Source organism: Eublepharis macularius, chromosome 2 (genome assembly GCF_028583425.1).
Source record: "Eublepharis macularius isolate TG4126 chromosome 2, MPM_Emac_v1.0, whole genome shotgun sequence".
Lineage (NCBI taxonomy): Eukaryota > Metazoa > Chordata > Lepidosauria > Squamata > Eublepharidae > Eublepharis > Eublepharis macularius.
The window spans coordinates 74,447,653-74,519,741 of NC_072791.1; the positions used below are offsets into that span (position 1 = coordinate 74,447,653).

The window sequence follows — 72,089 nt, forward strand, 5'->3', positions numbered from 1 at the left end:
GGGGGCGGGGCTGAGCAGGTGGAAAAGCTCAGCCCTCAATGGAGTGGCCTTCCTGGTCAGCAGAGCGCAGGCAGCTTCAGCAGCAGCAGTCCCCGGCAGCAGCTCCTTTGAGGCCAGAGCACTCAGGGGGCGGGGCTGAGCAGGTGGAAAAGCTCAGCCCTCAATGGAGTGGCCTTCCTGGTCAGCAGAGCGCAGGCAGCTTCAGCAGCAGCAGTCCCCAGCAGCAGCTCCTTTGAGGCCAGAGCACTCAGGGGGCGGGGCTGAGCAGGTGGAAAAGCTCAGCCCTCAATGGAGTGGCCTCCCTGGTCAGCAGAGCGCAGGCAGCTTCAGCAGCAGCAGTCCCCGGCAGCAGCTCCTTTGAGGCCAGAGCACTCAGGGGGCGGGGCTGAGCAGGTGGAAAAGCTCAGCCCTCAATGGAGTGGCCTTCCTGGTCAGCAGAGTGCAGGCAGCTTCAGCAGCAGCAGTCCCCGGCAGCAGCTCCTTTGAGGCCAGAGCACTCAGGAGGCGGGGCTGAGCAGGTGGAAAAGCTCAGCCCTCAATGGAGTGGCCTTCCTGGTCAGCAGAGTGCAGGCAGCTTCAGCAGCAGCAGTCCCCGGCAGCAGCTCCTTTAAGGCCAGAGCACTCAGGGGGTGGGGCTGAGCAGGTGGAAAAGCTCAGCCCTCGATGAAGTGGCCTTCCTGGTCAGCAGAGCGCAGGCAGCTTCAGCAGCAGCAGTCCCCGGCAGCAGCTCCTTTGAGGCCAGAGCACTCAGGGGGCGGGGCTGAGCAGGTGGAAAAGCTCAGCCCTCAATGGAGTGGCCTTCCTGGTCAGCAGAGTGCAGGCAGCTTCAGCAGCAGCAGTCCCCGGCAGCAGCTCCGTTAAGGCCAGAGCACTCAGGGGGCGGGGCTGAGCAGGTGGAAAAGCTCAGCCCTCGATGAAGTGGCCTTCCTGGTCAGCAGAGTGCAGGCAGCTTCAGCAGCAGCAGTCCCCGGCAGCAGCTCCTTTGAGGCCAGAGCACTCAGGGGGCGGGGCTGAGCAGGTGGAAAAGCTCAGCCCTCAATGGAGTGGCCTTCCTGGTCAGCAGAGCGCAGGCAGCTTCAGCAGCAGCAGTCCCCGGCAGCAGCTCCGTTAAGGCCAGAGCACTCAGGGGGCGGGGCTGAGCAGGTGGAAAAGCTCAGCCCTCAATGGAGTGGCCTTCCTGGTCAGCAGAGCGCAGGCAGCTTCAGCAGCAGCAGTCCCCGGCAGCAGCTCCTTTGAGGCCAGAGCACTCAGGGGGCGGGGCTGAGCAGGTGGAAAAGCTCAGCCCTCAATGGAGTGGCCTTCCTGGTCAGCAGAGCGCAGGCAGCTTCAGTAGCAGCAGTCGCTGGCAGCAGTTCCTTTAAGGCCAGAGCACTCAGGGGGCGGGGCTGAGCAGGTGGAAAAGCTCAGCCCTCGATGAGGAAGGGAGGAGAAGAGAAATTGGGGGGAATTTGAAGTGGCACATCACCCCCATCTCACCATCAGGATAAGTGGGCTATTTTGTCAGCAGAATTCTAGATACAAGCATGACAGTAGAAGCCCAGAGAGAAGTCAAGGGAGAAGATTGGGGCGGGGGGAGAGGGGAGCATCCTGCCATATAACCTGAAATGGCTCTCACAACAGCTTACAAAAGTAAATAAACAGACAAAATATCCGTCAGATATTACAAATTACAGGCCCTTAAAAGTTACAGGAGGGCAGCAGCTCTAAGAAATTGTCACAAGGATAATTAAAACAGTTTCCCTCACCCTCTGACTGACTGTTGGAATCACAAGGTCTTCGCTGCTTTCCAGAAAGTGAGGTCAGAGTTAGCCTGGCTGGCCTCCCTGGGAAGGGAATTTCAAAGAATGAACATCCAGAAAGGCTGCCAACCTAACTTCAGAAAAGAAAGGAAGTTAGAACAGATTGTCTTTGGAGGCTCTTTACAGTGCAATCCTAAACTAAGTCCATTGGCTTCAATGGGCCTAGAGGTTTGTAACTATTGCAGTGAACGAGGAATTTTTTTGAACTTCAAGACCATTATAGCAGTCCAGCTTTGACTTTTGCAAAATACAGCTCAGAACGTCCTTCTAGAGGAGCAGCCATAACTGGTGAATCAACTTATGCTGATAAAAATGTGCTTCTGCTCTCAGCTCCTCATCTGCCAGTGTAATGTAGCAGTTAGAATGTCACACTATGGGATACCCTGGTTTGAATCCCCACTTGTGAGCAGTCTGCTTAGCTCTCCACCATTTTAATATCTGCTTATGACTGGAAAAATCATGAAGCCTTAACTAATGTGCTTCATGCCACAATAAGCCAGCTGCCAGCTCCCGACTGGGAGACTGAAATGCACATGCCATGTGAATGGAATGCGGAGTGATTAGGTGTCACTGGCCCATTCCAAATGGCACACTTTAAGCCAGCGATGCTGAGCATTCACACCGATCGGTGCCGAAAGAGTTTGGGGTCCCATCATTCTGCACTACGTGACCTTGAGGCAATTTGGTGTCTGCTGATGAATTGAGATGTATTTGTTAGGAGCTGCATTTTGTGGGGGCTGGAGCTGATGTCATTTTTTTTTAATTCACATGCGTGGTAATGTTGCAATGTTGGATCCCATCCCCCTTCCCTGTATTTGCTGATTAGGCTGTCCTGTGCCCACTGGGGAGGCAATTGGTGGTGGAGTTCTGGGGGAAAACATACTTTTCCTGCTTGTTCCACTCTCATTTATTTTTTTTAAAGCCAAGCCAGGAAAGGGTTAAAATGCTGCTCCTTCATTCCTTCTCGGCAGCTTCCCTGCCACTTTGTTTTGCAAAAGGCTGTGCAAAATGCTTTTTAAAAAATTCTTTGGCATTAGGAGAAGACACTGGGAGGGAGGGAAAAGCAGTCATTAAACCCTTTCCTGGCTTTTAAAGCCAGGAGAAATGAATAATAAACCTGACACTGAGAGATCTCTGTCTTTTGGTGCTACACCTCTGAAGATGCCAGCCACAGCTGCTGGCGAAACGTCAGGAACTACAATGCCAAGACCACGGCAATACAGCCCGGAAAACCCACAACAACCATCGTTCTCCGGCCGTGAAAGCCTTCGACAATACAATGAATAATAACATTACAACTTTTTCCTAGCTTTAAAAAAAAAAGAGAGTGCTTATACCACTGAAGGAGGAAGGGAAAAGCTGCCATTTAACCATTCCCTGGCTTTTAAAGCCAGCAGAGAATAAGCAGTAACATTACAACTCTTTCCTAGATTTGAACAAAAAATAAGAGTGTGTGTTCATAACCAGGGGGAATGAAGCGAATAGAGATGCAGCCTTATGATTCTTACCCCACTTTACTGATTTAAAAAATGGTGGAAAAGGAGTTCAGATTGCTGAGGAGGGTTGGAATGGTTGCCAGTGGACAGACCAATCAGCTCCCAGGGAAAAGGAGAGGGGGGAGAAGAGAAGCAGGAAGGAAGTATAGAGTTCACACTAACATTAATCACGCCAGCTGCAACTCAGCAGTGGCTTCAAAATAAAATAGCAGTATGTCCACGGGGGGGGGGGGAGCAGAGATACCGTGGACAAAAAATTGGTTCTGCGTCCCATGACTACATTGCAGGTGCAGAACTCCTGCAAACATGGGAAGCAGAACAGATACTGAAATGCTTTAAACTGACAGTGCGGAAAGCACCATTGACTCCAACCCACCCAAGCTGCGGAAGGTGCAGCTCCTTGACAAGAAAGGTGCTTGGGACAACTCCCCTCGGACATTCCAATATCCTTTCTTCCCATTAATTTCAACCCCAGCTAAAAGCCTACCCCTCAATCTAGGCCATCAATCAGCTCTGATAAGTTTAAGTTCTTCCTGGGAACATTTAATCACAACTTTAAATTCATCATCCAGCTCCGGAGGCACTTAATTAAATTTACAGTTTCTTTGTGAGGCACTGGGAACAGGCAAGCTAACTCCTTTGTCCCACCCTGGCCAAACAGTTACTCAAGTCTTTTGTCCATCCCAGGAGACAACCACTTAGGTTTTTGTTTTACAGGCTGAAGTCACTCTCCAGCCTCAGGGCCCAGTTTGCCTTATAAGTACTCTAGCTTTGCCCCAGCCAAATTGTACACACTTAACCAGATCCAAGCGCTGTGCCCTCAGAATCCCTCTGAACCTCCTGGTCAAGAACATTGGCTGAAGTCTTCTTCCTCTGTGGATCTTTCTACTCCTCTGATCAGTAGTTATCACCCGAAAATCCTGCAATCTATTCCTATTTTCCCCATTGCTCTCCTAGGAATCTTGTGTGCTTGTGAGTTGCCTTACCAGTTGCTGTGTGTGTGTGTGAATTCCCCTTTAAATAAAAATTACTCTTTGTTTTGGAAAACACTTGTTTCATCAGTTTCCTTGGGAAGGGGACCTGGTAAAAATTGGTGGAGGATCTTGCTTGTTACCACCTCTCACATAGCTTTGTCCTTGTTTGCTAATTCCCCTAACTTGCAAGGAGACTCATTCCGGTAACACACTCGGCTATGGAAGTTTGCTGGGTGACCTTGAGCCAGTCACACAATCTCACCCTATCTGTCCACCCAAAAACAATTCCAGAACTAGAAGCCCCCTCATTATATGTGCTGGTCTTTCAGAGGAAATTATACCCAATCCAGAACAGGCAAGCCACCAATTTCCAGATCAATTGGATATCCAACTACCAACTTCATTGTCTTGACTGGACCGCACTTTACCTAATTCATTGTCATCAAGTCCATCACAGATTTCATGCACCCATGCAAAACAGCTATGACTTTCATTCAAAAGAAGACAGCACTGAATGCCACCAGCAACTAATGACATCTCATCCCAACTCTCTTAAAAACCCCTCACAGAGGCCTTGTGAGGAGCCAGTGTAGTGTAATGGACAGTGCTGCACTAGACCTGGGTTCAAATGGCCATACAGCCATGAACTTCATTGCATAACTTTGAGCAAGTCATTGTTTCTCAGTTAATTTACCTCATGTTGTTTTTATGAGGACAAAATGGAAGGGGAAACCATTTATGTTTCTTGTACAACTGTATCCCCAAGAGAATACATATCCCAATGGGAAATACTGACTTAGCAGATATGCACTTCAGGTCAAGGTGGTACTGCAACTTCTTTTGGCATGTTGGTTCCAGCACCAAGATGGAGAAGCTTGCTAACTGGCAATTATTGTGGGTGTGGCTTCTGAGGAAGATAAAATGAAGCTGGGAAAGTTCACATAGGCACTAAATCAAGGACTTGCTAACTGGAGGAGCAGGATGAAAATGAATAGCCCTCAAGAAGGGACACAGCAGTGGTACATGCTGAGAAGGAAACTAGAAATGAACACATGAAGCTGCTACTAGTCTGCCTAGCTCAGTATTGTTTGCTCTGATAAGCAGCAACTATCCAGGGTCAGGCACAGAAAAGTATTTCCTAACCCGATATTGGACCCTTTGTATGCAAAGCACAGGCTCTATTACTGAGCGTCAGTGTCTCCCGAACAAAACATTGGATTCTTATAAACCAAACTAACTTGACCCAGGAAAGAAAGGATCTTTCACAGCAGAAAATGAGTGAATCTTTGCTGCTTTTTGCATGACAAGAGATGTTGGGGACTGTAATGGGGGCCAAGTGAGGGTGATACATACTTCTTGGAATGCTCTGAGTTTCCTCCAATGTATCAGCCATTAGGAAAACGGTTACTAAAAACAAACTGAAGCAGCATGTTCAATGTCCTATTTTGTGACAACACATGGACTGCATTAAAATTTCCACTGGAAACTGTAAGTTATGTCCTTTAAGTCCAGTTTTTACAGGACAGGGTGCCAAAATGACACCTCTGTATTTTCCAGTTATCTTGTCAGCACCACATCCATAAAGTGTTTCACAAGTAATGCTGCTATTTTGGTTCTTGCTCAGGAAATAAAATTCTCCAGTTACCCACATTGCCTGCTTACTTCATAATAACACATAATATTTACACAGAACATCTAAAGTGCCCAAAGTGCTTCCCAAAGGAAACCAATGGAAAGAGCTTCATATACTTCTGCTCAGATCCAACATTATCAAGGGGGGTGGCTACAGGTACCTTTTTATCATGTGTTTAAAACTCTGATCCAAGTGATAGAGCTGTGCACAAGGTCAATTATCTGTTTTGGGCACAAAGAGGGGCTTCACTTGCGCAGTGCTGGCTTCTGGGTTAGGCTTATTCCCAGGGAAATTTGCATATAACACCCATTTGGATCACCTCCTATTGGACTGGGACAAATACTCTGTAATCCGTATAACAATCCTTAAAAGCAGACCATTATTATTATTATTATTTGCACATTATGGAAAAATGGACCGAGTTTGAAAATGTACTACCTTTCATGGAGCCTTTTGATGAGCTAGTAGCTATGGTAAGATTTGAACAAGCGACTGCCCAGCGTGCGGCTCCTTTTTTCCCCACCACTCTCCTAGTTGTTAGTGAATTTTGTAATCTTATCTCACCCTAGATAATCTTGTATCATTCACCTGGGTAAAGTCAAGAAGATTAAAGCTCATAATGTTTGTCTGGAACTGTGTCTAAGAAGTTCTGCGATGTAATGGTATTTGCTACTCAGGTTTCCTGCACATGCTCCCACCCACCCCCATCCCACCTCCCCCATCTGTTTGCACATCAAGCTGCCAAGGATCTCATCCTGTGCTCCCCATTTCCATGCATTTTCTTAAACATTTGCAGATTTCCTTGTTTACCAAGCATCTCATATTCTCTTTTCCTTCCAGCCAAGAATTGTAGCCTCTTTGGGGAGAGCCTGGCCTATCAGAATTTGTACGAAAGTAGTGTTTTGCATCATGGCTCAAGGGACGCTGAGAGGCTAGTGTCCCCACTCTGGCAGTCCTGTGCAAACTATTGGAAGTTGCATAGTAAAGTGACATGTAGGAAATAACCTAACACAAGAGACATTTTTAAAAAAAGAAACTTTAGGGTATGTGCTCTGTGACCCTCTTTTTTATGTGATGGCCTCTTCTAAAAGATGCCAAGGTCTGACTGGTACAGTCAAAAAATGAAAAAAGATTAGGCTGCCATCTATGGCCCTTTCTGTCCAAAACATTTTTTAGCCATTTGTGAAACACCAAAGGCAACACTAACGAGCCAGCATGGTGCAGAGATTAGAGTGCTGGACTAGGGCCTGGGGCTGGGAGACTTGGGTTCATATTCTGGCTCTGCCATGGAAACTTGCTGGGTGACCTTGAACAAACCACTCTCTTTCAACTGAACCTACCCCGCAAGGTTCTTGGAATTCAAGCTTTCATTTCAAAATAGTAAGTCTCTAGCTCCACTCCCACAATGGAGGGGGGCTAGTGGCTTACTTTCTTTTAAAAATGAAATCTGGGAATTCTGGGAATTCAGAGAACCTGCTGCACCTATTATTACAATGACAGGTAGATATATTGATATGAAACAGTATTTTTTTTAAAAAGCCAGGAGGAGGTAAGGAAGGCAGGGGGGAGGAGTGGTTTGACGATGATGAACAGCCAATCATTGCAAAGTGGGTGGGAGGTGGGTGGGACTGAGCAGGATAAACAAAACTGAAAGAAACATTTTGCATGAGGAAAAAACCAATTTTCTGTTGGGAATAATGGACAGCCAGTCGGAAAAAAGTTTTAGAACACTGTTTTTATATTTTATTACAGCAGCAAGAGTACTTTATGCACAAAAGTGGAAAACTACAACATTGCCTACAGTGGATGAATAGTTGACAAAGTTTTGGAGTTTGCGTTAATAGCAAAACTTACTGCATTAATTAGGGAAAGGACACTAGTTAACTTCTTGACTGAGTGGAAACCATTAATAGACTTTTTGCATGAAATGGTAACAAGGATTTGATGACATCTGGATTTATGGATTAAGAAACAGGAACAATAGAAAAAAGAGGGGTTTGTGACTAACTTAGAATAAGTGGGACTCTAGAAATAATATGTACTTGTTGCAGAGAAAATCAGAACTCAACTTGTAGTGTAATTTAGGGTTTTTTTTCTTTTTTCTTTTCCTCTTAATTTTATAGATATATGTATTGTTAGTGTTTTATGTTTAGAATTGTGTTTTTTTTCTTGTTCTCTATGTTTGCTGTTTATTGTGTTGTGGTGTATAGGTTAGTTTAAATAAAATTTTTAATACCAAGGAAAAATCAATTCTGACAGCCCAATCCTAAGAAGTGGGGGGGAGTGCATAGGGAGAGAACCAAGGCTTACGTGGACATAAGTGGCTCCTACGTGGGCGCAAATGCCCTTCCGCTGGTGGTGGCACGAGGCGTGCTACCGCTGCTGGGCCACCGCCAGTGGGAATGCCTGGCGGGCAGGAGGAGGCAGAGAAGCGGTGCAGGGCCCCGCGCCAGCGCAGGAGGGGGCAGGGCAGAGTGCAGGGCCGGAGTTAGTTCATTCTCTAAGCCCCTCCAGGCACAGGAACAACCACAGCGGCGCAAAAGAGCTACGCCACAGAAAAAGGTGGCGTAGCCCATAGAGGCCCATTGCCGGGGAAAACTCTGCCCCCTCTCCAAGCGCCCCGCCCCACCCACATGGCCTGAAGGAGCGTAAGATGGGAACGACCAAGGGGGGGGGCAATCCACATTTGCTTCTGGGGTGGGCGAGCCCCCCTCCACGTACCAAATCACCTGCTCACACACCCTTCAAAACGTCTGGCTACACGGCTTATGACCTCAGGTAAGTGAGCACGCGGCCAAAGGCTCTGCCCCTCGGACTTCTGCCGTGGATACTTTGAGCATGAGGCGGGAGGGTACGCACGGTGGCGGGCACTGAGTGCACTTTGGGGACTTTGCAAGAAAAGTGGGAGAACTTTGCACTCGCTCAAGGGAAGAAGGTCCGGCTAACTAACAATAGCTAATCATGTGTCCTTGCAGGTTATCGGACTCTGAAGTTCCATCTCAGTAAGGAGCGAGGTAGCACTTACTGGTAAGAAGGAGATGGGGCAGTGGCTGAGCCGGTTGGCTGATTTGTGCTGGCTGCCCCATCACCTGAACTCGCAGTTGCCCAGAAAACTACTCTTGACCAGGTGTTTGTAACTACCTACTTGCTTTCTCCCTTATAGGTAAAAGCACCCCAAGGCAGAGCGCATCCTTGCCAGAGGGTCTTGCATCAGCTGGTCGCTGCTGCTCTCTATTATGTGCATCTTCTCAGATGTTGGAGTGTGGGCTTTGCCTCAGCCATGGACCGAGGCAAAGCCTACATGTGTGTCTTTCTCTTTCTCTTGCAGGCACATCCTGAGCATGTTTGCTTCCTCCCCCCACCCCCAGTAATCCTCTGTGAGTGACATTCGGATCCAGTCCAGGAAGCAATATCTCAAAGCAGTCCGCATCTCAGCCTTGCCCCTGGGAGCGCAGAAGGGCTGCGCAAAATGCCTTGGCTCCCTTTCCAGCCTAGAAACAATGGCATTTTTTCCAGTTTAATAAAACGTGTTGAACAACAACAAATCTCTCTGTTTGCATGCCTGACTGACATTGTCATTAGCCCCTCGCTCAACACCCTGTCACACATGTCCACTCACACATCCCCACAAATGTATCAAGTGGCACCCCGTCCAGCCTCCCTGCCCCCTTCCTCCCCATTATGTAACTTCAGGCAGAGGGGTGGGAATTGAACTGTGGCCCATGAATGCCTGCGGGGGGCAGGGGAGGAAGGCACTGAGGACTTCCATTCACTGATAGTCTGAGCTGCTGGCATCTGATAAGCCAGGAAGATGGTCGCTGCAGGTGGAAAGCTGCTGCCAGGGGTTGGGGGATGTTTTTGTGGAAGCAGGGATGGACTTGGCATGGGGAGGGTCTGTCAGTTCACTCTGGGGGGTCATCTCCCCAGTACTGGGACATGGCTGTCAAGGTCTGGCCTCCATTCTCGCTTTGTAGAGATGCAGTGATGTGTTCAAGTTGCACAGCAGCAAATCTGAGCGCGCTTTTCATTCCCCTCATTTCCAAACGGCCTCCCGGCCTCCCACGTGGTTCCCAATGGATGTTTCTGTCACTCATTGACGGTCCCGCCTCCCCCCCCCCCACCTGCTTCTCTGCAACCTGGGAACTACTTAGGGTTGCCAGTCTCCAGGTGGTAGCTGGAGATCTCCCAGAATTACAACTGATCTCCAGGCAAGAGAGATCAGCTCCCTACTATCTGGCCCTACTTTTCAGGGGGGGGGACCTTTTTCTTTTGGTGGTGGCAGCAGCGGCAGGTATCCGCAGGCGCACCAAGCTGCAGCCACCAGCCGGGCCCTCCCAATTGGCTGTGCTGCTGTTTGCCCCTTGCCTGAATGTCTGGAGGGGTGTGGCCATTGGCTGGTGTGAGCGGGGTTGTCAGGGGAACGAGGGGCCGCTGCATCTCTCCTTGTCACACTTGGGCACTGGCAGGATTATCCTGCAAAAGTCCATAGGGAGCCACACAGTGCTGCCCCATTTACACTAGTGCAAGAGTGCTGACACTACCTGGGAGGTTAGGATTGGGTTGCAAATTGGCTTTCAGAAAAAGATGGGTGGAAAAGTCGTCTCAAAAGAACCGGGGGTCAGGGGGGGAGTGAAAACTGATGGCAAAAAAAATGTGTGTGGAAATCAAGGAATAAACCAAAGCAGGATGGGGCCCGAACCAATGGAAGAACTTAGTGTGGAAAACCTGGCGTGGAAAGGGCTAGCACCCACTCTGTCACCTCCCTGCACAAAATGGTCCCTACCCAAAGCTGATTTACTCTACAAAATGATTCCCCACTAGAGGTGGGCATGATAAAAAAAAAAATACCGATCAAGCCGTTTGTGGACCTGGGCTGCCACCGAACCCAGGTCACCGATTCTAACCGATCAAGTCCCGTTTCCGATCCGGAATCGGGAATCGGGGAGGCCAAAGCGGGAGGCTCCCCGCCGTTTCCAGCGATATAGGAATGGTGGTTGGTGGCAGTGGCCGCCAGGCCCGGCGGGCACGGGGAGGCGGTGATGAGCCGCCTCCCCTCAGGGAGGGAGGGGACATTCACACACATTCACACACACACACACACACACACACACACTTAGAGCAGGGGGGGGGAGTTTAACCCGGCAATGAGCCACCTCCCCTCAGGGAGGAGACATTCACACCAGGGCCGGATCTACGGTTGCCAGCGCCCAGGGCAACCGTAGTCAGGCTCTTGCACGCGTGCGCGCTCCTGGGTCGCCCACCCCCCGCCCACGCAGCAAGCCGGCTGTCTCGGTGCGCTGCGGAGCTGGCAGCAACGCGAGTGGCTCGGAGGCTGCCCACGCCATTCACCTGCCCTGCAAGACAAGGGGCGGCCGGCTTGCCCGCGTGCCCCTTGTCCTGGGGAAAGGCGAATGGTGCGGGCGGCCTCCCAGCCACCCGCGCAGCCTTTTGCCTTTTCCCAGGACAAGGGGTGGCCGGCTTGCCCGCACGCCCCTTGTCCTAGGGAAAGACGAACGGTGCGGGCAGCCTCCCAGCCACCCGCGCTGCCTTTTGCCTTTTCCCAGGACAAGGGGCGGCCGGCTTGCCCGCATGCCCCTTGTCCTGGGGAAAGACCAACGGTGCGGCCCCTTGTCCTGGAGAAAGGCAAAAGGCAGCGCGGGTGGCTGGGAGGCCACCCGCGCCATTCAACTTTCCCCAGGCACGCTCCTGGGGCTGGCAACTGCGCCCGGCGCCCCCTCTTTGGCGGCGCTGGGGGCAGACTACTCCCCTGCCCCCCCCGTCGATCCAGCCCTGATTCTCTCTCTCTCTCTCTCTCTCTCTCTCTCTCTCTCTCTCTCTCTCTCTCTCTCTCTCTCACACACACACACACACACACACACACACTTAGAGCAGAGGGGGGGATCTATCCCTGCCTCTCCAAATAGAGAGACACCCCGTCAACATGTTTCAGCCAGCCTTTAAAAAAAGCAGGGACAGAATCCTCTGTTCCTCGCCACCCCATTTTAAAAGCAGGCAGCCAGTCTTCAAAAAGCATCTTTTAAACACACACACAGAACCGTGAATGAGGTTTTCCCACAAAATACAGTGTTTTAAAAGCAGGTTAAAAACAGAGAGTGACAGACAGAAAAACACCCATTCCTCCTACAAAGCCCCGTTTTTTAAAAAAGCAAAAAACCTTTGTGCCCATGGCGCACAAACACCCCCTTCCCCCTCCCTCCCCTGGGTTGCTGCTCCGTGGTTGGAAGGAAGCCTGCTAATCAAGGAAAGCTGGGCTTCCATTAGGTTTTCTAGGGTGACAGAAGGAGGGCAAACACAGCTCCTTGGGTCAGTCGCAGCTTCTAGCTCTCTCAGCCCCATCCACCTCACAGGGTGATTGTTGTGAGAATAATAACAACATACTTTGTAAACTGCTCGGAGTGTGGCATTAAGTTGTCCTGAAGGGCAGTATAGAAATCGAATGTTGTTGTTGTTATATTTGCATGGAATGTGTTGTTTTCCCCAAAGAGAAAAACAAAAAGATTTGCGGAAGGGGAAGTTAGTAACTTAGCTGAATGGGTTTTTAAAAATTGCTCAACCTGTTTTATTCTAACCAACCCCTAGTTCCCCAATGAGTAGGCTGCAACTACTCAGGAGTAAGCACTGGACTAGCATGCTGAAGAGATTATGATACTGCTGCTCTACACCTTTCCTCCCTATGTAGTTCCATAAGACTGGAAAAACTTAAAAATTGTACTTTTGGATCTGACCAAAGTTCACCTAGTTCACTATGCTTTCTCGGTTAGCTGCCAGCCAGATATGCCCCCAGAATTCACACACCAGACATCCCCCTCATTTGTTTCAGTTTCTGCTAATCTGGGGTGTACTTTCTTTAAATACAACTGTTTCATTTTTGCCATGCCTTTCTTTAATCCTTTTTAAAAAAGCCATCTTGAGGCAATCAATTCCGTAATTTAATTAGGAATTCTACAAATAATTATTTTGCTTTGTTGATCTGAATAAACAGGCAATTAATTTTACTGAATGACCCACCCAATGTTCTAGTGTTTGGAGAGGCAACAATTTTCCTCTTCTCACTGTCTGCATATTATTCATAATTTTGCAAACTTCCATCAAGCTTCTTGCCCTTAGTTGGTGAACGTGAAAATGCCCAAATCTCATAAACCTTTCTTCAGAGGGATGATGCTGTAATCCCGATCATCGTATTTATTTTTTCTTTCCTCTTTTTCTAGCTCTACGATATCCTCCATGACCCTAGCTGGCATTTTCATGGAAGGTCAAGTTTTGGACTGCAAAAGAGCAGAAAGGCCGCATCTATTGCTTCATCTCCATGACAGCCAAAACACTGACAAAGAGTTCTTTAAGAGAGCTGAAGCAGTGTCCTAGCATAATTGTATGCATGTTTATTCAGAAGTAATTGAAAAAAATCGTATTCCTAAGCAGTAGTCGCAGCCATCCCCTTCTGTCAGGTAATGCAGACTCAGAAAAGGAGGCACTTACATGCAAGCATTCCCCCCCCCCCCAAAACTGGGTTTACTTCCAGTTTTGGAACAAGGCTGGTGATAAAAACATTAAACAAATATTAAACAAATAATTGGGGGTGGGTGGGATTTGCAGGGGAGAATTTTTAGGTTTAGAAAGGATAAGCATCCCTCTTCCCGTCTGTCAATTCTTGCCTTCAAAAGCCACACCCTTAAATTAGTATTATGAGGAAAACCTAGGCTTGCAAACCCTGTAAGTTGTGCCTCTACCCTAAATTTCATTGAGATCAATGGGTCATGCTCCTAAACAAACACAGAACTGTATCCTCTGAGCTTTGTCCATGGTCCAAATGTCTCTACAGCTGCAGTGAAGCAAGTCTGTTTCATCCACCTCTGATTTATGCAGCAGAGAATTCTGGCCTCACATATAAAGCTGTTGGCATGATCAGTAAACTACTGTATTTGGAGAACTTTGAGCCCCTCGAATGATATATGTAAATACCGAGAATTTATTATTTAACCCTTTTCTCCAGTTGCAGCTGTATGGCAGGAGAGTTAGAGCACCTTCTGCCAGATTCTCAGCTTGCACAGAAGAAAGTGGCTGATGGGGCACGAGGAGGGAAGAAGTAACTGGGAACAGCAGATGTTCCGGAGTCCAAATCGAAAGCCCTTGGGGGCCAGACTGAGCTTGTAGGCAACCAGTTACCTGTTCCAGTTTGGTGATGTGCTGGCCCAATGTGGAGTTTCAATAGTGCAAGGAAACTAATATGTAATCCCATCCTGTATGCCTGGGTCAGAGGTCAGAAAAGCTTTCTAGAGATAAAGATTCATTGCTGGGGAATCAATGCAATAAATCATTTTAAATATAAAAATAAATATAATTTGACTGGTATGTGAAGAATGAACATAAACTCTAGTTTGGCATTCCTGCACATTCCAAACAGTCCATATTTCACTGGGATTGAGGGCATACAAGGATCACTACCAACATTGTGTCCCGTTCCCAAAGTTCACATTGCTGTCAGAAATAATTAGGCTAACAAAAGCTATGGCTCAAGTCAACTTAACAGTGGAACTGTTATCTGTTTGGGCTTACTTCTTGAACTTGGCAAACCTTGGAAAGTCCCTGCCATGACGTTTCTAAACTAACAATTAAAAAGGGCTTTTAAAAACACAGAGAATCCAAGTCAGGGGAACAAGCAGGAGCTACAAATTCAATAAACAGGAAGAAAGTGACATGCTCCTGATGTTCCCACTGCCCTTACATTTGGCAATAGAAGAGCAACCACCCTACTCCCATCTAGAAAGTAAAAGACTGTCTCTTCTGCTGCACTCTTTGAATCTCTCTCTCAGAAAGGCTGGTTGAATACAGAGAAGGGGGTGCAACAATGATGGTAAGGAACAGTTGCTTAAAGCCCTGTTTCCTACAGCCAGTTCACATGGCACGAAACTTAAATAAGAAATTAGTCACATGGACTGTCTACTAGCACAAGCAATGCAACATCAGGGCCAGTTCACTTTAACCAGCAAGCCATATACAAGCCCCTCACAAACATGAACAGAGTGGCCTTATACAGTCAGACCACTGGCCTGTCAGTCAGTCCTGTCTAATCTGACAGCAGCTCTCCAAAGTCTCAGGCTGCGGCCTTTCAAATAATCTCATGCCTGATCCTTTTGAACTGAAGATACTGGGGCTGATCAGGAAAGTGCTCAGGGCAGCCTGATGTGTACCCCAGAAGGTGCTCAACCAAGCTGCCATAGCCATGCAGGGGCCGTCTGATGAGCTGCCATGATTTGCCATTATAGCATTTTTCAAAACCAGCACCACAAAATGCCACCACATAAAAATTATTTGTATTAAAATGTGTAAGTTACAAACATAATGTATCACTAGTGTGACTAAAAGGTTTTACAAGTTTGTTAAGTGTTATATGAGGCGTGCTTTGACATATTACTGCAGTTTGGATCACCACCGTTATTCCATTTCCTACTGACAGTATTTTTCTAGATAAGGTTTATACACATCACAGTGATAATGTAGATATTCCTTACATACAAATGACAGTCTGTGCAAATGATGCTTGCTTTTCCATGAACACAACCAAACTGTGAAGATGGAGACCCCACATGTTCAGTGGAAGCCACAAGCTAGTGTGAACCAACAAAGCAAAAAAAGATGTGGCAACAAGATTTAATTGTTGATATTCCTCCTTATGCTGGAGTTCTGATCTTAGCTGGGCACTTTGGTTGACCGCCCCCCCCCCCGCCCCGCCGCAGGAGCTCAGTGCGCTTTACAAGCCACCATAGTAGTGCAATCTTCCACACACAAAGACTATACATAGGAATGCAATCTTCAACACAGATCCACTGAAGTAAATGGATTTATTTTGTTAGAATCGAGTTGCAAGTCTAGAAAAGAACGTCAACGCAGGTCAAGAGGGTTAGTTTTAAATAAAGTTTACATTCGCATACCAGCCGCGGGAATTGTTAAAAATATACACAAATCGTCATTCGCAAGCAACCTGTCGTCCACGCCGAAGACAGAAGGCGTTCCCCGCAGTTCCGATGACAGGCACGGAAAGGAGGGGCTTTTCATTGGCGAAGTGCTTTCGGATTGTGCTCACACAAAGGGAGGGGCCACATCCGAGCCTTCTCTTTCCCGACCCAAAACACGCAGTTCCAGCAATTTCCCTTCCGAGGCCTGCCAGGAAAAGAACGACGCAAGGCTGCGCCCCCTCCCGAGACCAGTTCGAGAACTGCAGCCTTCCCCCGCCCCCGCCCCGCTTTAACTGAAAGAATCCCCCCCCTTCTCTGCTGCTCCCGCGTCACGTTCTTGTGTAATGAAATCTGGCGGCAGGGGTTAGGAGACAGCAGAACTCGGTTGCCAAAACCATTTCAGGGTGGGCGGAGAGAGAGCTCGGAGACCATAGTGCAAAAAGGCAGAAATTACGAAACATCTTTTAAACCGATAACACGTTTAAGTTATTTAGAACGCGAGTGTGGGTCACTTCCTCCAGCATAACGTCGCCAAGTTCCACTAAGGAAAACAAGAAAGGAATAACAGGGAGGGGGTGAATCAACGGGAAACCAGTCAGCCTGCAAAAATGCAAAACGCAGCCGTATGCTGTTAAAAAATGGAGGCACCCGATGTAAATCAAAGCGAGACAAACGAAGCCGGGCTCTTTGACTCTCGAGAGCTGATACCCTGGAAAGCTGGTTGGTCTTGAAGGCGCTGCTGGGCTCCAATCTTGCCCAGACTGGAGGGCCTTTTCTAAGCGGGAAAGGCAAGACGAACCTCACCTCGGGCTCTGCCGCGAGAGCCCTGGCCAGCCAGCTGAAGGGGGAGGGGAGGGGGAGAAAGCGCCTTTCGCGCGGCTCTCGGAACGCGCTGGTAACTAGGGCGGCCTACTTGTTGCGTCGCGATGGAAAATGTGCTCGGGGCGCGCCTTTTCACAGCCGCTCTAGCGGTGGAGTGTTGTGCAGTAAACATCCGAGGGTTGTGTGGGTGACTCTATACGGCTCCAAGGGCACACTGAAACGGGAAGGAAAGAAACGGCGGCGTTTCCACTAATGTTATGTTCCACGACTTAAGGAGGGCCAGCGAGGGAACGGACTTCGACTGCAAGACGCATATGGCAGGCGCCGGCGTCTAGTTTTGGGGAGGCACCTTCCACTACATGTTTCTCTCCACCCCACCCCCACCCCCCGCCAAACGAAACAAAAGCCGAACAATCGGGAAACCATTTGCTAAATGATGAGAAGAAGTAGAACTGGAGCCAAAAGTAAGAAAAAGTCTTATCGCCGAACAAAGCTCCAACACACCCACATCCACACCCAAACCACTTGTAGCTTCTCAAGCATGCAAAGTGGGAGAAAGAAAAATCTGGTCACTTGTAGAAAGGTAATTTGCCAATGTTGGAATAAGCAGCCGTTAGCTACCGGACCGACGCTGCTTAGTGGAAATGGCCGCATAGTGTCATCCTAAAAATACTTTTCTGGGAATATTGAACACTGAATAAAATACGACTTTCTTCCAAGTAGACGTACTCAAGCTTAGTCCCTAAGACTGTTTACTAAACTGATAAAGCCTCCAGAAAGCCAATCCGTAAGCATTTGTCCAACAGGAAGTTTCATTTGGCTGAGCAAACACTTTTTTTGCTCGAAGTTAAGTGTTGTGAAAAATAAGGGGGATGCGACCCCCCCCCCACACACACACAGATACACCCTGTGTATTCTAGCTGCACATTTATCCTGATTTGCCAATCTTACAGAGGTGGAAGAGGTCCTATTAATTCCAAAGGAATTTACTTCCAAGTAACCGTACCTGGGATTGGAGCCATACGGCCCGAACCTATTCATGTTTACTCAAATGTCACACTCAGTTCAACAAGGCTTACTCCCAAGTAAAGGAAGAGACTCTATTAACCTTGAGTGTCTTGGGACCAAAACAATTCTTTTTCTTGGGCGTTCTTTTTTTTAAGCCTTGAAGCTTTGTTTTTGTTTCCCTCTGATACGCACAAGGAGCGAAGAAGGTTAAATAATAAAAAGGGCGGAGGGAAACGGTATCTCGCCGTAAGAAGCCTAATTTAATAGACCGGCGGCAGGGAGGCCTTCGTAGCAGTTTGCAAAAGTTGAGTCCGCCTTTAAGCAGAGAAGGAAGGCGCGGGGAGGAGGCAGGCCAGAGGGGCTGAATAGTGGCACATACTGCGTTGAAACCTTGACAAAAGAGCCTCGCAGACTCCCCTGCCCTCCTTTTCCAACCAGAGGCAACTTCCACAAAGTTGACTCTCCGAAAAACTTAAAAATAACAGCTCCGCTCGGAATGTGTCTTTAAAAGTTTCTCGCCCCGGCCTCCTCTCCCCCTCCCCCTCCCCCTCCCCCTCCCTGAAAGTTTTTCTGGGTTTGACCGCATGGGTGATTCAGGCGTCGCGTCAATCATCTCCCTCCGCCCTCTTCCTCATTTAAATGAATTTGGGAGCTCCTCCCACGGGGTACGGACTAAAACTTTATAAATCGAGCTTTAAGCAAAGCCCTTCTGGAAAGAGAGAAGGGAGAATTGTTGGAGCTGGAGGGGGGCGGTGAAAGGATTCCAACCCAGGGAAACTGGAGGCTGTGCCTTACAACACTGTGACTCATTTTATTTTTTATCTTATAATTATTCCACCCCTCTTTTGCTAGTTGAAGATGTCTACGGCCCTCGTGTCTCCAACCATCTTCGACCTGAGTGAACTTTTATGCAAAGTAAGTTCCCCGTATTCTCTTCTAAAACTTCTTAAAAAGTTTTCCCCCCGTTGGCTCGCGGGGTCCCTGAAAGCGATGGATGTCTTGTAGCAGCCTTTACCTCTCTCACGTCCTGCTTTTTCTCCATATTCAAGAAGGGAAACTGAATTTTTTTTTTTTTAATCTTAAACTTTAGTTCGGATTGAAGTTGAAATTTGTAGTCCTGCTTAGTTGTTAGAGTGGCACGTCTAAGAAGTAGTTAAAGCTTGTAGCAAAAACCTAGTAAAACGCTCCCACTCACTCACCCGCTCTCCGTTCATAATTTTGTTTGGCTTTCTGGCTTTTCTTTAAAGACTTGGAAATGCGTTGCCTGCTTTTTGTTTATCCAGATAACCTCCCTTGGTGTTTTAAGTGCCTTGCTGGGATTGCGTTCCGTGACTTTTGACATGCAGTTTATCTCTCTTTGAAATGCCTCCGCAGCCCCCCTAACTTAACGCAGAAGGGCCCGCTCTTCCTCTCCGGGGGGGCACTTGCGTCCTCATGGTATTTTCAGTTGTGCTGCCTTGCGGGTTCGGGTGAGGGAGCGGTGCGCGCCTGTAACTAATCTCCCATTTGCTGGGAGCGAAAAGCAGCTTTAAGACTGTGGTCTCAAAACTCTTGTGGGAATCGCCCTGTGTCTCTACGTTCTGTGTGCCTTGCACGAAGACGTTTCTGTTGGTAGTGTGAATGCAAAATTGAAACCAGCTGTGCACACGCATGCGAGTTTTCCCTCGCCTTTTGGATAGGATTGACAGGCTAGTTGCGGGGTTTCCTTCCCGTGCAAGCGCTTCGTTGTGAGTAGATCCCAAGTAGACCTGTTTGGAAAGGCTGTTCAGTTCCAGACATGTGTAGGAAACGCTTTTTGCCTTTTTTTCCCGCGCCTCTGGTGACTTACTTGTTCAGACATACACATCCTGCTGTTTACATGGCCACTGCCTTCCACGGGTCGGGTGTGTTGCTACTTCACATGATCGCCTCTTAGCTGAGGGGGCGGGTGGAACTGGAAGTGTATTTTGGTGAGGGAGATGCAGGGGTGAGGCTTTTTAAAAATAACGTTTGCAGGAAACCGCTCCGCCCGCCCCGAGTTTTGCAGTGGAAGCTGCTTCTTGCAGCCCGCCGGCCTTATCGCCCCCTCCCCCCCCCCATTCTCGCGAGCTTATCTTTGTGTAGCTGAAGTGTGCCTACGCATGTTTTCCCCATATTTATAACTGGCTGAGTCTGAAGGAAGATGTGGTTGCGAAGGGTGACCCAATGGTTAAAGCATAAGCGGCAGAGAGGGGGGAGTTAGTAAGCAGGCTGCAAAGCCACCTTCGGAAACTGTTCCACTGAGAATAGCTGCTGATAAATTCCAAAGCAGACTTTGGCTGCTTCCACACACCTTGGATGATCCACTTTCAATATTCTTTAGTGAACATTTGAAACTGATTTTCCATGTGTGGAACAAAAAATCCACTTCAAAAGGATTGCAAAAGTGCATTGAAAGTGCATTATTCATCAACGTGTGTGGAAATGGCCTTTGAACTTCTGACTTCCAACTTTTGTTCTAAAGGTTTTGAACGTGGGCAAGAAAGGATGATCTCCAGAAGCCTTTTTAAAAAGGCTTCTGGAGAACTAATAAAATGTACTTCTCTCAGTCTCTCCTCCCCTGCTTTTCAACCATTTGAAGAGGAGGCTGCAGACCTCCTTTGCATCCAAAAAGCTAATTGCAAAGGAATTCTCCTGTGCTTATGGGTGAAGTCTAGCGTGGGTCACATTAAATGCAACTCCTGCACAGGAAGCGGGGCAAGAACAATGGGATTAAGTTGGGTCATTAACTAGTAAAGTTTTGCACCTCCTTATAATGTATATGTCTTTCTGCCTTGAATCAGAAATGTTTTTGAGCCACCAGAAGGAAATACTTTATGTTGCATGCTTAAAGGTGGTTAACAGTTGAAGGTGCCTATCTCCTCTTCTGTCTCCCCAGACTTGATTCTTTCCACAACTAGGGGCATTCAGTTGGACATGAGTTGAACAAAATGCTTGAGAGACTTAGAAACAAGTAGACAAGGCCCTTGGGCAAGTTGCATTGGAAGGGCCCAAACTAAAACCAAGGCCTGGGATGAGGCTGTTATGATGGTTCTAGAAGCTGTTAGGTGGGGCTAGGCTCTTCCTCCTGGAAAGAAGAACAGTGCTTCATTGTTGAAGAGTAAATTAACCCCATGCAAAAGCTATTGTATAGTAAGAAGCATTGTTACTGTATTCTTTAAAGGTATTTAAATATTGGACATAGAACTGCAGAAATTTAGATCTGTGCATTTTCCTCTACCTTGATATGTTAATGGCCCAGAAGTTCATAATGAGAATAGATTGGGTTTCATGTTCTCTGGTAGGAATGTTGAGCAAGGGAGGTGGGGAGAGGAGAGTTAAGATGCAGCTTGCTTGTTAGTCAGAAGGTTATGGAGAAAGCTGGGTCGGTGACTGCTTTCTTGCTTTCTCTCTGCAGAGTAACAAGATGCTGAACTACAGCCCTTCAGGAGTTGGAGGGTGTCTATTGGACAGGAAGGCAGTGGGAACTCCAGCTGGCGGGGGTTTCCCCAGGAGGCATTCTGTCACCTTGCCCAACTCCAAGTTCCACCAGACCCACCTCCTTAGCAGCCTCAAGGGGGAGCCAGCCCCAACACTGGGGCCCAGAGAGAACCGTTTTCGGGACCGCTCCTTCTCTGAAGGAGGTGAGCGTCTACTGCAGCAGAAACAGCCTGGTGGACAAGTCAATTCGAGCCGCTACAAGACAGAGCTGTGCCGCCCTTTTGAGGAGAACGGGGCCTGCAAATACGGTGACAAGTGCCAGTTTGCCCATGGCATCCATGAGTTACGGAGCCTGACACGCCATCCCAAGTACAAGACAGAGCTCTGCCGCACTTTCCATACCATCGGTTTCTGCCCTTATGGGCCCCGCTGTCACTTCATTCACAATGCCGAAGAGCGTCGGGCTGTAGCTGGCAGCCGAGAGCCCACCCTCAATGAAAGACCCCGCCTCCAACACAGCTTCAGCTTTGCTGGCTTTCCAAGTGCTGTGGCCACCAATGGGCTGCTGGACAGCCCCACTTCAATAACCCCTCCTCCCATCATGAGTGCGGATGACCTTCTGGGCTCTCCTCCTCTGCCTGACTGTGCCAGCAATCCCTTCACCTTCTCCAGCCAGGAGCTGACCAATCTCTTTGCTCCCAGCATGGGGATGCAGGTGCCCAGTGGGGGCTCTCCCACTGCTTTCCTTCTCCGACCCATGTCAGAGTCACCGAATATGTTTGACTCTCCCCCAAGTCCTCAGGATTCCCTCTCTGACCAGGAAGGCTACCTGAGCAGCTCTAGCAGCAGCCACAGCGGCTCGGATTCGCCCATCCTGGACACTTCAAGACGTCTTCCCATTTTCAGCAGACTCTCTATCTCTGATGAGTGACCTGGTGTTGCTTCCTGGCTTCTTCCCACCTCTTTCTTTCATTGTTAAGCTTGTAATCTCTCTCCTCTTCCCCTGCCCTCCCCTTAACATCTCTGGTTTATATGTTACATAAAGAAAGTCCACTTGCCTAGAGTCCACTCACTGGCTGAATCAATAAGTGCCAAAATTACAACAAAGTGATAATCGTTTACAAATGTAGTGCCTTTTTAACATTTTCACTGTGACTATATTACCTCTCCAGCTGCAGAGGGCACCAGCAGCCTCCATAGAGCTCTGCACTTCCAGATGTGCAGGGAATATCCGGAAACAGCAGCTGCCATCACTGGCAATGATGCAAGATCTTCCCCTTCTTCCTTTCCTCTGGTCATTTTTTTTTTGTAGACCTAAGGGCATGTGGGCACTTGTTAACATCAAACCCTTTATACCTTTTAAAGACTAATCTTGCCTGAATCTGCTCAGGTTAACCAGAAGAACCGCTGAAAATGGACAATAACTGTAACATGCATGGGGCTTAGCAACTGGAGGGGGAAGGCAGATGGACAATGAGAGACTTGCTTTTGGTGCTACAAGTTCCCCATGTGCACATGTGAAATCTTCAAAAAAGAAGGGGGAGGGGGGTGTCTAATGGTGTTCATTCCACATATGCGAGTTCAGTGTAAACAAAGTTCCAGTAGTCATAGCTTTAATGGTTTGCTCTAGAGTACAATAGACCTATCCATAGAGCACTCACGCCAAGCTTTTTATTTTTTTTCTGGGTTTTTAATTTTGTATAACTTTTCAGAAATTGGAGAGCAAATTTTGCTTGTCACTGCACAACAATATAAAGCTTATTTAACTTATCAAAACGTATTTATTGCTGAAACCTATGCTTTTTTGTTAATTTTGTTCATATTTATCGGGATGATGAATTCATAGAATATATTCTTTTATGTTTAAATTATGATCTTCCATATTAATCTTAAGATTGTGAAGTCTTTTTTTCTTTCCCCCCTCCCCCACAGTTTAATATATTATACTACAATGACATTTTTGTAACTTTACACTTTTTGGTTATTTTATTTTAAAAAAATGAAAAATTAATTTAAAAAAATGCAACAGCTGTGTTCGGATTATTTATTTTAGATCGTTTCCCTTTTTTGTGTCAGACTGCAAATTGAGTTTAATGTGCTTCTTTGCCTCTCTTTGCCCCAACAAGGCCTTACCCACATGGGGTGAAATTCTGACTGCACTAATGTCATTGGGACTTTTGTAAATGGCTTCAGTAGAGTCAGGATTTTGCTGCTGGCCTCTAGAATGTATATGCACAAGCTGTGCTGTGAGACGATAAAAGGAAGACTGCTTGCTTCCTTTTTTTGTAAGTACTTACAGGAAAAAAATCTACCCTTTTGTTTCAAGTGCCTATATAAAGACATTCCAAATGCAGTTTGTCTTTGCATTTCTGTATTCCAGGATTGGAGTGTTCCTTTTTTTTAAGGTGAACATTACTGGCACAAAGAACACATTGAATGTAATTTTTCCCATTACTGTTCACTACATTGCCTTCCTTTTCTTTCCTTGTGTGAGTTTATTTAAAAAATCTTTTGTAACGACTGTTTGCAGTTTAAATCAATAAACCCCAAGTGTTTTTTCAAGAATTTGACAGTGAAACTGGTTTTACTTGCAAAAAACAGGAGCTCTTCAAAGAACCTTTCAGAACAAGATCCTTTCTTGCACTTCAGCATATAAGTTAATTTGCAAAAGAGTCTTTGGTGCACACCATGTTTCCTCCTGCTCAAGATGAGATTAGGTGAGCTGGGATAGCTGGATCTTGTCTCTTGGCTCTCACATTTGTGCTAAGAGGTTGAGGTTTTAAATAATGCACGTGTTTAAAATTGGCTGTTTAAGGTATCACAACACAAATATCAGGTCGCCCATGAGTTTGCCTTCTGATCCAAGTTTCTACAGTATATTTCAGGCAGATATCCTTAATGTAATGTGCATGCATAGTCTCCTGAAATTTGAGCTATGAAACTTTAGAGATTTTGGTCCACACTAAATGTGATGGTGTCCTCATGGTCCCCACAGGGATTTTGAGGTGATTAAAAAATGCTGTGAGGAGCCTGCTGCATAGCAACCTGAGGTGCTTTGTCTCTGTGCCCCCGGCCACCCACATGTCTTTTTAAATGCCAGAGCAGTTTGTACCCTGTGGCTGTTTTGCACTTGAAATGCGGGTGTGTGTATGTGTGTGTGCAGTGCTCCAGGCCTGAACTTCACAGCTTTTAAAACCACCTTAAAATGGTGGTTGTGTCCCTATTATGGTCACAAGGATGCTGTTATGTTTCGTTTGACCCTTAGAATTCCTAATGCAGCAATGTAATAAGTGCATTAGAAGACAGTGTAAGCTGAACCATGCCTTCAAAAAATAAGTTAACACCAAGCACAAACAACAAAACCCCAATCTGGCATTCAAGTTTCATTAGCAAAATTTCATAAGACACTTCTAAAGAGTGCTCATCTGCTAAAAGCTGGTATACTGTAGACCAGCTGAGACGTGTCACAGCCTTATCTCTGCAACATCCACAGGCTTGTGTAGGAGTGAGATAGCATGGATGAAGTAGCTTATAGAAGTACATATGTATACTTGTTAAACATTAAGAAGTACAGCAATTGTTTTCAACAGCTACATGTACCCAGATTCACATGCCAGCTTTTCAGTGAATATGTTGGAAAGGGTGTCAGCCATGGGCTGCTGGTTCAGCCTACTTTGAAATGTCAGTTAAACTAAAAAAATCTGAAATGTATCTCTCTTCTTACAAGGGCAACTACAAGTCAGATACAGCAAAGCAGAAGGGAATGAGGCTTGAGACAGATTATACAGTGTGGGTCAGTACAGTCAATTTTAATAATGTATATAAATGCAAATTTGCAAAGCTTTAAACCTAGCGGCATTCTAATACAGAGTTGAAGCGATGCTAAACAGAACAAACAATTCTAAGGCTGACATATTAAAAATAGAAACTATCCAGTATGATCATACAGCAACAGATAGTATATAGAACTGAAGTCTGTAGTCCCTACCCCTTATGCATCTTTTTAATCTTTAACAGCCTTACTGTGGCATAAGCATTCATGCACTGGGCTTCATTTTGTAAGATGCTTGAAGCATTATTCTCAGTTAAACACACTCATCACAGACCTACTGTACTTTATGGCTGTTTGACCATTTTGGTTCTCTTTTCACCACCCTGAAGCTAATACATCATGCATAGGAGAGTAGGCTCTAGTTAATAAAGGCAAATATATCTTAGTTTTGAAGGTGCCCCAAGATGCTTCAAAATGGGCAGTTCATACCTTGTGTGTGACTAAAACTTCATTTTATTAACAGCCCAATGTTCATGACTATTTGAACTGTTAAGGAATTAAAATTGCTCTGTACTTGTGATGTACTGTGTGGGAAGAGCAATGCTCTTCAGATGGCATGGCTTTAAAATGTTCAGTCAAGCCATATGTGATTTCCCCCCCTTAGGTTGGGTTTGGGTTCCCTCAACTCATGTCAGCAGTCTCTTGAAGCTAATTTGGCATGAGGGGAGAAAGGGGGTTTGGCTTTCTCCCCATGCAGTTTTCCTAACCTAGAACTGCTTGTGGTCTGTTGTTTATCCTGTCGGGTGGGGAAGCTGCATCTGTACTGATAGGCTGCATTCAGGGCTGGCGCACCCATTGAGGCAGGTCCGGCTCCTGTCTCGAGCGCTGAGGCGCCAAAGGGGGCGGGGGGGGGGGCGTGCCGTGGAGCTAGCGTGCCTGGCCTGCAGCTGCTGCAGCCTGCCAGCCCTCCAGCCGCCGCCGCTGCCAACACACACCCCCGGCTGGGCGCAGCAGCCGCAGGCCAGGTGTGGCAGGCATCCTGGGTGGCATGCAGAACCTCTCCAGCCATCCACCGCGCCCAACTGGGAGCGCGGGCAGCCTCTGCGTGCTGTCGCAGCTGCCCACCAGCCAATGGGGCCGACTTGCTGCGTGATGACATCACACGCAGTCTAGGAGGTGCTCGTACGTGTAGGGGCAGCCGCGGGTGCCAGTAACCCTGGCACCGCCCCTGGCTGCATTGAGTTGGTTTTAATGTCTGTATTTCATTTTAATATTGTATTATTGATTTTCATGTTTGTATTTTATATGTATGTTGTATGCTGCCTCGAGCACGTGACATGGTGGAGAGGTGGTATATAAGTTGAATAAATAAATAAAAGTAGTTGTAAAGGGCACACTGAAGCCCCTCTCCCATGTTCTGGTCTAGATCAGGGTTGGACTCCTGAGGTAGTTGGGAGATAACTTTCCAGAAGATGTGAACGAGAGATGAGGCAGTTAAAGGTATAGGAGAAGCTCTGACCCTGTGTCAGTTTCAGACCTTGAAAACTGGGCTGAATAGGAAGAAGTTCAGAACACAAAACTTAGATGGGAAAGGCCAAATGCAATGTATTTTTTATTTTTGCATCCTGCCCTTTTCCCCAATTGGGACCCAAAGCAGCTTACATTGTTTTTCTTCATTTTATGCTCACAACCCTGTGAAGGAGGTTAGACTGAGTGTGCATCTGGCCCAAGGTCATCCAGCAAGCCTCCATGGCAGAGTGGAGATTCGAACCTGGGTCTTACAGTTTCTAGTTCTCAACATTCTAATCACTGCTGGCCTGTGGCTCCAGTAATGCTGGAGTGGTGGATATAGATGGGCCTGAGGCAAAGGGGGGATAGGAAAAACAACTAATGAAGGATTACTTAGAAAGGATATTTGCGGGGGGGGGGATGCTGAAATTGAAAAAATGAAAAGAGAGATATGAGCAAGAATGAAGAGTCAGAATAGCTTAAGGAAGTTGGACACTGGATGAAAACAGATTTGATTCTGGTGAGGGGGGAGGAATTTCAGAAATTGGAGTTGGATCAGAGTGGTAGTCACGGGAGCAAAGGTATGGAGTGTTACTTTGAAGATATAAAAAAACATTTCTATATTCCCTGCAGTACTTGACCTGAGGGGCAGTAAGTGCTGTGACAGGGTATGGTGGACTCTAAAGTTTACTTGCCTACAGCCAGTTGTTTAGTAGCAGACTTCCAGCATCAAGTGTTGCTTTGCATTTAAAACTTGAGGGCAGAGAGTCCAATTAAATGCAAGTAGGACCCTTGTGAGGAAATTCTAGTCACTGGGCCTTTGGCATGCTAGATTTGTCTGTGGTCGTTATCCCAATATAAGCATCTCCTTGCAGTTAAAAATGGCTGTCACCTTGCTGTTGTTTAGTTCAAGAAAGGCCAGGCCTGGCATCAATGGATCTTGAGGTGGGGTACCTCCTGGGCCCATGGCTTCTAGTGGGGCCTACTGCTACTCTCCCCTTGCCTTCATGGCTGCCTAGACAACCACCAGTGTGCCTTTCTCCCACCTGTTTATGAGCACTCTGCCTCCCGTGCTCCCTGCCACATGCATTATGAAGCATCACTGGGGAAGGGTATGTGAGTGATGCTGGCTGGCGGTACTTTCGGCAGCCACAATATGGGCAGCAGTGAGAGCTAAGAGGTGGAGGAAGGACAGACAGGCAAGTCAGAGGCAGGTGGGTGGGTAGGAAGGGATGTGCAAGTGGTGAATGGCAGGGGAAGGGAAGGTCCCCTAGGCACTCTTCTACCCCCACCCTTCCAAATCTGGAACCGGCCCTGAGGAAGGCAGTATACTGCAAGAAATGAGTGGGTTTCCCAAAATAATACCTGAAGTGTAATTTGGGATGGGGAAGGGGACTAAATTCATCCAGAAACAAAAACGTACGCCAAAATATTTAATATCAAAGGATCCAATATTTTTGATTGAGGCCTGCAGCGTAGCTTGTGATTGCTATCTTCCTCTTGTTGATCTGAAAGAATTGTAGAGTAGAAATGTATAGTTATAGATACTCGTTTAGAGGAACCTAGCAATACTGGGCATAAAGCTTAGAATACTGGCCTTGGAAAACTTGTGAAAGCAGTTACAGTGTTTGCATGGAGACTTCAATGACAATAAGTGATTGTAGAAAAGAGTCCAGTAGTACCAAAATTTGTGGTATAGCTCACTTCTTCAAGTGAGCTGACTCACGAAAGCTCATACCCTACTACAAATGTTAGTCTTATATGTGCTACTGCTCTTTTCTATTGCTACAGACAGAATAGCACGACTACCCATCTTGGAATAAGTAACTGGGCAGGTACGAAAGTAATTAGAAATAAAAGGGCCAAACCATCTATGATGCTGGGAATTATGTCCATAGATTTCCTAGCATTCTTTCCCTCCCCCCGCCCCCTTTGATGTACATAATGTGTCTGGCCCTGATTCAGACTGAAACTGGAGGGAAGGGAGTTAAACCACACTGGTTTCCTAATCTGAAGTGACCCCAAAGGCTTGCTGCATCGTAGGGCAAACAGGCAACTCCCACATCGAGACCTATATGTTTGTTGTAGTATAGCAAATATTCCCATAGAGTTATTTCTGTTTGAGAAAATGACATGCAGAGTCCCACATGTTGGGTATTCGTTTAGTTTAAAAATAAAGTTATAACTGGAAGCTCTATGTGTGAACTCCCAGCATCTCATCTGGTTTTACTCTATCCTGGCTACAAAGAGTAAGTGATAAAGTTCAGTCCTTTGATTGGTTTGGCATTAAAGTTTCTTCTGTTAGACAGCCATAATGGAGGGCACAGGTTGTAAGATGACTTACCAGATGCTTATTCTATCCGGAAGTACGTTGATTTCCTGTAGACAGTTTTTAAGAGCATAGCAGCAGATGATATGTGATCTCTCTTCGTTCGGAGGCTCTTTGCTTACAGTATTTTTGCCTCTAATTTATCCTACTTGTTCCTGAACCAGCATCTCATTTTCTTGCTTCATAATGTGTGTGCATCAAGTTATACCAGAAAAATTGGCTTGATTCAGGAGAAATGAACAATTTATTGAGTTATAATTGACAAAAATTGCTGCAGTTCAAATAGTGGCAAAACAGCTGGGTACAGAATAGTAGATATATTCCCCTTTTCAATAGCAAAAAGCATAATTGCAACGAATATTCAGAAAACCCAAACGAACAGGAGTCTTGTGGCACTTTAAAAGTCTAACAAAATTTCATTCTAGGGTAAGCTCTTATGGACTAGAGCGAGCTTATTTCAATGCAATGGATAGATTCTCACTGTGCTGTCATATTTGTAGAAGGCACGAACAGCAGCATCAAGGGACCACCAAACACAGGAAAGTAAAGGATGAAATGCAATTATGTAAAATCCAGATCTGTCAAGAAAAATACTGAGAACATGCCCTCATTAGCTAACACCTGGGACGGGTTTTGATTAAGATCCTTAACAGTTACAGTGAGATTAAACAATCCCGTCAGGTTCATCCTAGAGAGAAGCAGATGAGCCAATCTTGGTCAAACTTTGGACTCCCCACCCATCCAGAGTGTCAACTAGCTTGCCGTAACTAGTGAACGGTCTCTGTATTCTTCTTAATTATAATTGAATTTAAACAATTACATTTTGCCTTGTGTTTTGTGGCATTTCGTAGCCCCTTGTCCCTGTTTGGAATAAAATTTGGGTTGTCTTAAGGTGCCCAAAGTCTCCTTTCTATTTTTGCTATAACAGACGAATTTGGCTACTTCTCTGAACCCAGAAACCCAGTGAATCGGGCTGACATTAGTCTCAGATAGAGGAGATCCATCACCTTCTGTGCTTTTGGAAACTATCAAGAGGCAGAAGGAACAATGAGCTTGGCCCATGGAGGGCAACTATTACAGCAAAGAAGGATTTCTGTCCACCCATATTTAGTTGTTACTTGCTCTTGCAAGTTACAATGGAGATATTTACGCAGACTACAATTAAGACTAAACCAGATCATTAGAGAATGGTATTGCCCAGTAGTGTAAATGTGTTCTTGATCCTGTTACTGTCTGGTTGACTAAACTGTGTCTGGTCTCTACAAAAGCCTACACTTATTCCCTAGACAGCCTCTGTCTTAAAAAGGTCTTTAAAACATCTTAAATGAATACCTGCTGTGCTTTGATTGAATACTAAGGGCAGAGCAGAGCTACTGTTGATTTATAGCCTCCCCCTCTAAACCAAAGAGGGTTCTAAAGGAACCCACTACAACGTTTAAACATAGCCAAAGGCGTTGAGGAACACAGTTCTGCAATAACAAGGCAGGAAACAGGACTTTGTGGGTCGGTTGCTGCCAGGCGTGATGTGGTTTATTACGTTTCCTCGTGGGTATAACAGAACTCCTATTTGCTGCTGTTGCTGTTTTATGGGCCAGCCCAGGTTGGGTTGGATTAGATTGATTGCACTGCAAATGTTTTGAATTCCATGGCTTCATTTTCAGGTTCTCGTCTCCCTCCTTTCCTATTCTCCACATTTGAGTATTGAACTATTACCTACAAATCTCTCAGAAACTGTTAATCAAAACTGGTTCTTTATAGGAAAACTAAGGATGAACAGAGAAGCTTTTGCCACTTTTTAGTGCCTGTCACACATTAATCATTTTTTTGTTTCATTAAATATCCCCTACCACCACCCTCTTGCTCAACAGGCAGAAGTGAAACCCCCATTTAACTGTCTTCAGATTTTTCAACTGTTTGTCTAACATCTGGCTGCCATCTTCCAAATTACCACTGTGGGCCACAGAGACCAGTATTTCTCTTCTTTTCTAAAATGTTGGGGAAATGATTGGAAGAAGTAACATATCCTCCCCTTCAAAATCTTACCACAATCTGCTGGCAACAACAAAAGTATAAATGTTTTACAATCAAAATCCTGGGTATTTTGTCCCATACCAGTTTTACAGTGAAATCTTAAGCAGAGTTATTCCAATCTAAATCCATTGATTTCAGGCTTAGACTAGAGCAACTCTGCTTAGGATTTCACTGTTAATTGCCAGAGTGCATCACTATTTTAGCGTTGAACCAACAGCAGTCTGGGAGTGATTGGACTCTCTTTTGGGAGATGAATTAATGCCAAAGAAGAATATTTTCTCCACTGAGCTGCACTGTCTTTTCTCTGTTCTGCCCTTTAGAATACTAAGAATACTAAGTCTTGATTGCTTCTTACTCAAGCAAGCCTTAACTGTTTGTGTATCTTCGGTTACTGGGTGTTCTACTTCCAAAAGCAGATGAGAGGAGCAATGTAGGTTTGTGCATGTTTTTTCCCCAAGTAACATGAGTAACTGCAACTAATATATATACCGTTCCTTTAATTTTCAGTACTGGAGGCATTTTACAAAAATTAATTATTTAGAACTCTCTGGAGGTAGGCCAGTATGAACAAGCCTCTTTTCCAACTGAGTTAACTTGGCCAAAGATGCCTAGTGAGTCAGCGGAAGATCTAGGAACAGAATTGAGATGCGCTGGCACCCCCACCCCCCATACCACTCCCGCTTCCACCTCAAGCACACAAGAAATATTTCCTGTGAATATTGGGAAGCTCAAGGATGAACAGATACCAAATACTTCACAGGGCAAGTTTGCATTATTTACTTCTTTTATAGACTGCCTGTTTTGAAAAGAAAAAAAATGTAGAATTGGCATAACAGAAATAGCAGTGGTATGCAGGTTGAAAGCTAAGCTTTCTGAAGAAGTGACTAACAGATGGAATAAAAGAAAGCAAAGTTAGTTTTAAATGCACTCAAATCACTGGATTTAAAGGAATTTCTTTAGGCATTTGAGGATTACTAGTTTTCATCCTTGGTGCTTGGTTAAGTTTGTCAAAAGTGCTCTCCCCCCAACCCAGTCCTTTTCTGCTTCCAGTGACTTCAATAAAAGAAAGACATTATCCTTTAGAGAAAACATGAGCTCTGTATGTGTGGGATCATCGCCAGACTGAAGAAGAGTGTTTCTTTTCTACAAACAGTGTGGGCTAGGCTACAGCTATATGTAGCACTAGTCCAGGGGGCTGTAGGTTGTCTTAATTACATAATTCTGTCCCTCTGTTTTGGTCCCTGATCCATAAAAAGGTGGATAGTATTACTCACTGACTTAAAGGATTGAGACAAGGATTACGGAAATAACTACACCATTACATTATGGTGTGTGGTTAGAGTGCTGATCTAGGAGACTCAGGTTTGAATTTCCACTCTGACATGGAATCTTACTGCATGATCATGGGCCAGTCACACACAACCTTCCAGGGTTGTTGTGAGGAGGAAAATGCTGGAGGGAAGTTGGGATACAAATGAAGCAAATAAATACAGAAATAATGCATGCGAGGCACTTTGAAGTAATGGTAGAAGAACTATATTATTGGAGGATTATCTGAGTCTTTGTTGTATTTTTATAAGCATCCTGGATAAGCAAACCAGCCTAGCTTATATTGCAGGACCTGGGTGCATGGATTAATAGGGATCACTCTTTCCCAGCTGTAAGCCAAACTACAAGTGACTCCTGACACTAGTTGGACACTTGTCAGCTTCCCTCAAGTTTTGATGGGAAATGTAGGCACCCTAGTCTTGCAGCTTGGCTCTCTGACTGCTGTCCAATAGACTTTTCAACTGTCACTTGTCCAACATTCCGCCAAGCTGCCTACATTTCCCATCAAAACTTGAGGGAAGCTGACAAGTGTCCAACTAGTGTCAGGCATCACTTGTAGCTTGGCTCTGTGTGTTCAGCAGTAACTGGGTCTAGGTGAGTGAAAAGGCTGGGTTATTTGTGGCCTATTATTAAACTGGTACTCTGTCCAGTAGCCTTCATTTTTCTTATGTTTGTGTCTGGTATTGGGGTGTAGGAACAGATTAGGGCAGGGATAAGCAACCTTTTTGACCTGCAAAAATATGCAATGCCTACCTGTGAAGATGTTAATGTACCAGCAAACAAAGAGAGGAAGGAGAGAGAGGTTGAATTTGCCTTGACACAGTGGGAACAAGCAGAGCTCAGAGGTGCTGCTATCGCCTCAGGGGCTCGTCTCAGTTCTTTTGACAGGGAATCAGCACTGCATGCAAAGCCAGAAGGGTCTGAAAAGACGCTGTTTGGCACATGTGCTGGGAAGGGGGGGGGATGTACCCTTGAATTAGGGTTTGTGTATATTTATATTTATCTCCCTGTTTACCACCATTCCCTCTGCTTGAACTGGCAAAGATTATCTCGGAGGTAGTACTGATGGTTTATACTACTGGGAGGCTGCAGCATTCGTACTCTGCCCCCTTGCCTGGAGCAGCTCATGAATTCACGGTCATCATGACAACTACTAGCCCCAACACACAGCACTTGACACACTTTTGATGTGGCATTTTCTTCTGCTTTGGGGGAGGATGATCTGAAAACAGGAACTCTAGCAATCATCCAATTGTCATGGTCAGATCACTTGCAGATCAGGTCTGGGCTTGATGCTTCCTATACCCTCTGCAGGGGTTGGATCTATTAAGATGATCCTCCCTGGAAGTCTGATGGATCCAAACAATTTCCTGATGGCTTTGGGGGAGATTTTATCCCACTAGAAGTGTTTGGTTCTATGGTCTATCAAGATGCTGGGGGAAATGAAAAGTAGGAACTACTTAAATCACATGAGCTTGGAGTTTTATGCTTTCCAGGCACATGGGTGTCTGATTCTGATCAAGACTGCAGCATATGTGGGGAAAGAGATTCAGCCCTCCCACTTTGCCATTTTCCCAACCTGAAATTGCCCAGGGGAGCCACTATTTGTTCTGCTGGGAAATGTGTACTTACATGTAGGTGTGATGTGTTCTTTCCCATGTATGCCACTGTCCTGATCAGAACTGGGCCTCTGTGCACCTGCCCAACTGTGTACATGCAATCCAAAGTCTTTATGGTGTCCGTGAGGATTCAGTATTATTTTTTGAATTAGCCTAAGTGTAGGAGCTGTTCATCTCCAGGACTTTGAAACTGATTTTTTAGCAATCTCTTTCAATCTAATTTAAGATCTGGAATGGGCACCAGAATAGCCTTAGTCATCTTAGTTGATGACTTGTGCTGGAAGATGGACAGAGGACTATGTCTTCATTGATTATCTTAGGTCTTGCAGCAACTCTTGATTCCTTCCACTATGGTATCTGTCTAGATTATCTGGATATTATGGCATCAGGAAGTACTAAATATGGAGGTTCCATTCCTTTTTGGAGAGTAGGGCCCAGAAGGTAGCACTAGGAGACTGCTGCTCTTCCCTATGGCCTCTAGCATCCTGCAGTGCTTCATCTTATCTCCTATGCTATTTAAACCACTAAAGGGTTTTTTTCCCCCATGAGGTTTGGGATGCAGTCATCAGAATGCTAATAACACAAGTTACTTCTCTGTGTTCGTCTAATTCTAAGGAACTTGTAGATTTGCCTTTCCAGTATCAGGAACCAGTGATGGGCTGAGTGAGAGTGAACAAACTGAAGCTTATTCTTGACCAGACAGTGGTGATGTTGGTCGAGATTTTTGATGATCTGGGAAGTCAGTTTTGTTCTGTGCTGGATGTTCATATTCTTCCAAAGGACCAAGTGTATAGGTTGGATGTTCTTTTTGACCTCGCATTGCTCTTGGATATTGACCATAATCAGGAGGTCCTTTTACCAACTTAATGCTATACCAATTGCAGCTTTTCCTGGTGAAATGTAGCCCAGCCAGTTACACAGAACTGGTGATTGTAACACATTCTATATGGGGGTGACTTTCAAAAGTTCATATAAGCTTTAATTAAACCAGAATGCAGCTGCATGTTTGTTCATTGGGATTACAGGCTATGAGCAATTAGATCAGCTCTAATCCAGCTTTACTGGTTTCCAATATATTTTCATGTCCAGTTGGACTAGTGTACCTTAAGGAATACCTCCTATCTTTTTTGGAGAAGTTCTGTTGCTTTCAAAAGTAGGCTTAATTGGCAGAGTTTTCTTTTTTTTTTTTTTGAAAAATTTTTATTGGGTTAGAATCCATTATTTCCACATTTACATTCAATTTTCCCCAATTTTTTCATCTCTAACCCCCTCCCTTTCCCCCCCCTTTTTGTTGACTTCCAACAGCTTTCCAACCCTTTGTCCCCTTTCCCTTACTTTTATTAGCTTCCTCTATCTAAAACAAATATATATTCTCAATTATTCTAAGCAGTACATCCTTAACTATTTTTAACATTATATGCCCAAACTGTAAGCCTTTGTTTCCATCTTAGATAAACAATTTATCCCAATTTTTCAATTTCAGGTATTTCTATATATCATAAACCATATAGATCATACATTCGTTTATATCAAACAATTTGACTTATTCTCTATATATATTACTCATTCTATCTTTTTATAATAGTTCTATATATCTCTCCTCACGTAGTCAATCAATTTGACCCATCTATATCTTCAGACATTCAGTTTGGTACAAAACTTGTCAGAAAAAAAAGAAAATATTGTTAGTTAATCGCTCCTTATATTTAGTCCTTATAATTAATTATTTTCTCTATGTTCTGTTTGTTAACCTATATATATCTATATATATGTCAATCTATTAATCTGACTGCTTATTAATTCACATTTATCTCTTCTCCCCCCGGTAAAGTCTCCCCCCTCTACTTCAATACTTCAGTAGTTCTCAAACTGCCACAGTTTTCCTCCCACCTCCCATTTCTTCTCCAGGTATTGTTTCAGCTTCTCCCAGTCTGTGTTGAACTGCCCTGAGTCCAGATCTCTCAGTTTTCTTGTCATCTTGTCCATTTCAGCCATATACAGCAATTTGTAAGTCCAATCTTCAATAGTTGGCACTTCTTGTACTTTCCATTTTTGCGCATACAAAAGTCTAGCTGCTGCTGTCATATAAAATATCAACGTCCTGTGTTGGGCTGGAATTCCCTCCATTCCCAAGTTCAGTAGCAGGAGTTCTGGGTTCTTATTAATTTGAAATTGTAAAATTTCACTCATTTCTCTTATTATTTCCCCCCAGTACTGCCTGGCTACCTCACACGACCACCACATATGATAGAGGGAGCCCTCATGCTTCTTACATTTCCAGCATTTATTAGAAGTATTCAAATTCCCTAGCGCAATCTTCTTTGGTGTCATGTACCAACGATAGATCATTTTGTAAATGTTCTCTTTGATATTAGTACATGTCGTTGTCTTCATTGTAGTTTTCCACAAGTATTCCCATGCCTCCATTGTTATTTCTTTATTAAAGTTTATAGCCCATTTCACCATTTGTGTTTTAACTATCTCATCCTCGGTATACCACTTCAACAGTACTTGGTATACCTTGGATATTCTTTTCTTATCTTCTTTAAGAAGGGTCTGCTCTAGTTCCGAATTCTCTATTCGTATACCTCCCTTTACAGAGTCCGAATTATATAAGTCTCTGATCTGTCTATACTGGAACCAATCGTAGTTAGGTGATAGTTCCTCTTGTGTCTTTATTCTAAGTTTGGATGCTTCAGTTTTAGTTATTTCTTTATACGTTAAACATTGTTGTTCATTATCAACAGCTCTCGGGTCTATCACCTCATATGGAACCACCCACAAAGGGGTTCCTTCTTGTAGATAAATTCTGTACTTCTTCCAGATTATGTATAGACTTCTCCGAACAAAGTGATGCAGGAACATCGAGTTGACCTTTACTTTGTCATGCCATAAATATGCGTGCCATCCAAATATTTTTTTATATCCCTCTAGGGCTAATAGTTTCTTGTTCTTTAATGTCATCCATTCTTTCAACCAAACTAGGCAGATTGCATCATGATAAAGTCTCAGATTGGGCAGTTGCATTCCGCCTCTTTCCTTTGCATCTTGTAAAACTTTCACTTTCACTCGAGGCTTCTTGCCTGCCCAAACAAAATCTGATATTTTCCTCTGCCATTTTTCAAATTGTTTGGAGTCTCTGATGATTGGTATTGTCTGTAGCAAAAACATTACTCTTGGTAACACATTCATCTTAACTGCTGCAATCCTGCCCAACCATGACAAATTCAATCTATTCCATTTAATCAAGTCTCTCTCTATCTGAGTCCATAGTTTTTCATAATTGTTTTTGAATAGATCTATGTTCTTTGCAGTTAATTCGACTCCCAAATATTTCACTTTACTTGTTACTTCACAATCCGTTGTTTCCATTAACAATTGTTGTTTCTGCTTAGTCATATTTTTGCATAATATCTTTGACTTCTTTTTGTTAATGAAGAAACCTGCCAAGTCTCCAAACTCCTTGATCTTATCTATCACTCTTGGCATGTTCTCCAATGGGTCCTCTACAATTAACATTATGTCATCCGCAAATGCTCTGACCTTGTATGAATAGTCCTTTATTTTTATTCCACGAATTTCATCATCTTGACGTATTTGTATCATCAGAATCTCCAATACTAAAATGAACAACAATGGAGATAACGGGCAACCTTGTCTTGTTCCTTTACTTATCGTCAATTTCTTGGTCAATTCATCATTCACCACGATTGCTGCAGTCTGGTCTCTATAAATTTCCTTAATTGCTCTGATGAATCTTTCTCCCAATTGTAGCTTTTCCATAGTGGCAAACATAAAGTCCCAGTTTAAATTGTCAAACGCTTTTTCAGCGTCTACAAAGAAGAAACCAACCTCTTTGTCACAACGCTTGTCATAATATTCAATAGCATTGATCACTGTCCTTAAGTTGTCTCTTATTTGTCTATCTGGCAAAAAGCCTGCTTGTTCCTCCTCTATAACTTCTGAGAGCCACCCCTTCAATCTCTCCGCCAATATCTTCGCAAAAATTTTATAGTCATTGTTGAGTAGCGATATAGGTCTATAATTTTTCACATTAGTCAGGTCTTGGCCCTCTTTTGGGATCAATGATATATTCGCTTCACTCCAAGTTTCTGGAATCCTTTGATCCCTTAAAACCCCATTCATCACCTCTTTTAGGAATGGTGCCAGTTCATTAGCCATTGTCTTATAGAATTTAGCCGTAAGTCCATCTGGCCCTGGCGCCTTTCCTAGATTTGCAGATTGTATTGCCTTACTTATTTCCTCGTCAGTTACTTCACTATTCAACTTATTTCTCCAAGCTTCCGAGATTTCTGGAAGTTTGGTTTTCTCCAAATATAACGCTATTGATTCTTTGTTTACTTCTTTTTTATTATACAGCTTAGCGTAAAATTTATAAAAGGCTCTACTAATGGTAGCCTGCTCCAAATACGTTTTGTTATCTTCGCAAATTTTATTTATTATCTTCTTTTCCCTTTTCTTCTTCAATTGCCATGCCAGGTACTTCCCAGGTTTATTAGCACCCTCAAACGCTTTTTGATTCAGTCTTTTGAGATTCCATTCCAATTCTTTATTGCTCATTGCTGTTAGCTGTTCTTGAAGTATTTTAATTTCCTGGTATACCTTCTTTTTCCCTGGTCTCTTTTTTAGCTGTATTTCTTTGGCTTTTATTTTCTCCTCAATCTCTTGTCTTTTCTCCTCTTTCTTCTTTCTTGCTCTACCATTTAAGTCCATTAGTATGCCCCTTACAACCGCCTTGTAAGCATCCCAAACTTTATTGGTTGGTACTTCTTTATTCACGTTGTATTGTATAAAAAACTTTGTCTCTCTTCTCAGTATTTCCATATTCTCTCTTTCCTGTAACAAGTCCTCATTTATTCTCCATGCTTTCCTTTTTCTCTTTTTTCCAAATTTCCACATAATTGGGTTGTGATCTGAGCCTACCATAGGCATTATTTCTACCTCCTTAGTCCATAATGCTAAGTCTTTTGAGGCCCAGATCATATCAATTCTTGATAATGTAGAATGCCTTGCAGAATAAAAAGTAAACTGTCTGCTTTTAGGATATTCTCTCCTCCATACATCTTCAAGAGTCTCTTGTTGAATCAACTCAAAAAAAAGCTTTGGTAATAGTCCTCTTTTCTTTTGTGCCGTTGTAGTCTTTTTGTCTAGTTCCAAGTCTGTCACTCCATTGAAGTCTCCAGCAAGAATTATCTGGTCATATGCAAGATCGTCTAAATGCTTCCTTAAATCCTCAAAGAAGCTTTCTTTTGCACCGTTAGGTGCATAAAGTCCAACTACCAACACTCTCTTTAAATTCCAAATACATTCCACTGCTACAAATCTAGCTTCCACATCTCTCATAACAAATTTTGGCTGTAGCTCCTCTTTTATGTACAACACCACTCCTCTTTTTTTCTTGTTGGAGGCCGCTACATATTCTTTGCCCAGTTTTCCAGATTTTAAATATTTTACATCCTGCTTTCTGATATGGGTCTCTTGCAAACAAACAATGTCACATTTTTGTTTTAGTAGCCAGTGAAAAGTATTTTTCCTCTTATTCGGTGAGTTTAGTCCATTTACATTCCAAGATAATACTTTACACTCCATACTCATGATCTTGTTGGTAAGTCTTTTTCATTGTCCTTAATAAATCTCTCCATCTCTCGCTCAGATCTGATGCGTTTTTTGGCCCCTCCAAACTCAAAGGACACTCCTTCCGGTAACTCCCATCTGTACCTGATTTTCATGTCCTTCAAAATCTGAATTAGCACTTTATATTTTTTCCGGTCCAGTAACACTGATCTGGGCAGTTCCTTCATTATAATAATCGTCTTGCCATCAATCTCCAATGGATCTTGAAACTGTTTTGTCACAATCCTCTCTTTCATATTTCGTGTTGTAAACTGCACAATCACATCTCTTGGTAGTTTCCTCTGGGTTGCTATTCTCGAATTCACACGGTATGCCACATCTAGGATAGCCACAACTTCCTCCTCCTCCTTCCCCAGGTACTCAGCCAACACCTCAGTCATCTGTTCTTGCGCTGACTTTCCTTCCACTTCTGGCAAGCCACGAAAACGTAGCTGCTTCTCCATATGTTTAGTTTCTGCAACTGACATTCTCCCCTTCACCAATCTCATCTCTGTTTGTTGCGTGTCTGCTAAATTCTCCATCGCGTCTTCTACTGTTTTAACTCTCTGCTGCGTTCCTTGTAATTCACTTCGTATTGTTTCCATACCTTTTTTCACTTCTGACAGCTCCGATTTTACTGTCTGTGTAACCTCTTTAACCTCTTTTATCAGCTCCAATTTCGTGTCCTTAAGTTCTTTAATCATATCTAAAAGTTTTTTGTCCAGGTTTTTATCCAGGTTTTCTATTGCCGATTGCCACTCTTTTTTTGACATCGTGGGGCTTGCTTTAGCTCGCTCCCACGAATCCGCTCTCTTCCTTAACTCCGTGGCGTAAAATTTAACGTTTTTCTATTTTAAATGTCCCGGTCTTCTTATAGAAATTAAATTTTAAAGAGTCCAAAATGTCGGGCGTCTTTTCTCTATGGTTTCTCTATGATTTTGTAATCCAAGATGGCCTACTTCCTCTTCCGCTGAAGCCGCGACCCTTCCCCTTTCAAAAATGGCGATTCCCTACTTCCTGCCCTCCAGCAAGGGCCGCTTCTCTCCAGCCACTCTATTGTTATTACGCACTTCCTGTCTCCCGTCTTCCCACAGCAGATCTCGCGATGGTGTCTTTTTCTCACAGCTCCAAAGCCACAGGTATTCAAAACAATAGTCCCATTTCTTTAATAACTTCTTTAAACTTAGTCTCTTTTTAAATTCAATTCCTGCCGAGTCTTCCCCTCCTTTTCACTAGTCTGTTGCAGTTTAAAAATCTACTTTTTTTCCTCTCTGTTTTTATCAATCTGTCCCGTCTCAGAAGATAATGATCTTTACCTTCTCTTCACTTTTCTCGGGTTGTAATCGCTGTTTCGATTTTAAGTTCTCCTCTCAGCTTCTTCCCCCAATCGATGCTTGGGTATGTAGGGCCGTTTCCACACGGTCTAGATATAGCGAGAAACTCCCGCATACTTTCGCTCCAAAACTCGTCAAAACCCGACCATGCCCGACATCACCTGTCTTGTTCCGCCTCCATTTATTCCGCGTCAGTCCGGATTTTCAGCAGTCCGTGTGTTCCTCTGATGACGATTCCTAACGTTTGGGAACACTCCGTCATTGTGGAAGCCCGCCCCTGTTGTCGCCGCAGCTAGGCAGCCCAACCTTTTTTTGTTTTTAAAAGAAAAGGCACGTTTTGCGCAGTTTCGTAATATCAATGGATGAAGGGCACGATATTATGAGGGGTGAGGGGCTCTCTTTGCCTGTGCATGGCTGCGAGGAGCAGCAGGTACTTGGCGGTGTGCAGGGCTGGAGCGAGCTGCGGGTTATTGCTGGGCAGGAAGACAAGCCGGCGACGGCTCCTCTGGGAGGAAAGGAGGCAGCGGCAACACAGGCGCCTTTGGCCACGGGGGCAAGAGAGGCGGGAGAAGGAGCCAAGGTGGACGTTGGGGAGAGCGCTTGGAGCTCCCCGAGGGAAGGAAGGAACATTCCACCATCGTGGAAGCCCGCCCCCCTTTTCTTTTTTGTCTCCGCCGCCAGGCAGCCCAACCAATTTTTTTTTTTAAGAAACATTTTGCGCAGTTTCGTAATTTCAATGGATGAAGGGCACGATATTATGAGTTGGACCCATGTTTCAGGAACCCTGGTGGGCATCGCAAAAAAAAAAATTGGTGCATGAAAAAAGTGATCTTTTTTTTTAAGGTGCAAAGGAAAAAGTGATTTTTTTAAAAATGGAGAGGCAGAACCCAACGTGCTGTGGGGGGCTGTTTTGATCAGCAGCAGCCTGCAACACCCCTCGCCCCGCCAACTACTTGCTTTGCCCTTGGCGCCCCTGCAGCTCCTCGCAGACCTCCACCCTGCTTGGCTAGGAGCGCTGGGGCAAGAGGCTCTCTTCCCCTGTGCGTGGCTGCGAGAAGTGGCCGGTGCTTGGGGGCGTGCAGGGCTGGAGTGAGCCACCGGTTGCTGCTGACAAGAGAGGCGGGAGAAGGAGCCGAGGTGGGACGTTGGGGAGAGCGCCTGAAGCTCCCCGAGGCAGCACAAGAAAACTGTAAAGAAAACATGGAATGGGTTTTAAGAGCCTTGCTGCTCTGGTGCTTGGAATGGCAGCCCCTAATGTGGAGTTTGCCCATAAACCAGTGCAACCAATAGCCCCCCCCCCAGAGATTTTCACGGGCAAACTAGCAGTCCTATCACAAGCCGTCCTTGGAGGAGCGTCAGATTTATCTATTGAAATCCCGAACTAACGCAAAACTCAGCTCCCAAACAAAAAAAAAAGGCGGAGACAGGGGGCGGCCAAGCCGCCCACTGCCCTGCAGTTTCTAATGCCCGTGTGGGCTGTTGGGAGCGGAACAATGCGGCACGATGCGGAAGAAGCCGCAATGAGGAGGGTGATCATGGGGTTGTGGGAAGGTGATTAATTGCGCCTGATTCGCGGGATTTTTGACCGTCTGGAAACGGCCTAGGTCTTATGCCAGCCGAATTGGCCCCAAAACTGCCGCAGAGATTATAGCCGACCCGTCACAAGGTGGGACCTCAAGGATCGGGAGGGGACCCGTTGTGTAGAGCCCCCCCTCGTCCGAGATCTAGCTCACCCTAGGGTCTTGAGCGTTCTTTGCCTGCTCCCCGCCTGAGAGCAGTCGGCCGCGGGCTATTTTCACCCCGCCGGCCGGTTAAAACGGCAGTCCGGTCAGCTCCGCAAGTGGAGCTGCGTTAGACCTCCATGGATCCCAAACAGGAAGTCCAATTGGCAGAGTTTTCTTGGTGGCAGCACCAGGGCTCCTAGGATGTACACCTGATCCCATTCCCTTTTAAATTTCAGAAGACATGTGAAGACTCACCTTTTTTATTGGAAGATTGAGCTAAAATGATGCTGAGATGGCTATTCATTGTTTTATGGCTTTGTTTTCTGTTCTGGGGAGGCGGAATGACATTTTTAATCAACACATACTCTTCTAAACAGGAAAAAATAGATTTTTATCCTGTTCTTCCTCCAAGGAGTTCAAGGAAGTTTCTTTTGCTTTCTTTCCTAGAAGTTCTTTAATACCTAGATCTCGAGCAGCGGAATTGTTTTAAGTCTATTTCTTAAGGGACATAAGGGCTGATACAAACTTTGCAATTGCCAGTGAAACTTTAGAATCCTTATCACTCAATAAAAAAGGTATTACCTCAGACACAGATAATCCAGACCAATCAATTAAAAGAGGAATAATATAATGCAGTGGAAGATCGTCATAAAAGGGACAATCCAATAGCATATGTGCTAAAGAATCAATTGAACCAGAGGAACACAAACAGGTCCTTTCTGTGTAAGGTGACTTAATACATCTGCCTTTCATAACCATAGAAGGGTTGGTGTTTAATCTGGCAAGGAAAAACACTCCTAAAAAGTGTGGAATTGTTAAAAAATAAATACATGCTGACAAATGTCTTGAGGGGAGGGAATACCAAAAAGCTGAGATGAGCAAACAAGATGAACTCACTGTGCTAGCATAATCATAATTATATATATTCATAATTATATATATATATAATTTAATGCTAAACCATTCAAGGATAATTTCTCACCAAGAACTTTTTGCCAGGAAGTCCTATAAGAAGCTTGTTCAAAAAAATCTAAGTATCCCTCACCATTAAAGAACAATTTGAGGCATAGCTTAAAGGCAAACAACTATGCCTTATCTTCAAAAGACATTTGATCAAACTTAGTACTGATAACAACACTTGCAATGCACCATGGGACATTTAGGAACTCTCACAAAAATTGGAGAGATCATTCTATAGTCTCATCAATTGAATTTATCCAAATGGCAGCACCAAAAAACTATCAGAATAACTTCGACTAGCTTCAGGGATATATTTTCCTCCCTTAGTGTAAAATAAATTTACAATAGCCTCAATACTCAATTTAATTTTATTACATACTTCCTTTTGGTGGGAATTCCAACTCAGGTAATATGAAAAAAGGAAACCAAGATAAAGTTTGTAACTTGTTCAACTTCAATACTATCCAAAAGCCAAGGCAATCTGAGGATGGTATTGAATGCGATAGAATATTATGATAAAAACCCAGGAAAACAAGTTGGTTTTTTCTTTGTGGATGCTGAAAAAGCATTTGACAATTTAAATTGGGATTTTATGTTTGCAATGATGGAAAAAGTGCAGATGGGCAAGATGTTCATTCAAGCAGTAAAGATGATATATAAAAACCAATCTGCAGCTATAGTTGTTAACCGGGACATAACGAAAAAATTGGAGATAAGAAAGGGAACGAGACAAGGATGCCCACTCTCTCCATTGTTATTTGTAATGGTATTGGAAATTTTACTTAGACAAATATGTGAAGATGATGAAATTAAAGGTATGAAGATTAAAGGGTATACATATAAGGTGAGGGCCTTTGCAGGTGATGTGATGGTGATAGTGGAAGATCCGCTTCAGAATATGCTAAGACTGCTGGGGAAGATAAAAGAATTTGGAGAGTTGGCAGGATTCTATATAAATAGAAAGAAATCTAAACTGCTTTGTAAGAATATGTCTAAACAACAACAGCAAGAGTTAATGAAGATAATGGATTGTGAAGTGGTTCATAAAACAAGGTACCTAGGTATTGAGTTGATTTATTCAAGAATAATTATGAAAAGTTATGGCAGCAAATAGATAAAGACATGATGGTTTGGAATAGGTTAAATTTGTCATGGTTGGGTCGTATTGCCGCAATTAAGATGAATGTCCTACCAAGGATAATGTTTTTAATGCAGACAATTCCAATAGTGAAAGACAATAAGCAATTTCAAAAATGGCAAAGGAAAATGTTAACATTTGTGTGGGCAGGGAAAAAGCCTAGAGTTAAGATGAAGGTATTATATGATGCAAAGGAGAGAGGTGGGCTACAGCTACCAAATCTGAAATTATATTATGAAGCCATTTGCTTGGTTTGGGTGAGGGATTGGATGCTGTTGGAAAACCATAAACTATTGACATTGGAAAGGGTACAATAAAACCTTTGGATGGCATGCATATCTATGGTATGAAAAGACTAAGGCTGATACGATGTTTTTGCATCATTTTGTGAGGCGAAATCTATTTGCTGTATGGGCTAAATATAAGAGATATTTGAATGAAAAAACACCAATGTGGATTGTACCAGTGGAGGTTGTCAATCCAAGGACTGAATATGAAGGAGAGGAGTGGACGACATATCAGAATATTCTTAGAGTGGACCAGAATTTATATAGTATTAAAAATAATCAAGAATTGCCATTTCGATATGGTTGGTTTCAATACATGCAGATAAAAGATCTGTATGATTCTGATTGGAGGAAAGCAGGTTTTAGGGCAGAAAATTCAGAGCTGGAACAGTGTTTACTTCAAGGGGGGGGGAAATTGATATCTAAAGTGTATAAAATTTTGTTGAAATGGTTTACAGAAGACAAGATAGTTAAGGTTCAAATGGTAAAATGGGCAATAAATTGCAATAAGGTTATATTGATGGAAGCTTGGGAGAAATTGTGGAAGGATACCATAAAGATATCAACATGTACCACGATAAGAGAAAATGTGTATAAAATGATTTATAGATGGTATCTTACGCCAAAAAAGTTAGCTAAGGGAAACAGTCAGATGTCAGATAAATGTTGGAAATGTGGGAAACATGAAGGTTCTTTTTACCACATGTGGTGGATGTGCGAAAAAGCTAAACCATTCTGGGGGGAAATAGTAGACACTATGTCAGATATATTGCAGAAAAATGTTGTTAAAAACCCAGAATTGCTATTGTTATGTATGAACCTTGAAGAATTTGATAAAATGGACAGGATAATGGTGTTTTATATGACTACGGCGGCTAGGATACTATATGCACAGTTGTGGAAGACAAAGGAGATACCATCGGTGGAAGATTGGATCTTGAAGACATTGAATTTGGCGGAAATTGACAAACTTACGAGGAAATTACGAGAAGAAGTTGCGGAAGAATATATAATAAGTTGGGAGAAATTTAAGAATTATATGGAGAAAAAGTGGGACATTAAAGGGAAGGTGTGGTCTTTGGATACTTTTTAAGGGGAGGATAGTGCTCTTTTACTTTAACTGAATATAGAGATAGAAATTTTAATATTATATTGGAAAAGAATAATATATTTTGTAATAATATACCATGTTATAGTGATGTATTTTGTTATAATACATTTTGTTATAATACATTAGGTTATAATGTAAGACAGGATCTATAGGGTGCTACCAGAACTGCTCTTTATTATAATGGGGAATTAGCTGTAGCAGTCTGTAACTTAAAATTAGCGCGGATCTTAACCTATGTCTACGGAGGTCCCGATCCCAGACACTCAAGTGAAAAAGAGGCAGACTACAAATAAGTTCCAAACACGTGTATTTAGTGTGGCGTAAGCCTAAACTTGCACAAGCATACAGAGAACACACAAGACCTAAGAAATACAGGGTATGAAATACAGAGACGTTCGCATTAGTTGGTTCCCAACGATGATAGGGGAAATACTCACTTATCCTGGAGCGAAGCAGAGACACAGCAGCGAGGGTGGCCCAATGCCAGCACTGGGACCACAGACGGACAGCAAGGGGTTCTGGATAGGAAATGGCCTAAGCCACGGACAGCAAGGGGGGGGGGTCTGGATAGGAATGGCCTAAGCACCGAGTGGTCTGAGAGACCAGCTTAAGTACCCCAAAACGTACCCTGGGGCTGGTGCTGTACTTGGTGGTTCTCACAGTTTAAAACAAAGACTCTAATGGGCTACTGAATGGCTTGGATGGGCCACTTTGGTAATCAGATTGTGATAAGTGACACCTCAGGAAGAGGGGACAAAAGAGGGAGGGGGAAATCCAAGTGGGCTGAAAGGATGTTCCAGCGGACAGGGCTTGTCCTGATGTCATCAGCTCTGGAATGCGGAGGTTTCTTTGAGATGCATTCTCTAAGTGCTTGGGATGGTCGGCACTTAGTTCTTCTCCGGGGCGGCTCCTAAGATATGCAGAGCGGGGCGAGGGGCTCTCGCTGCGGACGTGGTGTGCCCGCTTCGCCGAAATGGCTTCTCAAAGCAGTCTTCTTCCCAGGGTCTTCTGGCTGCCTGAGAACATGGATGCCGGCTGGGCAAGGCTGGGGCTGGATAGCAGGCTGCCCGGTAGCGAGGGCAAGCTTGGGGACCGGCCCGCGGGAGGCTCCAGGCGGGAACTGACCAGGGAGCGCCTAGCCAGGCTCGCTGGAGGTTTCCCCGGCTGGCGCCCGGCTGCTAGCAGCGGCTTGGGCCCATATGAGGCAGGCTTCCATGGAGGCAGGGGGAACAGCACTTTAAAACACAGTCCAAAGCAGGGAACAGGCACGGTCCGTGGCAGATGGCAATGCAGGCATGGGGCACACTTGTAACAAAGTCCAAACGCACACTAAGAAGTCCAGATACAGGGCAGGGCAGGGCTGCCCAGAAAGAGAGTCCTTTTGTGCAGTTAACCAAACATGGAGTCAGTAAACTACACAGTCTATAGTAGCAGCAAGGCAATTGACACGCAGGCAGGGAACTGACACGTGTATCAGAACACACACGTGCAAAGCAATCTTTGTGTAGCAATAAAACAGCAACGCAGGAAACTTTAACACAGTTCATAGCAGGCCTTAAAGCAGGGGAGGGGGCCTACTTGGCAACAAGGGTAGGATTATACAATACACCAGATCATGATATATTGTAGGACGTTATAATAAACGCCTAATTTAAGTTGTAAGAGGAAAAAATGAGACAATATATCTTAAAGTAATATTGAAAATAATAAATTTGAATGTTATAGACATGGTATAGTAGATATATATTATTTTGGACATGGAATATTATAGATTATACTATTATAGATTATGTTATTATAGACAGTGTATATGTAATAGAATATATGATTTATTGCTAGAATATACTAGATACTATATAGTATTAAATATATGGTACATATTGTTAGAATATATTATATGTTATATAGGGTCTAGGATGGTTAAGGATTATACACTAAAAGGTAGTAATGTAAATTAGATGAAGGGAAAGGAAAACTGTCGGAAGTCAACGGAAAAGGGGGGGAAAGGGCAGGGGATATTATTATATGGGGGAGACAAAATAATGTGTTGTATGTGTGAATTGATATAATGACCCATCCAATAAATTTTTTAAAAAAAAACTATCCAAAAGCCAACAAAATGATGTCAATTTCCTTTTTAAAAGAAGAACTTTATATATTATGTTCCCTTCCCTAGAACAATACTTAGAGATAATTTTTAATGATTTCTGTAATCCCACCCTGGTACGGGACTAGAGAATTGCATCAGCTATGTACAACAAGACTAGAATAATATAGTTTGCAAGTCCAAGAGAGGTATTGATAGCTCATTTATCTGTGAGATAGTGTTAGGGTTAGCATTTTTCTGCCATGAGTAGGAGACCCTCTACTGGCACTCCACTCAGTGGAGCAGCAAGGGGGAAATGGTGGGGAAAAACAGCTTCATGTAATGCCAAAGTATCATTTCTGGATGAAAAATGCAAAGTGTCATGAACCATGTTATGTGACACTCTAAGAATCCCCTGAATTTCTTTTACCATTTCTGATTTTTTTTTAGCTGGAAATGATGTTGCAGCATTACATGACACTGTTCCTGCACATCTCTACCCCTCCCCATCCTCATGCCATTTGCTTGTCACCCCTAAAAAGTATAGTCTCATAGTGACTGGCCCAAAGCCTCACAGCAAAGCGAGGAACTGAGATGGTCTCCTCACTCCTAGCCTAACCCTAATCACTATACCACATTGTCTGTACAGTAACATGTGGTGAAAAGCATGTGACAATGTTGTTTGTCTCTCAGAACAAGAAGCATGTCAGGCTTCTATAGAATGGATATTTCATTATCCCTTTATAAAGTTTAGGACAGTAAAATCCTAGCTCTGTGCTTCATAAGGGTTTTCATCATCTCTCTTTTTCACCTCCACACATTCTAAAGAAAGGAATATTACTAGTGGTAGATAAGTTAAAAGACAGATGCAAGATAAGATACTTAACTTGGATGATGTAACAATTCTCTGTAGGAATGGAATGTAGACCATCAAGTGGCCAGCAAGAAATGTGTCAGTGACTGGTGTCCACATCAGATGACTATACATGTTCACTGTCTCAAATCCTTTCAAACACACTTAGAATACAGATGTATACAGAACTGAATGTACTCTTGGTTTTTATTTTTTAAATGATGCATTATATTGGTCTTCTCAAATTTGTTATTTTTAAGCCATTATTGGCCATGGTAGATTGAGTCAATAAAGATTCCAATAAAGTCCAATAAAGACTCCATATGTTTCCATACATTTTTTCTGTCTATTCTGACTCCATACTGCTTCCATTTTATGCTCTGATTTCTGTGTGCATTTTTTCATCTTTTGTTGCATTTTTTTGCCTATAGTTTTCACTTCAGAGTTTTTGGTTTCTCCCTGGGATTTTTCCAGTTCTTTTGATTCCTCTTTTACCCCTATCTTTTTCAGGAAGCCAATTTTGAGTTGATTTTTCTCTTGTGCTTACTGTTTCTTTTAGTTTTGTTTGTCCTGCCTTCTTCTACCCACCTCCAATCCACTTTTTGATTATTGGACATTCATCATTGTTGAACCACTCTTCCCGCTGCCTTCCTTCTCCCCGGGTATGTTTTCTATTTTTTTTATTGTCATTTTCATATTGCTATATCAACCTACTGTTGTAATAATAGATGCAGCAGATTCTCTGAATTCTAAGATTTCATTTTGTTTAAAAGTAAGTATCTAGCCCATTCCATTCCAGAGATGTGCCTTTTTCCTAACAGCTCTGCAAGGGAAGGGGCTAGAGACTAACTTTTTAAAAAAAAAATAAAACTGAAAATTCAGAAAACCTACTGCACTTATTATTAAAATGGTTGGTTGATATGAAACTGACAATTTTTTTAAAAATCACTTAAGCCCTGATGGCCCCCTGGGGGTGCACTTCTGGCACCAGCAAAAGCAGTGCAATTTGAAAAGCATTTAGCACTTCAGCAGGACATAGGCTAAAAAAAAAAAAAGCTGCTGCTTCTCTGGCTCCATCCCAACAGAGGATGATTTGCCATGCCCTGTGCCAACCTCTGTCTCCTGGTTCTGAGCCAGACCGTATGGGGCTCTCTGGTTTGGACTGTGGGGGAGGGGATTAGGTATGGGTGGTGGAGCTGCTCTCCCTTTAGGCTTCCCCATGCAAAGAATTCTCCATGTGTTTTTTATCCTTTTTAAAATTAGACGTATGTCGATATAGTGATACAAATGGGGACCCTCTAGGACTTCTGAGGGGCATCTCATTTTCCTCAACATGTCCTCTTTCCCTTCCCTGCCCCCATAGCCTCTCCCCCTTTTCCTGCTCCTTCTCTCTTTTCCATCTATCTTTGCCCCCTTGTTTTCACCTACCCCCCAGCAGCCTTCCTCTCCCCTGTGGCCCTGTTGCATGGTGATAGCTGAGTCAGACCCAGTTGCATGGTGGGGAATCTGCAAGGACTTGCGAGGGGGCACTTCATTTTTCTCCATATATAAATGAATTAATAAATAGATGAAGATGGGGGTGGCAGATAAAAGGTAAGTTGTTCATTGGGTTTGGAGGAGAGAAGAATGTGGGGAGCATATGGAGGCTGGCAGGAGTGAAAGAGGAAATAGTGCTCCAATTTCTGGATTTAAGCATCCTCTGATCATGACAATTAGTATATAAGACAAGCATGCACACAAAATAGAATGTGTGTGTGCGTGCTGTGACATCACTGATGATGCCACCGATAACGAAAATCCTCATTATTTCAGGTATCTGCTGAATAAAATCAAACTCCACAACTATAAAAATGCAGAGGGAAGGCAGACGTGGAAGATCTGTACCCAAACCAATTCCAATACTTGGGGATCAATGGCTTAGAATATCAGGAATAAGTCAATTGTGTGGAAAAGTCCAAAGTATTTAGAATGGCCCGTTCCATGAGAAAAGTGAAACCTCTACAGTGCACTGCCTCATTTGGAAATATTATATTTTACTGTCCCATTACTTCTGAATTTACCCAGGCCATGTTCACATCAATAGAATCTTCTGTCTAACATGCTCCAACTTGTTCCCACTAATAAAGAAACTGCAGTAAGCAGGAATACTGTCTTGTTTTCTAATAAAGAGGATGAGTACATTCCCTTGTATCTGAAGTGTTTTCACAACCTAAGTAGACCTCTTTCCATTTTTCTGGTGGTGTATCTCTCCATCGTTTAAAGGGCAGGATCCTGCAGATAGAGACAAGGACTGTGAAATAAATTTGTATGACTTCATTGGACCTCTTTATAGGGCAAATAAGTGTCCCAGTGTAAAGTATAACTTAATGAGAAACGATCAATACTATTGGCCTTTGCATGTGAATACATGCTTAGGAAGGGTTCATATATCAATATGCATTACTCAGGTAATGTCTTGGATGTATAACAGCTATTGACCAACAGCAGCAAAAGAGCTTTCAGTTACATCAGGAACATTTTTTTCCACCTGAGCAATTCACACATTCAGCTGTGAGTCACTGAGTGATTAATTCCAGAAAATTTGCCATTTTACAGTGCAATCCGATGCAGAGTTATTCCAATCTGAATCCACTTATTTAAATGAGCTTAGACTTTGGATAGGATTGCATTATTATCTTGTTTCTGCACACTCTTGTAACACCTTAAAGGCTAAAAAATTATTGCGGCATAAACTGAAAGATGACTCTTGTTAACATCAAAATAGGCAACATTTTTTTCTTCAAAGAGAGGCTTCAGGCTGATATTGCCAATTAAGCATTTATCATCAAATTCAGTTCTGTTCATTTTGGGCTCAGTCAAGACTGTGAGTTTAATTTTCACTACAGCTGTTAGCATAGCATAGTTAGAAAGTTTTATTGCCTGTGCTGTTATAAACAGGCCTTTTTATTATCTTATTTAGATGTGGACTCTGCACAGAAAGTATAAATTTGATTTCTTGGCCTTTGGCCCAACTGTCTTTGTTTTCTTCTCTGTACTTGTATGTGCATACTTTGCTACCTTAGTGCATCTTACAAAATAGTCCCTTGTCTGAGTCCCATAGTAAATTTCTTAGCCTTTAATATGCCACATGACTCTTTATTGAGCGATAAGCTATGATGTACATGTGAATGAGCTCTTTGTGTTCTCACAGCAAGAACAGAGAAGTGACTTTGTTATAAACATGAAGGTAGATATCTTTTTTTTTTTTTTAAAAGCCCTTTTATGACTGTTTCAGGTACTCAAGCAGCAGAAGGCTTCTTTTATCAAATTTATGTTGGTTTGAACAGGAGGAATCAGGGTGGGAGAGAGAGAAAGAATAAGGGAAGAGATGTCAAGGAAATGGGAAGAGAAAAGAGGTAATGCTGAGAAGCATGCCCTACATTCAGTCACAGATAACCTGAATAGGTTTGTTCTCTTTGCCAGATATAACAGAGCATCAGCACCAGGTAGGGCAAGTTGTCACACGGCATAGACTTTTGCTTGCTCTAGCATGCCCTGTTCCCACAGGTTAACCTCACCCTCCTTCCCATATAGCACAGCATCACAAAGCCCAGAAAAGCTGTACAGAACTGTGTGTTCTCCTGGGTGTTTTTAACCACACACTTCCTCTTACTGGTTTATTTTGTTTCTGCAGTGGAGCTGAGGCTTGATTGGTGGTGCAGGGCGTGGGGCCTGTGGCACTGACTAAACACACCACTTCTTCTAACAGAGTGCTGCTTCAGCAATCTCACATGTGCTGTTTCTTTTGTTTCCTAACCCCAATCACAGCTGTCCCCAGAGCACATCTTTACTGTACCCGAAAAGAGGCATACCAGATGAAACCAAAAGCCCCCATAGCCCATTGTCTCATCCCCGGTAGGAGTGGATGGGAGGAAGGCTGTTGACTTCCAGAAAATGTTCCCACTTGTGCAACATTGTTCTATGAAAAGAAGAAAGAAAACAATTATTTAGCCTGAAGAGAGAGAGAAAAAGAATACATTATGTAAAGTTATTATAGTTAATTATATCTTTGGGTTGCAGGAAGATTATAACCGGGTTGAGATGGTCAGATGACCTCAAATGTGTGTGTTTCCCTAGCCAATTAAGGTGCTAACCAAACTCTAGCCTAAAATATGTGCCTTCCTTTCTTTATAATAATAATTACAAACCAATGAAGATAGTAGCCAACCCTTGGCTGAAAGTGAGTCCCTGGGTCTTGAACAGCTGCCAGCACCTGTGGAACTAAGGCTGATTCATGTCCATACAAAGAAACTTCTGCCCTTCAGCCCAAATCTTTGGATCCTTTTGGGTTTTTTCAATATCATCATGTAATAATTGAAGTTACTCAACCATGTTAACTGCCCTCCAGTCATTCTAAAGCATTATTAAAGTGTTGCCATTCTTCAGCTTTGGACAAATTGGGAGTGACTAAGTGACTAAGTTGTCTTTGTTAAGGGATGTTTTTTATTTATCTGTTTTCTTATCATTCTACTCTGCCTTTCTCTTTCAAGAGACTGTAGGCTCTGGTATATCTTAGGAATGATCTTGAGTCTGATTAAGGAGTGAATGAAGAGAGTTTATTCAGGAACTACAACTTTGACAGAAACGTGACAAACAGAAAAGATATTGACTACCTCAGTAAACAGGAAGGCGGGACTTCCGGGAAGAAGCAGGAAGTGGCCTAAGATTACCAATCTGGAGACATGCAAGAAGGGACAGAAGAGAGGAGGAAAGAAGGATCTCTATCTGTCAGGCCTGTTGCCTCTTGCAGGTATTATGTGTCTTCTGCCTTCTCTGTACACAAGACATTGTATTTCCAACAGAGACAACACCAAGGCAGCTACTGAAGAAACATTAAATACAAATCAGTGAAAACAGGTTGATGTACAGGCCTTTACGGCCCCTCTGTCTGGCTGCTGACAGAAGGCAGGCGGTAGTTGGGCCAGGCAGGAAAGGGCTGCAGAATGGCTGGCCCCTAATGGATTTGGTCCCTTTCCCAGCTGATCTTCCTGCACAGAGATACTGTCTACCTTTGCTTGTTTTCCTACAGGGTACCCTTCTGGAAACTGCTTGGACTAGCCCAACATGGAGAGGGTTATAGGCAGTGCCAGCAGAAGACACTGGAGGAGGCTGATTTTTTTTTCTGCCTCCTAGCGCCTGCCTGCAAGCTTCCAAAAGGCACTGCTGATGGATGGGAGATCCACATGGATGAAAAGCCACATGGCATGACAAAATGAAATGAAGGAACTATAGGTCCTGTTGCTGTTGTTAAGAATATGCTTAAGTCCCCCATTGAAATCAATAGGAATCATGCACAATATGTTTATCCTTAGTAGTTATGTGAGATAGAGAAAATGATTGTGGAAAAGTGTATGGTTTAAGTTTAAACTACAGCTTAAAAGAGCCAGTGCAGTGTGACAGCCAGTGAGGTGTAGTAATTAGAGTATCAGACTGTTGCTGATGACACCCCCCCCCACACACACACACAACTCAGAGCGGAACTACAAGTGACAAAAGGCACAGGTTGGACACTTGTCGGCTTCCCTCAAGTTTTGATGGGAAATGTAGGCATCCTGGTTTTACAGCTTGGCTCTCCGACTGCTGTCCAATGGACTTTTCAACTGTCACTTGTCCAACATTCCGCCAAGCTGCCTACATTTCCCATCCAAACTTGAGGGAAGCTGACAAGTGTCCAACCTGTGCCTTTTGTCACTTGTAGTTCCGCTCTCAGTGTCCCTGCCTCCCAGTCTCCCACTGGATATCAGTGCATGAGCCAACGTTCCAGAAACTCTATGATTTTATCATAGAATTTCTATGCCATGCCATGTCCAGGTTTTTGCTCACATGTAATGTTGGCTCATAGCCCAACATTATTTCCATCCCCTGCTGTTTCTCCCAATTGTCTGAGAGGACAGGGCAAGTGAAAGGACATTTGGCATCCCTCGATGGCCAGAAGCAAGCATTTGGTATTCCTAGGTGTAATACATATGCAGGCCCCAGCCTGAATGGATGATAAATATGTAAAACTAATATCTGACAGGATTTTAATAACTTTTCAGCATTTTGCCCTCTTCAAGGCTTTGATGTAGGCTTTGCTGCTTTAAGGCCAAAATCTATAGTGTATCATGATACAAAAATAAAAAGTCTGGGGTAGAAAGAGAGAAAGCCTAGAAAATTGACTCTGAAGTGCTGCTGCAATGCTAAACCAGTCCCTGCAACTTTTAAAGCTGTTACTGAAACCTGTCATTTTTAGCTTTTAGCCTGAGGGCCAACATACAAATGGTCTTAGACCCATTGAATCATGGACGGAACAGGTTAATTGAATCGATATCTCACCATTCCTCCTAAAGGCTCATTAGCACCCTGCCAAGTTGCTCCTGAGGACTCTACACGAAACACCTGGTCACGTGTTCGTCAAGTGCTGCTCAGAGACACAATGTTAGCCAGGAAGTGTAGTTTTAAAAGACAGAGCCGGTGGAGATCGCTCCGGAGGAGACGGATTCTCTCACAGCCCTCTGCCGCCCCTAGTGTGCCAGACTGTCTCCCCTTCTGGAACTTTTGCCCTGCCGCTCTTACTGCTTAAAACTTTGAATTAACTGAGTCTCAGCAGGGCAGAGGCTCCAGAAGGGAAGACAGTCTGGCACACTAGAGGCGGCAGAGGGCTGTGAGAGTATCCGTCCCCTCCAGAGCGACTTCCACCAGCTCTGTCTTTCAAAACTACGCTTCCTGGCTAATATTGCATCTCCCGACATGTGAAGAACATGTATCAGAAGTATTGTATAGAGACACTCTGAGAGATCCTTGGGAACAAAATGGGACATGGTATGGGGATAGGGTTGCTAACCTCCAGGTGGGGCCTGGAGATCTGGAATTATAACTTATCTTCAGGCTACAACAATCAGTTCTTCTGGAGAATATGGCTGTTTTGGAGGGTGGGCTCTATGGTATTATACTCCACTGAGGTCCTGTCCCTACCCAAACCCCGCCCTACCTAGACTTCATTCCCAGATCTTCCAGGAATTTCCCAAGTGCTGTTGGAACTCTCCATGGGGAGTTGTAGCAAAAAAGTAGGAATCTGTTGAAATTGTTTCCACAACAGTTATGCAAGCTCTTGTTTTGTATGTGGAAGTAGTTTCATATCTCTCTAGAAATTGTTGGAGTCCTAGAGAGGACTGGTTTCTCCAGAAGTGACGTCATGTTGTCAGCTTGATGAGTTTTGTTTTGTTTTCCCTTCAAGTGGTCACGCTTGGAATTTATACAGCTTAACCTGGAATTGGCACAGCATAACCCATTGAGGAATTGGAGGAATTGATGTGAACTTCTGTTCACTTGCACTTTAGAGAATTGTCTATTTCAATTTTTGCTGAATTGTTAATAGAAGCCCTTGATGTTTATATAAGAATTGATTGTTTACATGTAGAAATGATTTAAAGAGAATGAGCAAGGATGAATTATTAGGATAAACATTTATGTATGTATGATGTACATTACTATTCATGTAAAAGGATTCAAATATTGTAATTACTTCTGATACATCTTCAGTTTTGTACAACAGAAGTATGTGTTGTATCCAAATATTCTACTTATTCATTTCCAAGGAATAATATACACAAATTATTGGATATACATTTTTTGTTTATTGCTTAGTTAGTTTTCATGGGTTCTTTGTTTTTTGCAACCTCCAGATAGTGGCTTCTGGAATTATAATTGATCTCCAGGTAACAGAGATCAGTTCTCCCAGAGAAAATGGCTTTTTACAAGGGCAGACTCTATGCTTTATACCCAGCTAAGGTCCCTTCCCTCCCCAAACCCCTCCCCCTCTAGGCTTCACTCCCAACTTCTCCAGGAATTTCCCAAGCAGGAGCTGGCAACCCTAGTGTTAGCCATTCTCTTCTGCTTATTTGGAAACATTCCTCATTTACCCCCCTTCTGCCAAATGAAGCCAATGGTCCCTTGTCTTCGATGCTTAGAGGAAAGACTAAACCAGAACAACAGTAAAAACAGTGTTTTATAAAGAAATTCTGTTGTAGATTCTGAAACCATAGGTTGTAAAATTGGAAAAGACTTAGAAATAATTTATTGATTTGTTTAAAAAAATTATATCCCCCTTCTCAAGGCAGCAGAGAGAAGGCTTGCTGGAGGAGTACATGCTTTGCATGCAGAAGGTGCTGGGTTGAGTCCTTGGGGCTGCAGTTCAAGAATTACCGACATGACGTCTTGGAGACCTGCAGTCAGTCAGAGGAGACAACACTGAGCAGTAGAAGGCGGTGGCAGCAGCAGCAGAATCTGTTCCTATGTATGCAGTATTTGAGATGAAGAAGCACTTTAGGTGGCATTTTTAGGGAGAAGTTTATTTACAAACACAAAGATGAAAGAACAAGCACACAAACACTTTTCAGTTTGTCTCCAAGCACAAGCATCTAAGAATCTGTCGCTTTGTTATATTTCTTGCCAATAGCTTGCTAAATCAGATGTTAACAGAAACATTAACACAAATGTACTTGTAAATGTTGTCACAAACAAGGCCGCATTAGCACCCAGGGACAGGTCCTAATATAGATATGGTCTGGGCTGGCTCCAGCAAAACCAGGTTCAATATATTGTTTTATTGTTCTTCAAAAAATGCCTGTGGACTGATGCAGTGAAGGGGGTCAATTGAGACATTATTGAGGCAGCTACTTGGTCCCAATTCTGTTATTTCCATGGACATAAGGAGAAGTCACGGGGGAGATACTAGCAGAAAATGTTTTTGGCTGTGTCTACTTTACCCAACAATTCTCCCCTGTAAATGTCTCACTGCAGCTGCTTTTCATTCTCCTGGGTTAACCCAATTCTAGAGCCTGGCTGAGAGGAAGAATATCAAATTACATAGGTATGGGGGTCAGATTTGCAGGGTAGAATCTGAGGGTTGGGGGAAGATTTGATCCAAAGGAAAGGCAAACTTGGGAACCCTGTGTTCCTCTTATAATCTATAGACCCCTTTCCCTGTGTGCTTATTCCTTGATAAAGCAGCTGCTTAAATCAGTTCTCAAGATTATTCCATGTAAAGGTTAAAAAAAAAAGTAGTTCCCTATGCAAGCACCGAATCATTACTGACCCATGGAGGGACGTCGCATTACAACATTTTCTTGGCAGACGGGGTGGTTACAGGGTGGTTTGCCATTGCCTTCCCCAGTCATCTACACTTTACCCACATGAAACTGGGTACTCATTTTACTGACCTCGGAAGGATGAAAGGCTGAGTCAACCTTGAGCCAGATACCTGAACCTGGCTTCCACCAGGATCGAAGTGAGGTCATGAACAGAGCTTGGGCTGCAGTACTGCAGCTTACCACTCTGCACCACGGAGCTCTTAAAGTAAAGGTAGTCCCCTGTGCAAGCACCGGATCATTACTGATTCATGGGGGGACATCGCATCACAACGTTTTCTTGGCAGACTTTTTATGGAGTGGTTTGCCATTGTCTTCCATGTATAAAGTGGCAAAGCCTTTCAGACAACCTAAAAGCTTCCAAACTCATGAGTATAGCCAATGATAGATTTTATTTTTTATTTTTTTTTAGAAAATTTTTATTAGGTGAGAATATTAATATACAACTTTCAAATAGCATCTCATTATCCTTTCCCCCACCCTTTCCCTCCCCCCCTTTTCCAGGACTTCCAACAGCTTTCCAACCCTATAGCCTAATCTATTCCCAATCTGTCCCCTTTTTTGTAACTCCTTATCTGCCAATGATAGATTTTATGATGTACAAAAACACCTGCATCTCTTCCATGGAAAATTTAACTATGCAGCCAAACAAAGGATAGCACTGCGCTATAAGTAATACAGAAAAGACAAAAAGGAAATGAGATAGCATCTGATAAAGTAAGGGGAGAATTAACTAGTGGTGTAGAACGTTGGGAGGGGCCATAAATTATGGGTTGGACACGTGCTTTGCATATTCAGGTGGTTCCTGGGCTGAGGTCCCCAGCTTAAAGAATCTTGGGTAGCAGATGTTTTTCTGAGGAGCTGTGATGGTATTGGTCTTAGACAAAATGGAGGGTGGCTCATGAAAGGCTTTGTTCTGAGAGTCACAGAAATAGTTCTCCCAGGTATCCTAGGCATTTCCTCCCCTCACGGATATCTTTCCTAATATAGATTGTTGCTGATTTGCAACAACTCTTTTATACAAATCTTCCTATTTGGCTCCTTTTGTAAGAGATAAACCAATGTGTGACTGTGGGTGGGTGGGGGGGCTTAATGCTGTCATCAAACAGACCCCATCAATTTAACTTTGTTCATATTCAGATCTCCTGGTTGCCTCCCATTCAGACACTAATAATTAGTCCAAGCTGTTTACGGGTTTTATTATCTTAAACTAGGCTTGAACCCAGAAGTGTCCACAGATGAAAATATAATGCCTTACAGTAACTCTGCCAACCAGTCCCATCCCAAACCAAACAACCACACAACCCACCATCAGAAGCCACAGGGTTTTTTTTTAAGTTGCTTTGTTTCATCACCATACAGCTAAAAACAACTTTTTTAAATGACTCAAAAGCCAAAGAATTTGACAGTTGAGCAAAGATGTGGGTATAAAGCAACTCCAGTGAATCAAATGGAACAACAGAGTCCAGTCTCCAAATAATTTTACCATCTAACACAGGATTAGTTTTCTAGGGAATAATTGTTATATGACACATATGTTTGAAGTTTCTTTACTGCTTCTTTCCACAGCCTGAGGACTATGGAAGTTGTATCCAGTCTTCCCATCAAGAGGGTGGTGCTTCTCCTGCTAATTTACCGCCCTCTCCTTTTTATCTTCTGCAGTGTTCAGGAAAGCCTAGCAAGTTCTGGCTTTACTCTATAAGGGGTAGAAAGACATTAGCTGCAAGGGTTGTAATATTTGCTGCAAACTTGACAGAATTATGCAGAGTTAAACAAAGACACTTTATAGGTAACACAATTTCTGCTAAATTCTTTCAGGTGCATAACCATGTTGGTCTGCAGTAGACAGGCAAGATTAGAGTCCAGTGGTACCTTAAAGACCAACAAGATGTCCAGGATATAAGCTTTGGAGAGTCAAAGGGAACTCTGACTCTTGAAAGCTTATACTCTGGAAATTTCATCGGTCTTTAAGGTGCTACTGGACTTGAATCTTGTCCTTCTATTGGATTCTGTCTGCATAACAATTTAGGGAACACTTTGCTTCCTACTCTACATTACTAATTACTAATTACATGTGGGATGGTGATGGGACAATGTTTACCCAGGATGCAAGTGCCGCCTTCACCTTGGTGATGGATTAAGTCTAATTTTTCTGTGGTGTGGCCACACTCAAGAAGTTGAGGTAATTGTGACAATACATAGGCTATTTCCTGCAGCCCCGGGCCAAGAAGCCTGAGAAGCAGTTTCTCTTTTACATAATTAACTTTACTGCTTTTCATTTCTCACAGCTCTAGACACAAGAGCAGCACAATAAAGCAACTATTTATTTGAGGTAACTTTGGCAGCCAAGGCAGTAAGCAAGTGCAGCCTGCTTGGACCCACTAACAAATTTGTACATCACTTGTATTTCTTCCATGCACACAAGACACATAAGATTAAATCTTGAGGCTGCCAAAAGTAATTCATTTAAGGGTGGGTTTATTTTGTTATAATATGTCTTCTGTTTTATTGCTGGTCACCTGAGCACATGAAAACTGATCTGACGCTTTCCACCCCAGAGAGAGAGAATAAGATTTCAGATCAAGCAGCAATGTAGGCAGAACATCGGGCCCAGATCCTGTTAATGGACTGTTTACCTATAAACTCTGGGTTGGGAAATTCCTGGAGATTTTTTTGGGGGGGGGGATAGTTGTGTTGCCAGATCCCCCCCTGCAACCAGAGGGGGTTGAGGCGGTGGGTACACACCTGTTTCCCTGGTATGGATGCACGCCTGCAACCCGCAGCCCATTATGTCACTTCCAGTGTGACCCAGAAGTGATGCCATTGCTTCCAGGTTGCGTTGGAAGTGATGTCGTTGACTGGTGATGTAGGTGAAAAGTACCCCCATTTCCCTGGCCTGGCTCCTTCCTCTGATCAGCTGGCAATTGGACAGAGGAAAACCACACCTGGGGAATTATACAAGAAAGAAACTAATGCAACAATACTAATGTGAGGAGACTATATATACATTTATAAATTTTTAAAATGCAAAGTGTTCAAGTGCTATAAGTCAATAAATACATTAATAGATATCCATCATTCACCATAAATAGGCATTATACAAAGTTTCAGATTCTCTCATATATAATAAGGTGAAGGCCAATCTATAAACATCAATAAATATCACAGTCCCAAGTCCCCTAGCACCCAAATAAGCAATATAGCTCTCAAATAAATAATCTTCTCCTCTCTTGTGGGTGCATGGAAGGAGGTGCTCCAGAGGATCCAAAAAGGACAAGTAGGTAGGAATAACACATTCAATGCTCATTAAAAAAATCTTGTTCTGCTAATTCTTTAGGTGGACCCAAATCCTTGAGGGGAGAGGGAGGAGCCCTGTCTCTCCCTGAGTAGGTATTCTGAGGCTGTTTGGACTCTATTTTTAAAGTCATTCCCCAAAACTGCTGTGTGGTTACAAGGAACCCAAATTGGGTCTGGGGAACCCAAACCCAACTCTTTAAAACCCTGCATGTCTAGCTTGACCCCCAGACCTCTAGCAGGCCATCCACAGTACATATATTAAACCTGCACTAACATCCTACCACTGATCTACGGTCTGCAACCTGCAGAGACATGGAGAATTAAGTTGGGACAAGAGAAATGGCATCCCTTTCCTTAAGCACTTGAAAGCTGGACTTGTGGCTCCCAGAGATTTTGGAGCTGATTTTGAGGGGGGAAAGATAGCTGAGAGTGGGATAGTAAATTGTGTTCTAAGAAAGTTAATTCTGAGTTTTCCTTTGTAATCTTTACCTTCTGGTATGGCAAATTCTGTGTTCAGTGACCATTAGTAAGAAACAGTTTGCAAAAAACCCTTAGAGAGAATGAGGAAAAATTAAAAGAATTAAGTAAACAATGCAGGATAAGCAACAGATAGGTGAAGAGAAAAAAATTGACCTCACAACTAACCAGCATGATTAGCATCCAATTCAAAATGGCCTTTAACTGCAAAGAAGCATCCAGCCATCAATTTAAAAAATGTTTAAAAATTGTTTCTCAAATACAACTTCTTGAAAAGGTGAGAAATGTAAAGGGCTGTAGAACTAGTTTCACTGCTTTTTGAACTTTTTGAAATTAGTGATAGTAGACTGAAGGAATGTGCAGTGACCAAGGGCATCTTTTCTCACTTACAAAAGTGAAGTTCATAAAATGGCATGGTCATGATCAGGGTCTGAGGTTACCTTCCTAAGAACTAGCATTTCCCACAACTGCACAGCAGTTACAACTAGGAGAAGAATTTCCTCTGAGGCAAAATACAGCTGAGCAAATGTTGGCAAAATTTGTTGACAGAAGCAGAACTTTGAGAGAAAATGTCCTACAACAAATGCAACTATGCTCTTAACATACGGCATGCTGATTGTTGCATATGTAGTGAGAGTGTCCTCTTAGACCACATTGTGATAAGTTATTTTATCAGATTCAGTTTGTCGCTAATCAGCCAGTCCCACAAACTCCAGCTCTAGCACTTTTAGTCCTTTCTCCAAAGGATCAAAATGTGGAATAAAGTCAGTTTGTACTACACGGTATTTACTTTTAATTTTTAACTATATTCCCCCCCCCTCTCCCACTCCCCTCTTCTATCTGTCTTTAAAACAACATACCAACAACAGAAGGCACTGTAATAGGTCTCCGGTGAAACACAATGTTGTCATGGGTCAAGAGGCACCAACTGAAGACCAGAGGTGAAGCCAAATTTAATATGATGATGTGGGGTGTGAAATTACATGAATAGTTTTAGGTGTTGTTCTGCAATAGAACAGCAAGATTTTAGTCCAGAGGCACCTTAGAGACCAACAAGATTTTCAGATTTTGTCTTCCTATATGGGCTTCTACATGACCAGCAACATGTTTGTCCAGTCCTATGCCTGCAGTAGTGGGGCATGGTATGGCTCTGTGTGTGCTAACATTGCACATGTAGGGACCAGTGAATAAATATAAACATTATGTCAGCCATGTAGTCATGTCAGCCTACACAGACAAGGCGGTTGTCTTTTATTGTTATTGTAATTGGACACATCCAGATCACTTTTTAATTTGCAAAATCTATTTTCACTCATAATTACATTACATCTTTCTTACATTGTTCCTAAGGGTCAGTCATTAGGGGGCAACATAACCAATGCATTCCCTTATATCTTTCATGGCCAAAAAGATAATTGCATAACAGTTTTATCCTAAGTAAAGATACACCCATCTAAATCCACTTAAACCAATGGCATTAGAAGGGTGTAAGTAGGTTTACTTGCTTTGGTGGACTAAATTCCACCTTTTACTCCACCAGAAAAATGGAGCGGGGAATGGCCTTGCACAATGCTGCAATATCATTTCCAGTTTAAAACTTGAAAGTGACATCGCTGTATTGTGCAACTCTCTAGGAATTTCCAAGGCTTCTATGGTTTTTGTACTATGGGCAAAATGTACAAAAACTCTAAATCAGGCTGTAATCAAAGCCGCTCACCATGAGCAGTATTGTTCTAAGAATCAGTTCTTGCTGATGACAAATATTCATCTTGTACTGCTTCCTTAGTAACTAGCTCCTTTCTGAACAAGTTGCAGGTTTCATTTCCTTGGACATGTCATTTACTGTCCTTCTCCTTTTTTCTTTTCCTGAATAGCACCAGGCACTAAGAATACACAGCTCCAACTGTCATAGAACCCCACAGCACAAGTAATGAACAGACATGCTTATACTGCTCTGCAGAGGCCCAGAAACTGGAAACTTCCTTCTAAAATGTTTGTTAACCTACTCACCCACAGCTCCACCTTCTATCGCCCTATGAGAAAAAGAAACATTTTACTGCATCCCCTGCCCAGGTGTGAGGTAGTGTTAAATCTGTCTGTACATCAAGTTGGCTTTGTCTAATGCAACCACTGCATGACCAGGCCTCATCTGTCTCACTCACTTAATCCTTCCTTGGAAGTAAATACTGAAAGAAAAACAAAAAGGGTAATGTCCCAAGAACTTGGCAAAGGTTTTGCAAACTTTTAGTCAGGGACCATGAGTGGGCTTCCAACATTCCAGATGATGCAATGTTAGTTTAAAAGGCCAAATACTTTCTCTGGAGGCAGAGGAGCACAACAACAATGAAGGGGAGGCATACTAGAAGACATTAGTCTGGTTCCAAGATAGAAATGGAGCATATGTTTATTGAGCAGCAGCCACAAGCCGTATGAACCTGGTGAGCGGCAGTCTCCACGTTAAGACAGCAACTGCTCCTCTACATGTCTGAGCTGTAAGTGGGGAAAGCAGGAACCAGCTTGTCTTTCAAGGAGGAAGTGGGTTAGATGTTATAATAATTAGACGACATGTTGCTTCTTGTGGATGCATACATCCCCTAGGCCCTTGGCCCTTGTGCTTTGATTTCTTGGCAATTTTTGAAAGAGTACAGCTGTATTAACTTTGGTCCAGTGCCCTATTAAATGATGGCCTGGAGAAATGTATTCAAATGCCCATGGCAGTACTAATAGTCAGTGTTTCCTAGTTCATTTGAGTCGGTCTCAACTCAAATAGGATTAGGGTTTCTGGGGCAAAGATGGAATGACTTCCAGGCGGGCTTGAGCCCCAACATTTAAACACACCACTCAAGTCAAATGGACCAAGTGAATGAACAGGGAGCATCACAGATTCAGAAGCAAAACTCAAGTACATCTGATTAGGAATTTGGATGGGAAACCTCTGGACATCCAATGTCACAATAGGATACACACAGTAAATACACCGCAGCAAAATCTAAATTAATCACTGTTCTCTTTGAAGTTATTGGGTGTTAGTTCCCCAAGCAGCTATTTGTCAGAGAAAGTTCTTCATTTTCCCATGTTTTTGATGGCCTTTGTAGAATTGTGTGCTTCAGTGGTCTTTCGTGTGTGTGTGTTTATGTATATATATGGATTAAAAACAACAATTAAACAAATACATACAGTTAAACACAGTTAAACACAAAGAAAAACAAAACATATAGACAATTGAACAAAGAATGGATGCTGTGTTTTGATTGTAGGGTTGCTGTGTTTTGATTGTTCGCTGCCTTGGGGACCCTAAGCTGGGTGGAAAGGTGACAAAAATGTTTTAAATAGCCTATATTTTGTTCATTTTTTTTCAGAATCTGTTTTAGATCTTTATGGTACAGTTTGACTTATCCAAATGGGCTGTAGACAACCTAAAGTGTTCAGAGATCTCAAGAATTCAGACAAATGATATCTGCATAAAGTCACACACAGCATAAAATCACCCTGACACAGAAGGAGCACACACGCTATATCTTTACAGTTATATAACACAAGCAGACATTTACCAAAACATACCCTATAGGGGGAAAGACCCAGGGTGGATCTAATTTATATTAGGAAAATTTTGAAAGTGCATCTGAGTAGACTCACATCCTTAATTTTGCTGCTCTAAATTATATCCTCCCAGGGTTCTGGGGCCAAAGTCTCTGAAGGACCACTTTCTCCCATACAAACCTGTCCAAGGTGGTCAAGATGTTCAGAATTCCTAATTTGACAAAACAGAGGATCTCTGGGTTAGTAGAAAGGCAGACCAGGAACTTGAGATCTCTCCTGTCTTGGATGGGGTTATACTTTCCTTGAAAAGTCAGGTTCACAGCTTGGGAGTGCTGCTTGACACAGCAATCACCTTGGAAAACCAGGTGACTGCAGTAGTTTGTTTGCCGAGCTTCAATTGGTGTGTCAGGTGCACCCATTCCTGGCTCAGTCAGATCTAGCCCAGTGATCCATGCCTTAGTTACATATAGATTGAACTATTGCAATGCACTCTACTTAGGGCTACCCTTGAAGACAGTTCAGAAGCTGCAGCTGGTACAAAATGCTGTGGTTAGACTGCTGGTTGGGGTCAGCTATTGCTACCACGTGACTCCAATATTACAGCAATTACACTGGGTACCACTCCTCTCCCAAGCAGTATTAAAGCTGTTGGTTTGGGTTTTTAAAGCCCCACATGGTTTGGACCAGGGTATACGAAGGACTATCTTCTCTCATATATTCCTGTCCAGAAGTTAAGATCACAGGAAGAGGCCCTCCTGCCTGTCCCATCTGCTAAAGAAGCTCACCTGGTTAGAGAACAGATGGCCTTTTTGGTGGCAGTCCTACCACTAAAGAACAGGATCCCCAGGGAGGTGTGCCTGGCTCCCTCACTGCTGATCTTCAGGAGACAGCTGAAGATGTTTTTATTTAGGACTGCTTTTCATTAACTTTGTGTTTATATTCATTGGCATAAACTGTGAAACCCTGAGTGTATGACCCCTGAGCTGCCACCAGTTGATGGACAAGCTCCAAAGCACTACTTGCCTAGGCACACAAAGGAGAGAGGAAGTGAAGCCCAGGTATGTCAAAGCTAGTGGTCTCTTGCTCTTCCACCCTTGTTCATGCAAACAGGCAGGAGAAGAAACTCAGCCAGCTTCCATGCCCGCCACAAAGCCAGAGGGAGGGAGTAGAGCCAAGCTCTGTGCAGCTGGTAACCACTTGCGCTTCATCCCTCCCTTATGCCTTTATGCCTCCCTCATTTGTGCCTTCCTCCTTAGTGCAAGGGGTGCTGCTCAGGGCTGCTGCTTGCCACCAGAAATCCTCCTTCAGTGTCCCTGGGATCCCCGTCCTCTAGCACTCTAGCCCATTACCTAGGCCTAGAGAGCGGGCTACATCTACCTAAAAGAAGATGGAAAATTGTTGCACAATGAGTCTACTTCTGTGATGCTTAGGGTTGTTACCCCTTACCATGGATAACAGATATCACCCTTTACATCTCTGGCTGAAGCAGAAGGCAACCATGGTCCCTTCTGTCCATGCCCTTCCACAGCACTTATCTCCTCTCTCCCTTAGCTGCTATGCACATTACAGCAGGGAAGAGAGGGGGCAGAGGACAGCCACAAGAGGAATGGGCAGGAGGTGCCACAGAGGAGCCGTGGCTATCTTTTCTCCTTTTTCCTCTGGAGATTTAAAGTGACTCAGGTCAGAGGAAAGCAAACTGTAAAAATGCTGTAACAATGCTCTAGGTTTTCTGGACCTTCAGTGGGAAAAAAGGGAAATTTCTCAGATCAGCAAAGCTATTTTGGGAGGGTTTGATGCTGGAAATGTGAGAGATAAATATTTTAAATGAATTAAAATCAAAGATGCTGCTGTGCTATGTGCCCTCCTCTCTCGCTCAAAACTCTAGAATGACCTGCAGTGCTGGACTCCGCAGTTTCATCAGAATATACAGTCGTGATGAATACTGCCAGATGAACAGCAACAGTGCCAAGGAGAGGAACAACCTGAAATGGAGGTTTCCAAGGCAGGTTATGAACTGCAGTTCCTGGAATCACTGATAAAGTGGCTTTATAGACAAATGTGTTATATCACAATAATGCTGTGGGTTTGGAGTTTTGTTACTATGAAGGGTTTATGGTCAAGCTGCCAACTCTGGGTTGGAAAATTCCTGGAGATTTGAGGGTGAAGCCTTGGGAATACAGGGTTTAGGGAGCTGAGGGGCCTCAGTAGGATATGATGTTGAGGTCACCGTCCAAAGCAGCCATTTTCTCTAGAGGAACAGATGTCTGGAATTCAGCAGTAATTCTGGGAGATCTCCAGGCACCACCGGGAGGTTGGCAAACGTAGTTTATGGGTTTGGCCTAAAGGGGCATGTCGGAAGGGGCAAAGATGTCAGGCTGATGCCCATGTGTTTGTGGGCAGGTCTTGCTTTGACATCAGTTCTGGGTGAAGACCCAGAAGTAGGGAAATAAGATCTCCTGCACTTCCTGCCCGTTCTGCCCACTGACTCTCAGCTGTGCAGTAGAGGGAAATGTCCCTGAAAATGAGAGATAAGTGCAATCATACCACACCACAGTGTTGTGCTGATACCATACCATACCACCCTGGGTCACATATCAGTGTGACACAGGAGTGACATCAATGCATCAGGCAATGTTCTATCATTTGCCCCAAACTTTATAATTAAACCATAGAATTTTGGGCAAATGCTAAAGTATCAACTTGGCATGATGGCATTACTTCTGGGTCAAGCGAGACGTGACACCAGTGTTAGAGCAATGCTGAAAAAGTGAGTCTACTGCCCCCAGCAATGCTCTAGGTAACCCCAAAGATTTTGGTAAATATCATAGGGATTTGGTCAGTTCCTAGAGTGTCATCATCACTTCCAGGCCTTTGCTTGGAAATGCCATCTAAACATCAGCTGCATTGCTTCTCCCCATTTTCCTCCTGCTGTTCTCCACAGAGAGGGTGGTCAGCAGAGGGCAAGGGCAGTCCCCCACCCGCAGTAGGTACTTGATAACAAAATGGGAGGCAGGGCCTATGGCAAATGAATGGTAATGTTTCTTAATGTTTATGGATGTATCCTTGATGAGCTTTAAGTGTTAGGAAATGGCTCTGGCTAAGCACCCATCAAAGTTTGAGGCAGGTGACCACTCATGAAGCTGAAGGGAAGATACAGCCCTGTATTGGTGTGTGAAGAAACAGCAGTTTGGGATTTTGGCAGGGAGAAGCAGATACAAATACAGCATCTCTCTCTCAGGATCTCATAGGGGAGCAGTGGATCTGCTGCCCTGTAGGGGGTGCCTCTTTGTCTCCACTTATGTTCTACCTGAAAAGTTGTAAATAAAACAAACATAAAAAATGCCATTAAGTCTCCAATGCTCTTGTTCTCTAAAGGGAAGTAAGCCAGATATCCTCAGAACATCAGCATACTTGGAGAAGTGGGAAGTTGTAAACTAATTTTTGTGGAAGGTCCAAACACCTCAACCCCCGCCCCCAGCTATGTTTTCCTTTCCCTACATGTCTGCACACTATTTTATTATCCTTTATAAATTAAGATTCCCCACCCCCGGTAACTTAAAAATGACTTTAAAGACTGCAAACTCCCTATGACAATTCAAGAGTGAGCATTCTCATGAAGCCCTTTCAAAAAACAACAAAAATGCTGAAACCTGCCAGGCTTGAGGACCTTGAACAAATCATAGTGTAGTGGTTAGGGTGTTGGACTAGCATCTCTGATACTCAGGTTCTAATCCCCAACACTATATAAACTTACTGGGTGACCTAGGACCTGTCGTTCTCTACCTAACTTACCTCATAGGGTTGTTGTGAGGATACATGAGGGAGGAGAGAATGATGTTATAAGCTGTTTTGGTCCCCATTAGAAAGAAAAGCAGGGTATAAATATCTGAATAAATAAATGATATGCAATGTCTGTGCCAGCTAAACAACTGGTAGACATTTCCCTCTCTACAAAGTACAGCAAGATATGTGACTACTCTGCAAAATATATTGTCTTATATTAACTATCACTACATCCCATCAGACCTAACCTTCTGATGGGATGTCAATAAACTTCTAAGAATTGCTGTTGTGCTCTATGCGATGCTTCCCAGAGAACGCCATCAGCAAATAAGTCTGAAATTCTACAGGACTTACTGTCAACATTGCTAGTACTTCCCCTGCCTCAGTGAGAAGTGTCGCTAGATAAGTAACTCTTTTGACATTTCAGCACTTTCATTTCCAGTCATACACAGAACCAAGAAGCAACAAGAAAAAAAAAAGAATAAAATTTAAAGCACGTGATGTGTTAACAGTTCAGAAGTCCAATAGCTATAAATGGTGGCTAACTGTGACCAGGATCAGGTGTCTGTGAAGAACTGTATTAGAGTGAGGATGGTGGAGGAACCAAGAGTTTTGTGGAATCTTAAAGAGTCATTGATTATGGCATATGTAAGCTAAAGCCCACTCATACAAACGAACAGATAATAATTTGGGTGGGGTGGGGTTGAAAAGAGGCAAAGAAATCTTGTTCTGTAGGAGAAAATATTGAAAACTGAATATGTAAGTTCAAGATTGAAGATTTATTTTGTTTATATTTTTTTCTCAACAGACAGCAAATCCAGTGTGGTTTAGTGGTTAGAGTGTCAGCTGGAAGACATGGATACAAATTCTAACTCTGCTTTGGTGGGCCTGTGACTGCCCTTATGCCTATGCACTTCCTGCCACTATGATCTAGCTCCACTCTCTGAAATTCCATCCTCCCGCCCCTGTGAATCAAATCTCTATTTTCATTCCAGTCTCCAATGTCCTTTAGCTATCCTGATCATTCTGTTGCAAAAAGCTGCCCAAACACTTCTGGCTCTTCATCCTTGCTCATAGCCCACTCTTTTCATTTTTTTCACAATACTCTTTCTAAGTAATCCTTCATTTCCTTAATTAGCTGTCTTTACTGTCCTCCTTTGACTCAGGCCCATCTTTACCCACCATTCTGCCAGGTTTCAGTATTACTGCAGCCAGTGTAGACTAGCAGTTAGAGAGTCAGACTAAGAAATGAGGACCTAGGTTTGAATCCCAACTATGCCATGGAAGCTTATTGGATTTCAGCTTAACCTACTTTACAAGGTTGTTGTGAGGATAAAATGGACGAGAGGAGAATGATGTAACTCACTTTGGGTCCCCATTGGGAAGAAAGCTGGAGTGCAAATTAAAATAAATCAGGACTAAAAAAATCTTATATACTAATAGCCAAGTGGTCCTGATCATTAGATACTTAAATCCAGTGACTGAAGCCATGAACAGACAAGAAAGATTTTCATATACGCCTGAAAAATGCCCCGCTTTGTGGAAAAAAATTGAAATCTAAAGGGGTTTTAAAAAACCCAAATTATAAAAGGAGCACCTATAGTCCTTTTAACCAGATGTACTCAATGGCTGTTGCTAGGCAACCATAACAGTTTAGCCAGTGTTCCAGGCTTGGTTTCTGTTAGTAAAAGGCAGGGGAGTGGGCAGAGCCCTTTTCAGAGCTGTTTTAGCGTATGTGGGAGGACTTACTGGAGGCAGACCCAGAAGTAACCATCAGGTGACTTAAGACCACATGACTTGCATGACTCACCTGGACCTGGCTGCTTACTAGTGTTCAAAAACAGCCTCCTTCCCCTACCGAAAAAGTCAATGTAGTGACAGGGTTGGAGGTTCAAAGTAGGATATGGGACACCCACGTTCAAATCACAACTCTGCTGCGGAAGTTCACTGGGTGACTTTGATCCAGTCATACACTCTCAGCCTAACCTACCTCTCAGGGTTATTGTGAGGATAATATGGAGGCAAGGAGAATGATGTAAGCTGCTTTGGGTCACCATTGTCCATAAAGGCAGTATATAAATGAAGTAAATTAATATATATAGATGAAGATGGGGGCAGATAAAAGGTAAGTTGTTTATTGGGTTTGGAGGAGAGAAGAATGTAGGAAAAGGTGAGTATATGGAGGCTGACAGGAGGAGTGAAAGAGGAAATAAGTGTGGATACAAGGAAAAGTGAAGTACCCCGTGCAAGTCCTTGCAGATTCCCTACCATGCAACTGAGTCTGTCTCAGCTGTCACCATGGAACTGGGCCAAAGGGGAGAGGCTGCCGGTGGGGGTGGGGGAAGAGAATATAAGTGGGGAGATAAAGGTAGATGGGAAGGAGAGAGGGAGCAGGAAAGGGGGGAGATGCTAAGCAGGGCAAGGAAGAGAAAGAGGACATGGTGGGAGAGGGGAAAACAAGATGCCCCCCAAAAGTGGGTTCTCCACTTGTATTCTTGTATTTTAGCTGAAGGGTTGTGGTAGTTCCAGATACACGGTTCACAAATTTGCACAAAATAGACCTAAAGTGAGTGATTTTAAAATGTTTTAAGCTCACCTAACTCTGTACTAGATGGTGTCCCTTATCATGCAGTGCTCTATGATTCATAAAGTTGCTCTTCACCTTTCTGTAACATTACAAAGAAAAAACTGAAAAATTATACAACTTCTAGTAGTCTATTCTGTTTTCAGTGATTAAAAAAAGAGCAGGAATTATAAAAGTAGTAAAATAGATATCAAACACTGAGATAATGCTGACATCAGCTACAATAGCTAAAGAGGTAGGTAGCTATAAACCCTAGTCATGAACCAATTGTAAAGCAGGACAAAAAAACTTTTACAGATACTGCTAGTCTTGATCGTCTCCTTTAATTAGACCCATTTAGCAATATGCAGGTCCAGCGCGTCCATAGAGGTGGTGCCGGCA

At 43.6% G+C, this 72,089-nt stretch overlaps 1 protein-coding gene across 1 annotated transcript; it reads left to right on the forward strand.

Annotated features, from left to right (window-relative positions):
• Positions 1-18,398: 18,398 nt before the first annotated feature.
• Positions 18,399-23,709, forward strand: ZFP36L1 (ZFP36 ring finger protein like 1). The gene is made up of 2 exons (XM_054972125.1): positions 18,399-18,621; positions 21,122-23,709. The coding sequence occupies exons 1-2, from the start codon at positions 18,565-18,567 to the stop codon at positions 22,073-22,075; spliced, it is 1,011 nt and encodes a 336-aa protein (XP_054828100.1). The 5' UTR covers positions 18,399-18,564; the 3' UTR covers positions 22,076-23,709.
• The last annotated feature ends 48,380 nt before the right edge of the window (positions 23,710-72,089 follow it).

Bases quoted from the DNA above. Each gene is read 5' to 3' on its own strand.
- ZFP36L1 (XM_054972125.1), top strand. From the start codon at position 18,565: ATGTCTACGGCCCTCGTGTCTCCAACCATCTTCGACCTGAGTGAACTT. The intron at 18,622-21,121 runs GTAAGTTCCCCG...TTCTCTCTGCAG, and splicing joins TGAGTGAACTTTTATGCAAA to AGTAACAAGATGCTGAACTA.